The following is a 72089-nucleotide window of genomic DNA, read 5'->3' as shown; positions in this document are numbered from 1 at the left end:
TTTCTATGAACTTTATTCCTGATTTTAAGTATCTATTCCCCAGTCCAGAATTTGCTTTCCTTTTTATTTTACCTATACCTATATCACGTCAGTGAATTAACACTAGTCTTCTTCAGAAGTCCCTGGAAATTGTTGTGTTAACCTGTTTGCTAACCTGCCTTAAGAATCTGATTTGGGCCAGCAATGTGGCAGAGTGCGTAAATGCACTGCCTGCATGGTGGCATCCAGTATGGGCACCTGTTTGTTTGCTGGCTGCTCCACTTTCAATCCAGCTTCCTGTTAACGTCCTGGTAAAAGCTGCATAAAATTGGTCAAGTGTTTGACCACCTGCGCACCAAAGCTCTGAATGAACCTCCTTCTTTGGCCTAGCCTGCTCCTTGCTATTGTGGAAATTTGGCAATTAACAAATAGACGTGACGATTCTCTCACACTGCCCATAATGGTAACTTTAAAACAAATAAAACGTTAAAGTCATTTAATAGATCTGGAAATGAGCCTGAGAGTTTGCATATTTCACAAGATACTTGTGATTGCTGATGCTGCTGTTAATGGCAGGCCATTAGTATAGTCTTGTCCCCAGATAAGCCAGGTCACAGCTCAACATCTGAAAAAATATTTAAAACAAACTTCCATGTACTCTTCAGAGCTTGAGTCCAACTCCCAGGTGCCCATTAGTTGGGTCAAAACAACAAGAAAAAAAAGGATGCTTGAGTGAGGGCCATTTAAATAAAAGAATCCGCAGCTCATTTATTTCAAAAAAGCTTTTATTTTTAACATGAATAGCTGCTATCATGCATATCTGTAAATGGTTAATTGTTAAGCCACATATCAGCTAATGTCATTTTTATGCAGTGAACTGTGAAAATAACTGGCATTTTATTCTAATAAACACTGAGAAATATATGAAAAACAAATTTTAAATCCATGTTTTTCTGTGCCTCCCTACTGTGGGATGAAATGAGACAATTAACATTTCCACACAATTCACAAGCATTAATTACTTTCTTCTTTTATTATTTATTTTTACTGGAAAGTCAGATATACAGAGAGAAGAGACAGAGAGGAAGATCTTCTGTCCAATGATTCATTCCCCAAGCGGCCAATCCGAAGCCAGGACCAGGAGCTTCTTCTGTGTCTCCCGCATATGTGCAGGGTCCCAAGGCTTTGGACCATCCTCGACTGCTTTCCCAGGCCACAAGCAGGGAGCTAGATGGGAAGTGGGGTTGCCAGCATTAGAACCGGCGTGCATATGGGATCCCAATGCATTCAAGGTGAAGACTTTAGCCGCTAGGCCTTTGTGCTGGGCCCACTAATTACTTTCCAAATTTAAATTTTAAAGTCAATCTTACATACATCTGCTGTTGTACTAAGAATTAAACAAAATACCTCTTATTATACAGACCCTTAGGCATTAGAGTACTGCTGCATTCATGGTGTTGGTCTTCTGACCAACTTTACTGCTCTCATCCCCATTATTATCAATATTTGTCCTGGGGTTGGGCATTTGGTATAGTGCACAAGATGCTATTTGGGATGCTGGCATCCTGTATTAGAGTGCCTAAATTTGAGTCTTCACTGTTCTGATTCCCCTTTCCTGTTAATGTAGACCATGGAAGGCAGCATGGATGTTTCAAGTAATTGTGCCACTACTACCCACATGGGAGATCCAGACTGAATTTCAGCTCCTGAGTTTGGCCTGGCCCAGCCCTTGCCTCACTCTTTCAGGTTATTTGATGAGTGAACAACTGAATATGAGATCCCTGTCAGTCTGTCTTTCTTTAACCTTTCAAATATAAATAAATGGATAAATAAACAATGCTTGTACTGTTCTTGAGAGGCCACTCTGATTTTAAAATCTGCTCATCACACAGACCAAATTTATTTTTCTTAATCCCATGATCCTTAGTTTCTATATTTGTAAAATAAAATTGAGGCTGTTAACAGGTATCAGTATATGGGAAAGTTAAGAAAGTTGAGGGACAGAATGGTGCAGTGGGTTAAGCTGCCACCTGCAATGCCAGCATCCCATACTGGAGCACAAGCTCAAGTCCTGGCTTCCTGTTCCCTGCTTATATACTTAGGAAAGCAGTGGAAGATGGCCCAAGTATATGGGGCCCTGCCACCAATATGAGTGATCTGAATGGAGTTCCACATTCCTGGCTTTGGCCTGGCCTGGCCCCTGATGTTTATGGCTATCTGGGGAGCAAGCCAGTGAATGAAGATCTTGTTCGCTCTTGGTCACTCTACCTTTCAAATAAATAAAATAAAATTGACAGAGTGGGCAGGAAGAGAGACAGATCAAGATCCATAGAGGAAATGCCTTACTTACTAATTGTATGCTTTAATTACTAACTGAATAATGAGCAATATATTACTAATTTTCTTATAAATGTTATATTAAATGTAACTTTATAATGAGCTAATATTTATGTATGAAGAAGCATGGTTGCACTTGAACTGCTTAACTTTTTTTTTTTTTAAAGATTTATTCATTTTATTACATCCAGATATGCACAAAGGAGGAGAGACAGAGAGGAAGATGCTCTGTCCGATGATTCACTCCCCAAGTGAGCCGCCACGGGCCGATGCACGCCGATCCGAAGCCAGGAACCTGGAACCTCTTCCGGGTCTCCCACGCGGGTGCAGTGTCCCAATGCATTGGGCCGTCCTCGACTGCTCTCCCAGGCCACAAGCAGGGAGCTGGATGGGAAGTGGAGCTGCTGGGATTAGAACCGGCGCCCATATGGGATCCTGGGGCTTTCAAGGCGAGGACTTTAGCTGGTAGGCCACGCCGCCGGGCCCTGAACTGCTTAACTTTTGACTGCTTTGTCAGAAGGTACTGATAGTACTAGAAACTTTGTTTTCTGTGACTGATTAATAAAGACTTACTTTGCATATCTCAGACACTGTAAAAGCAATTCTGTTAAACTTTGTCCATTGGTATCCACTAACAGACCTAATAAATGTCATTCTTATAGTAATTTTAGAGCAATAGGAGAACAAACTTTTGGATATGAATAAAATACATGTTAGAACCCCAATGCCTTCTATATATCTAAAATCTAAATACATTGTTAACATCAAACTGTTAGCAGATTTTAATGTTTTTTCTTATTTTAAAGAGAAAGTTGAAGTATAACATCACTTAAAAGACATATCAGAAATGGTTAGTTAACAAAAAACGCTTCATGATCAATGTGTCACTGAAGAAATTAGTAACTTTTTTGAAGAAATGAAATTAAAAACAGAAGTGTCCATACCTGTAATGTGAGATATACACTTAAATAGCAGGATGATGGACATGTGACTGTCTGTAAAGGACTACACTACTGTAATAATATAGGGGAAAATCATTGAGGGGAGTGGAAACCCCACAGCCTATGGAACTGCATTGTAAAATAATAACAATAATAATAATAATAATGGCTGCATGCAAATACCTGGATTCCTAAGGGGAGTTGTTGTTTGTGGGATCTTGTCCCACTTTGACATTTTTATCCAATTCTTTTTTCTCTTCACTTGCTTCTTTAGTGAAGCACAAAGACCTTCGGGGCAGAAGATCATGGAAAAAATACCCTAGCTTATTTTCAGTAGCAACATCCAGTACATCAGGAAAATCTGGAAAATAGCAAATATGTAAGAAAGAAAAGAATATTATGAGTCTGCTGCTCCTTCTTGATGCCACTCTTGTGTAGCCCCACATTTCTACAGCTTGGTAATGTTTGTGGTGACATTTTCCCACTCTTTACAGTGGATCCCACATTCTGTGGTGCTGATGATTTCTGACCTTCTAGGAAATATGGGATCAAAATCATTAGCTGTATTTTGTTGAAAATTCTTTGAGAAACATTTGTGTGACTTAAAGAAAAATTCCATACTGAAGCACATTGGTTCCTTAACCCTGAAATATTAATTTTTGTATTTTTCATGTATCCTAGGGAATTTGTTATTTTCTCACCTCATCTTGCAGGAAACCTTGCATTTTTGTTTTTAAGGTTTAAAATTTGTCTTTAGTTTATTTGAAACATAAGGGGAGAAACTGAGAGGGAGTATCTTTGATCTGCTGGTTAATATCCCAAATCCCTGTAATAGTTGAGAGACTGGGCCTAGCCCAAGTCAAAGACTTGACACTAACCTCCCCCTCCTCCCCCCTGCCCCCACAACCCCATGGATGGCTGGGAACTACCTACTTGAACCAACACCTGCTGCTGCATTGGCAGGAAGCTGAATCAGAGTTGAGGAACCAGAACGTAGGAATGTGGGTGTTAAAAGTGGTGTCTTGGGCCCAGCGCGTTAGCCTAGCGGTTAAAGTCCTCACATTGAACGTGCCAGGATCCCATGTGGGTGCCGGTTCTAATCCTGGCAGCCCCGCTTCTCATCCAGCTCCCTGCCTGTGGCCTGGGAAAGCAGTCGAGGATGGTCCAAAGCCTTGGGACCCTGCACCCATGTGGGAGACCTGGAGGCAGTTCCTGGTCCTGGCTTCGGATTGGCTCAGCTGCAGCTGTTGTGGCCCTTGGGGAGTGAACCATCGGATGGAAGATCTTCCTCTCTGTCTCTCCTCCTTTCTGTATATCTGACTTGCCAATAAAAATAACTAAATCTTTTTTAACAAAAAAGTGGTGTCTTAACCTTCTACTTCCATTTTCATTTAATGATTTTAAAAAAAGAGAGAGACCGATCGCTGTATACTGTATTAAGTTGCCTCTTGCACTACCAGCATCCCATATGCAAATCTCAGTTCAAATCCAGCCTGTTCTGCTTCTTGTCCAGCTTCCTTTCAGTGCAGCAGTAGATGATGGCCTAAGGTATTTGAGCATCTGGCACCATATAGGAGACCTGGATGAAATTCCTGGTTCCTAACTTTTGCCTGGCCCACTTCTGGCTATTGGAGACATTTAGGCAGGAAAGCATCAAATGAGAGATATTCTCTCTCTCTGCTTTTAAAATAAATATTTGAGGTCATCCACTCCCTTTCAGAACTCCCACACGGGATGGAAGTAGCACAGATCCTTCCTCACAGGATCTAATGTCATCGGAACAACAGCCGGGAGCCCTGAGTGGTCCTCAGAAACAGAACAGTAAACTTCTTCCAGACTAGAGAGAGGAGCTTTCTCTGGTCCTCATTTAGTTACTTTGGATCCCCACCCTCTCTTGCAATGACCTTCAGGGTCACTCCAGAGGACCTCCCCACCCCGAAAAAAAATCAGATCAGATAGACAGAGACCAATAAGGAAAGCTTAGAACAGACAGGAAACAGTCAGCTTGGACTCACATATACCTTACTAAGTAGGATACAAAGATTAGTTACTCCTCACCAAAGTATTGAAGATTTCTCTGCACATCCCTTTTAATAAAACTGTTCTGCACCCCAATCATTAACCCCAATCACCTTGTTAGAGTTATAAGCCTGTTTGGAGTATCCTAAATTTGCCAAGTTCAGTAAAAATCATGTATCAATACTATAAACTGCTAAATACAAAAGTTAAAATAGACACGAGACAGCTGAATAATACCCTATAACCATTTTAAGGTATAGAGCACCCGGTTGTGTATAAACTAAACTTGAAATGTCAATGAAGTAGTCACAGGATGAGGTTAAGAACTTGCATTTTCTAGCTTATTAGTCACTCAATACCATACTAATTAACTCCATAATCTTATAAATCGTTGTTGATGTTGTGTTGTGAGTTTTCATTGGAGGGGATGATATTCTGCCAGCTCTATTTTCGGACCAGTGTTGGTCTCCTAATGAAGCTGTTGAACTTGTCTGCACAATAAGAGGCTGGAATCTATGCATGGTACATGCTCACAATGAGGGAATCATAACTGGATATGATCTGTACTACTGCAACAATGTGGAGGAATTCAACATAGGGGGAGGGCATGGGGAAGGGTTGGGGAATCCAGAACCTGTGAAACTGTGTCATAAAATGAAAAAAAGGGGGGGGGGAATAGATTTTTAAAATAAAAATGTCATTTATAAATAAAAACATTAAATGGAAAAACATTGTTGGATAGCTAGATATGGAGGTATAGGGAGCAATCTCTCATATCCTGTTTTACTCCCCAGATGCCCACTACACCAAGGCTGATGGCCAGGAGCCTGGAACTCAATCCTTGTGTCCCAAAGGCTGGTAGGGACCCAAATACTTAAGCCGTCACCTGCTGCCTCTCAGGGTATGCATTAACAAGAAGGTGGAACAAGGATTAAAACTGGGACTTTAGCCCAGGAACTTGGATGAAAAGCCCTCCAGCCCTTTGGAACTAGAAGTCAGCCAGCACCACTCCTCCCAGTCCTCAGGTTACACCTGCCACTTGCTTTGCCTTCTGGGATGTGGGTCCCTCTGCAGGTCTGTCTGGTTCTGGGTAACTTACTGTTGCTGGCAAACTGTTCCTTAATCACAGGGCTCTTTTCCTCCTCTTCACTGCTGTACTCCACCTCTTCCTCCTCCTCACGATTGTACTCGAGCTCCTGGGCATCATTTTCACTGTCGTTGAAATCCTCATCATAGTCATACTTCTCGTTTCTCTCTCATCATCTTCAAAGATATAATATAACCCCTCCTCCTCATATTTCTTATCTTCCTAGTCTTCCTGCTCAGCCAACTCCTTGTCTCACTGTTTGTCTCCCTCCTCATCAGCTTCCTCTTCCTCTTCAGCCATCTTCCTCCTCCTCTGTCTCCATCTTTCTCCTCCTCACCCATCTCAGTTCTTTCCAAACCATCTCTTCTCTTTCCTCCTCTTCATCCTCAACCATCTTCTCATCTCCTCCTACTCAGCCATCACCTCGTCTCCTCCTCCTAAGCTATCCCCTTATCTCTGTCCTTCTCAACCATCTCTGTGACTCCATTCTCCTCGTTATCCCTCTCTTCATCTGCCTCTTCCTCTTTGGTCATCTCATCTCCCTGCACCTTGTCAGCCATATCCTTGTCTCCCGCCTCCTCTTTAACCTCAGACATCTTGTCTTCTTCCTTTGCCTCCTCTTCTTCAGTCATTCCCTCAGCCCCCTTCTCATCTCCACCCGTCCCCATTCTCAGCCAGCTCCTTATCTCCATCCTTCTCTTCAGGCAGCTCCTCATCTCCATCCTCTTCCTCCTCAGCAAGCTCTGATCTCTTTCCTTTTTCTGAGTTATCTCCCTCATCTCCCAGCCAGCTCCCTCTTCAGCCTCAGCCATCTCCTTATCTCCTTCCCTCCTCCTCAGCCAGCTCCTCATCTCCCTCCTCCTCCTCCTTAGGCATCTCTCATCAGATCCTTCTTCCTCAGCTATCTCCTTTTCTTTCTCCTCAGTCATATCCTTATCTTCCTCCTCCTCAGCTGTCTCCTCATATTCCTCCTCTGCCAACTCGCTCCGCTTCTTCCTCCTCATCCATCTCGTCTCCCTCCTTTTCCTCCTCCTCCACAGAAAGCTACTCATCTCCTGTGTCTCCTCCTTAACCATCTCTGCATTTCCCTCTTCCTCCTCCTCAGCATACTCCCTCCTCTGACCGCTCCTTATCTCCAACCTTCTCAGGCAGCTCGTCATCTCCATCCTCCTTCTTAGCAAACTGCTGTTCTTGTGCTACCTCAGCCATCTCCTTGTCTCCCTCTTCCTCCACCTCATCCATGTCCTCATCTCCCCATTCCTTCACCCCAGCCATCTCCGCATCTCGCTCCTCCTCATGCCCAGCCAGCTCTTTCTCTCCTTCCTCTTCCTCAGCTGTATCCTCATCTCTCTCTTCCTTAACCATCCTGTCTCCTTCCTCTTCAGCCATCTTTTCATCCTCTTCCTACTCCTTCTCAGTCAACTCCTCAGCCAGCTTCCTGTGTCCTTTCTCCTCTTCCTAAGCCATCTCCTCTCCTCCCTCCTCCGCTGCCATGTCTTCATTTCACTCTTCCTCCTTCTCTTCATGCTTCCCCCCTTCTCTCTCATCTGCTTACACCCCTCTCCTCAGCCGCAGTCTGGACTGCCTCCTGCCCACCCTCCACCCCCATCCTCCTCCATCAGCTGTTAGAACCACTTAGAATGCCACAGAGGCCAGGGTTATTGTTAACGTGCCAATCTATTGGGTAGGTAGGAAACCACCCAGGAAAGAATTGGGGCCCTGCCCTCACAACCCCCAGTATCTTTACTCTGCTCACCCTGCATCAGGTATGATGTATCCCTGCAAGACATGACAAAAGGTTGCACCAGTCAGGATCACTCAAGCAGAGTTGGAACAACTACTATAGTGGCTGTGAAGGCAAAGATGACGGCTGCTCAGATAATTGTCAGTGAGGGAGTATTTGGTTGCGAGGAGGGCCTTTCCTGCCCTGGCACAGGAGTCAGTGGGCACCACAAAACTGATGGTCTGGGAGGGCACAGAAATCTCTTAAGGTACGTGTAGAGGCCCTGCTGCAAACTGAACAGGAGAGCCTAGAGAGGAGCCAGAAATGGTCACGAGAAGGTGGGAAAGATTGTGATAAATGGGTTATGGTGGTGGGAACTAGAAATGGTAACAAATGGCTGCTGCCCTTCCTCAGCAGCTCTAATCTCATTTGCTGAAACTTGGGGATTGACAGTGCCCCCTATTCAGTGGGCAATCACGAGTCTCAGCTTCCAGGGAGGTCTTAAGATCTGTCACTATTCTCAGGTGGGAGGTGAACATTCTTCTGCCATGCTTCCCACAGCCACCCATCCTGCTACACTGTTTAAATGTGTGTACTTCACAAGTTCACGCACAGTATGCTAGTGGCTAAGGTCCTCCCCTTGCATGTACCAGGATCCCATGTCGCGCTGGTTCGTGTTCTGGCAGCCCCTCTCCTATCCATCTCCCTGCTTGTGGCCTATGAAAGAAGTAGAAGACAGCTCATAGCCTTGGGACCCTGTACTCTTGTGGGAGACCTGCAAGAAGCTCCTGGCTCCTGGCTTTCAATTGAGTCTCCTGGTATTGCAGCCACCTGGGGAGTAAATCAGCTGATAGAAGATCTTCCTCTGTCTCTCTCCTCTATGTATATCTGACTTTCCAATAGAAGTGAATGAATCTTTAAAAAAAAAAAAATTTTGAAAAAAAAATCCATACACAGGAGGGCCTTCTAAGCTGCAAGGAAAATGTATGTTCTGCTAAAATGATACATGAATTTACAAAATTTTTGCATCAAAACATCTTTTATCACTAGTGTTTGGTATAACAATTAAGAAACTGGGACGTGGGGCATCTGCATCCCATGTAGTAGTGTGAAGGCTGCTCACTGCACTTCCGATTCCAGCTTCCTGATAATGCACATCCAGGGAAGCAGTGGTGAAGGCTCAAGTAGTTGGGTCCCTACCATCCATATAGGAGACTCCTGTCAAGTTCCCAGCGTCAAGCTTTTTGCTTGGTTCAGCTGTACATGTTTGAAGACTTGATGATGTGAATGATGGAATTCCCTCTGTTTCTGCCTCTGTTCTCTGTCTCTCAAAATTCCAATTCCATTTTTTCCACAGAATTTCTGAAACACACTCATACTTCTATCATTGCCAGCAAAACTAATGCATGGTGTTCCAATATGTTTGACTTTGGCTCTTTGCTTTTTTTTTTTTTTTTTCATTTCCCAGCTTGGATCAATGGAACGGAGTGGGACATGGAAGAAGGAAAGCAGAAACCTCTTATGAAAACGGGACATAAACTGAAATTTTTCTTATGAGTTTTCCAAGATGCAGAATACTATAGAATAGGGATAACAGGTTGAAAAGCTCTCAGCAACCCAACATCACAAAATGGGGATGGACATTTAGTGTAGTGGTTCAGACACTTCTTGGAATGCCTGTATCCAGGATACCTGGATTTGAGTCCTGGCTGTTTTCTTGACTCTAGTTTCCTCCTAATGCACATTCTGGAGGGAAACAGGTGATGGCTCTAGTAATTGGATTCCTGTCACCCATATGGAAGATCCAAATTGATTGACTCTGAGACTCAGTCAGACTCAGATCAGGCACTTACAGGTATTTGAGAAATGGCTTGGAATCTCTTTCTTGATCTTTGTTTCTCTTCTCTTTGCCTTTCAAATAAATAAATAGATAACAATCAATATTCACCAAATGATTTTAAAAAGTAGAGTCACACAACAAATTACAATTCATGCCTTATGTTTTAGGACTGAAAGGTGTCACTTTTCAATTATTTGAATTTGAATTAATGTTAGCTGTTATGGGATTATGTTTTAGCCTGAAAAAGCAACCAATAAGGGAAGTAAAGAAACTTTTTTTTCAAAACTTTATTTATTTATTTAAAAGTTACACACACACACACAAAGAGATTCAATCTGATAACTGACTCCCCAAATGGCTACCATGGCCAGAGTGGGCCCAGTTCTAAGTTAAGAGCCTTGAACTCCATTCGGGTCCCCCAAGTGGGTGGCAGGGGTCCAAAATTACTTGGGCAATCTTCCCATGCTTTTTCAAGTGCATCAGAAGGGAGTTCAATTGGAAGTGGAGTGTCTAGGACGCAAATAGCATTCATGTAAGGCAGCAGCTTAACTATTCATATGAAAACCCAGGCCCCATGAAAAGTGTTTTTAACGAATTGTTTACATGCTCACAATCATGTATCCTAAGTAACAACAAAAAGAAAAACCTTGTTAGTCACTCTCCATATTGTGTGGCACTCCAAAGGAGAAGGAGATAAGCAGTACCTTTTGGAAGCAGTTTTATGTGGAGGGACATATATGTCCCTAGTTTATATTTTAGGTATCTGTGAGACAAGAGGTTTCAGGGTTTTTTACTCAAAATGATTTGACTTTGGATAAGGAAAAGCCATTACTGCCATTTTTTTTTTTTTTTTTTGCTTCTTTTTTCATTGCTGCCATTTCTGATAATCCCTAAAGATGCACAAGATAGGGCGGACTGTTGGTCAGTGCATCTAATGCTAAGGTGACTGTCTAAAAATAAATTGATTGTGCTGACTTTTGAGTCTTATCTGTATTTTTTGTAAAGTTTATTTGAAAGTGATTACATAACAGACAGATGTTGATGCCATGTTCAGAGATAGAATGGGCGGGGAGAGGAAAGGTGGGAAGATGTTTCTGCTTTCATCTTGTGTGTGCAGGAAGAGAGAGAGCACCCTCCCTGTTACCTGGCTTCTTGTGAGCTTGGAAAGGGGAGTGGTTATATGATACTAACCCAAAGTCTAAGATGTGGGGGAGTATATCTCTGGGAAGAAGTCATTTGATTGACAGATAGGCAGACAGTATTTCATAGGGCAGGGGAGGTATGGCTTCCAATTTGTTACTCTGAGCTAGCTACCTATATGTCCCTTTTCATTACCCTCCTCAGATTTCTGACCCTTATTCTTAAGGGCTGATGAAGGATATTGATTCTTCTTATCTTCTGTAGCTACTTTCTTCTGATCGGGGCCATAGGCCATGCATGTTCCTTGCTCAGAATTCTTTCCTTGTCTCATTTCATGAACTAGAGACATTCTAGTGAGTGTCAATGACTCTGTCCTCCATATCATAATCACTAATCCAAGAAGTAGCTGGCCTTTTTGGCTTTTTAAAAGATTTATTTATTTTTATTGGAATGTCAGATATACAGAGAGGAGGAGAGACAGAGAGAAAGATCTTCCATCCAATGATTCACTCCCCAAGTGGCCACAATGGCCAGAGCTGAGCTGACCCAAAGCCAGAAGCATGGAGCCTCTTCTGGATCTCCCATGTGGGAGCAGGGTCCCAAGGCTTCTCCAGGCCACAAGTAGGGAGCTGGATGGGAAGCAGGGTCTCCGTGATTAGAACCAGCACCTGTATGTGATCCCAGCATGTGCAAGATGAGGACTGTAGCCACTAGGCTACCATGCCGGGCCCCTTTTTGGTTTTTGAAGTGACATTTGAGATCCTTGACTGGTTCATGGGAGCAGGCTGACTCATCATTTGTATGCATCTAAATGTGATCCTTTCCTCTGCACAGGAGTCAGCATAGGATGCAGCTCTACTTGCCTATGTGCTCTGATCCCAGGACATGCACTCTTGAGCTCAGGTCACAGGTCCCTGACACTGGAGAGTCTGTCTTTTCTGAAGCAAAACTAGACATGAAAGCTCAGACCTTTGATAACTCCAAAGATAATCAGTGGGAACCCCCATGTCCCTCCCTCCCCACCCCACAAGGTCCCTGGTCTCTGGTCTCAGGCCCCTGACCTAATTAATGCAATGATACACCATGGGTGCAACAGACTAGAACAAGTCAGTAACCCTTGCCCCGCCATTCCCACACCAGTGAAATGGAATCTCAAAGGTGTGCCTTGCTTAGGGTCTTGATGCCAAGCCACTGGCCTGCTGTTCTTTGCAGGACATGGTGTTACATCGAGAGTGCAGCCTGCGTAGGATCTCAATGTCAGGCTCCTGGCCTGTTAATAAAGCATTAGACCCCTGGCCTGCCATAGATCATCAGTGGGTCATCCCAACCCCTTTGCTGATGATGTCTGTGTGGGGTCGTATAAGCCCCCTATATTTCATTGTCCATAGACTTATCTACATAGGGGGAATTCTCTGCTATTATTTCATTTAATAGGTTTTCGAAGCCATTCTTTCTTTTCCCCAATTGTTTGGGGTAGTCCCAGAACTGGGATGTTGATTCATGTCATGCTATTCCAGAGATCCTGTACATTGTTTTCATTCATAGAAATTTTCTTCTTTTTCAGTCCAATTAAACTATTTGAAAAGGCCTGTCTTTGAAATCAGGTATTCTTTCTTCTGCCTGATCTAGTCTGTTGTTGAGTTTCAACTGTATTTTTATATGACTTATTGAATTATCCTCAACCCATGTAGCGTGAAGCAGGATGCACAGGGAGATTTTACACAACTTCGGTAGAAGGGGGCCTGGCGGCGTGGCCTAGCGGCTAAAGTCCTCGCCTTGAAAGCCCCAGGATCCAATATGGGCGCCGGTTCTCATCCCGGCAGCTCCACTTCCCATCCAGCTCCCTGCTTGTGGCCTGGGAAAGCAGTCGAGGACGGCCCAATGCATTGGGACCCTGCACCTGCGTGGGAGACCTGGAAGAGGTTCCTGGTTCCCGGCATCGGATTGGCGCGTACCGGCCCGTGGCGGCTCACTTGTGGAGTGAAACATCGGACGGAAGATCTTCCTCTCTGTCTCTCCTCCTCTCTGTATATCTGACTTTGTAATAAAATAAATAAATCTTTAAAAAAAAACAACTTAGGTAGAAGAAACAGAGACAATATAAAGATTATAAAAGTGGGAGGTGGGGGTGGGGCAGAGGTTTCCTCTTGGTTAAAATTTCCCTACTGATGTGGCAATAGTCTAAGGTCACATCCCCAGTCTTACTGCTAAGTAGCCACCGAGACCGCGGGGAGATCATCATGTACCAGAGGAGTTGAAGAACAGGCTTCCTCCCACAGGGGAATGGAGCTCCGTGAACTCGTTATCTTAAGAGGACACCTCCTCTGAGGCTTCTGGCCTTTGGCTGACTGCTGCCTTGCACACAGAATGCCGCTAGCAGTTTGTTCCCAGACCGCTCTGTTCAGACCTGTCTCACTCTTTCTCAGACTATTGATGTTGACCCTAAACAGTCTCTGGCAAATTAATTGTTTATAATTTTTCTGTTTGATTCTTTTTAAATATCTTTATATCTCCTAAATATCTCATTCTTGTCATACATCCTAATTTCATTTAATATCTATCTGTATTCTCTTGTAGCTTCCTGAGTAGCCTTATATCATTGTTTTGAAATCCTCCATCAAGCATTTCCTCAGCTTCCTCTTCTTCATGGTGTGTTGCTAATGTGTTATTGTGTTCTTTTAGGAGATCATATTGGCTGTACCTTTTGTTGTTTGTTTCTAGTGGGAAACATGCTAGCCAAGTTTAATGAAAAGAGCACACCTGCCAGACCAGGTGAGCATCTCAGTGAACACTCCCTGCTACCACCCAAGTCAGATGCTGGGATTGCAAGGTCAACACTGGCTTTTGTAGCAGGCAGGGCTCACAGACTCCCAGCCACTGTCCTAGTCCAGAGTCCCAATGCTAGCATTAATGATGAATGGATAAGGAGGACTCTCAGATTTTGACAGAGTGGATGGATCTATGAGAGCAGATGTGGCTCTGGGAAAGCACAACAAGTACTTCCAGGGTATTCTCCATGGATTGCATGCTGAGTTGGCTGGGATTCAGGAATCCCAGACCAGGCTGATGAATAAACAGCAGTATACTACCATTGGGGAGGCATAGTAACCTGGAAGCTTCCATAGGAAGGGCTAAAATTCTGAATCCTATGCTGAGCCTGGGTGGGAGCAGAAAAAGTCTAGGCCAGAGCCCCAACCCAGCATGATTGTATACACAGAGCCACAGAGCTAGAGAGCAAAGCCAGCAAGAAGTGTGCTGTACTGAGTGTGGTATGAGAAGTCCAAGGAAAAACCCTGAGTATGCATGCTGGACTGGGAGAGGACACAGTACTGAAGCAGCTGTTTAGGGGAGGGGTAAGAGGCCAGAATGATACTTGGCATGGATGGGGCTCAGTAAATCCTGGCTATTGTCAGTGGGAAAACTGGAATTCTACTCTGCAGCACTTGCTGTGCTGGTGTTGGAAGTAGTCTGAGAAACACTGTCCCGAGCAAGTACACCTGTCTTGATTTTACCCTCCCAAATGTGCATGTGGACCTGAGAGTGGGTACACTCCCTAGTATGCGTTGAGAACCTTCTACAAGAACTGTCCCTAGAGCACAGACAGCTCTGAGCATCAATGGGCAGACTGGATATGACCATGGGAACCCTGACCAAGTCTTAGTGTGCACAGATTTCAGTATTAGGCAGTAATGTTTAAAGTGCCAAAGGTAGAGGAGGCAGCAGATAAGCATTATTTCCAAGTCTTAGGGGCTAGACTGCCAAACATCTAGGGTTCTGGGGGCTGGATATCCCAGATATCCTGCCCCCACTTTCCCCTGAGCTGCAGTGGGCTGTGTGGCCTGGGGTCACCCTCCCTCTGTAGCTCCCAGTAGAACCTGCAAAACTCAATCTTGCTTTCTAGAGTGCAGGAATGTCCTTGGGGCCCCTGGACAGGAAATTAGTGATTTTTTTTTCTCAGCTCATATAGTACAGCTTCTGACAAGATGATACAGTCTAAGCTGTGAAGATTGGGAGTGCATTCTTTCTCTGAAGAAAAGCAGATCTAGATTTTCCAGGTAGTTTTTACTGAGATCTTGCCTTGGGGTGCTTAGATTCCTCTCTAGTGAGGAATGCTCACCATGCAGATGGGTTCTGTTCAGTCTCTCCTGTCCATCCTTTTACCTGCAATAGGGAATCACCCTGGCTTTGGGGCTTTGTTTCTCTCTTATGCATCTCTTCCTGGTCTTGGTGTCCTCCTGTGTCCAAACTGTTCCCTTACTGCAGGGAGAAGAAATGTCTGGCCCACAGGCTGTATAAGGCTTGTAAAATCATTTTGTCTGCAATTGCCAGGGCAACCATAGTCAGGACTTGAAATTCAATAAATCTATAGCAGGCTGTTTTAAGTTGATAATTTTTTTTAAAGATTTATTTATTGTATTACAAAGTCAGATATACAGAGAGGAGGAGAGACAGAGAGGAAGATCTTCCGTCCAATGATTCACTCTCCATGTGAGCCGCAACGGCCGGTACGCGCCAATCCGAAGCCAGGAACCAGGAACCTCTTCTGGGTCTCCCTCACGGGTGCAGGGTCCCAATGCATTGGGCCGTCCTCAACTGCTTTCCCAGGCCACAAGCAGAGAGCTGGATGGGAAGTGGAGCTGCCGGGATTAGAACCGGTGCCCATATTGGATCCCGGGGCGTTCAAGGCGAGGACTTTAGCCACTAGGCCACGCTGCCGGGCCCAAGTTGATAATTTTGTATGACCTGTGAATGGTTTTATAAATACCACAATGGTCCTTGGCAGATAATAGGTCTCCCCTCCCATTGCCTTATTGCATTTAGGTGTGCTTCCTTTGCTGTATCTGTATTAACTATCTTGAAAAGCCTCTGACTATATATCTTAGTGTGTAATTGTTGGCTCATATAGAAATTCCGTGTTTAATTTTTTTTAATTATTTTTTTTTCACTTTTCTGCTTCTCAATTGCCTTTTTTTATTATTCATTAATTACATTTTATTATGTGTCACAGTTTCATAGGTACTGGGATTCTCCCCACCCCTCCCCAAACCTGTAGTCAAGGGCTACAGGAAGTGGGCAAGATCATCATTTCCACATTCTCTTCTTTTCCTTCCTGTATCTGGTGGAAAGGGAGAGACAAGGAGAGAAGACACACCCAGCCTCCTAAATGCTTCTGCACCCTGGGATGGAGGACAACCACCCGACACCACCCCAGGGTCCCCGATGTGAGGTATGCTCTGAAGGCCCTGCTCATGAGGTTTAGCAGTTCTGGATTACTGCTGATCTCGCTACTCTAAGCATGATGAAATCTCTCCAGAATCCATTGGTTGACCTTAGACCATAGTCTACCTTAGAGTCTACCTTAGAGTCTCTGCTTGCCCAGGTATTCACTGCCAACACTTGGCTGGGGTAGTTGATCAATTTGTTCTGGCTTCTTTCCACTGTTGTGGTACCAGGTGTCTTCTGCAGACTCCAATGAATTGCCATATCCTCCATGTGCACCTGGATATGCTGTCCACTGCTCCGTCTAAGCCACTGAGGAGGCCCAGCTCTGACATATACTACACAATCAGACCATGAAACTTGCAATTCTCTTCATGGTTGGGGTTCTGAGCCCAGCAATTGAGTTTGGGGGATCCCCATAGAAATTTCATCTGAGGTGATCCCTGATTCTTGTGTGTGCTTGCCAATACGGGGTCCAGCATAGTCCATAGCCCCAATCAGCGTATGCACAGCCTGTTGGTTGCAATTGTTGAGTCAGTTCTAGCTCCAGCCCTGTCTTTTACACAACCCAATGGGTGTTGCAACCCAACCCGATCCTGCCTACCACACACTCAGCTTTCATGTACACTAGTGGGACCTGCAGCCTAGTCAGAGTGACCTGCAATAATCCCCACCAGGCCCGCAATGTGCCATGGTTTTTGTGCTTGCCAGCATGTACATCAGACTGGTCCAGTCTGTTCCACATCCCATTAAGTTCTCATACATGTCAAAGGGCATTGAAGCCTAGTTCCTCCCAACCAGCCCCACTATCCATCCCGCAAACCTGCTGGTGGGTGCCACTCACTGTTAGTCATGCCTGCCCAGTGACCAGGTTCTCATGCTTACCAGTGGGAGTGGCACCCCAACAGGGAGGTGCCCACTATTTTCCAGCTGGGTCCACTCCCTCTCCTGGATCTTGCACTCTCCAGTTGGTTCTGCAGTTTAATTTGGCAAAATTTGCCCCCCCCCATGCCAGCATCTGCCGGCTGATGCTGTAGCAAAGCCCATCTAAACCCACACTCACTCTGATTTATGTGTGTGCCAGTAGGAACAGTCAACCAAGCCTGGCTTTCCCCTGATCCAGCCCATATGCAAGCCAATAGATGTTGCAGCCCTGCCTGGCCTGGTCTGCCTCCATCCCAGCCGCATGCTCATCAGTTAAAGTGGTGGTCCAACAGGGAAGCACCCGGCAGCCCCACTATGAGGTTGCACCACCTCCCCCTCCCAACAGGTCTCAGTGCTAGTTGGGTGCTGCAACTCCATCTGGCATGGCTCGCCTTTCCTCAGCATTCGCCTGTGAGTGCTGTAGCCTGGCTGAGCCCGACCCATCCCCAATTTCAACTCACACTGATAGGGGCTACACCCTAGCCCAGCCTGTGAACTCATTGGTGTTGTGACCCAACCTGCCCTGACCTATGCTCCATTTTGGTGCTCAGATTCGCCAGCAGGTGATATGAACTGGCCCAGCCTAGTTCACCCCCGTCCTGGGCCAAATGTATGCTGGTGGACACCATTACCTGGCCTGGTCTGGGCTGCTTCCTATTGTGGCTCTTGCACTTACCTTCAGGAACTGTGTCCTGGCAGAAGAGTTACCCAAGCTCCTTCATCAGAACCTCTCCCAATGCAAGATCTCATGCACACGCTGGTGGGTCCATGGGCCAGCCCTACTTTGTCTACCTCCTGTTCAGCGGGAATAGTGGCCTTTCCTGACTGGCCCTCACCCATTCCAGTTTTTACTGTTGGATGTTATAGCCTAGCCAACCCTGGTCCAGAGCCAGTCACAGTTCACACATGGCTCATCAGGGGGAGAGACCTATCTACACCCATGCTACACCCTCTTGTTTCTCACAAGCACCGGGGGTGTTGGAGTCTAACCCAGTCTGGCGCAACCAGACTGGGTTAGACACTTGTGCTGAGGGATACTGCAGCTTACCCAGACCAGACAGCAACCCCACTCTGGCCTTTGCACTCACTTGTAGGAATCATAACTCAGCTGTGCCATCCCCTTTGCTCCCCAACCAGGCCTATTCTCAGCCATAGATCTTGAGAGTGTCAGTGGTCGCTCTGACCCAGCTTGTCATCTTTCCCTTGTCTTGGCCTTTGCCTTTGGATGCTGTAGCCTGGCCTACCCCAGCCTGTTCCCAGTCCCAACTCTCTGGTGGTTGCTGGGCCCTGGCCCTATTCAGTCTGCTTCCATCCCTGACTCATGCAAACCATTAGGTGTGACAGCTTAGCCTGGCATGACCTGCATTCCATCCTGGTTTCTGCACTTGCCCATGGGCTATGGTTTTCTCAGCCCTGGCCATTCCACCCCCTTCTAGAACGAACCCACACACTTGCCAACACATGGAGCTACCTTGCCCAGCTTTCCCAACTCCCAGGCCTGGCTCACCAGCGGAAGCTATGACCCCAAAGGGGAGTGTCCCAAGTTCCCCCACTCAGCCCACTCTCAGACCCAGATCTCACACAAGCCAGTGGGTGCTAGGCCCTTGTCTGGCATAGCCTGCTCCTCCACCTTGGCCTAGTAGGAGCTGGTGGATATTGTGGCCCGGCCCACCCCACACCCTGTTTTAGGATGCACATGTGGGTACTGCAGCCTGCACTTGCCTGGACTATTCTCAGGCAAGTTCCATGATCACACAGCCATGATTGGCTGGTTCCATGGTCACACTGAGCTCAGCCTATCACCAACCCAACTCTTTTTTTGTTTTTAATTTCTTTTACTTTATTTTGACAATATTTAGTTGATTAGGGCACAAAGAGTCAAGGGCTACAGGAAAGTGGATAAGACTATTATTTTCACATTTTGTTCTGTATCTGGGGTAAAGGAGGAGATAAAAGGGACAAGCCCAACCCAGCCTCCCACCCATCCCAGGTCCCCGATTTGTGCAATGCTCCGAGGGTCCTGCTCAAGTGGATTTGATAATTCATCAGTTCTGAATTGCTGCCAATCTCACCATTCCAAACACAATGAAATCACTACAGAATCCACTGGTTGACATAGTCCACTGTAGTCTCCGTTTACCCAGATTTTCACTGCCAACACATGGCCGGGGTTGTTGATTGATTTGTTCTGTCCTCCATCCTCTGTTGTGGTACCAGGTGTCCACTGCAGGTTCCAGTGGACTGCCATATCCTCCATGTGCTCCTGGGTATGCTATCCACTGCTCTGTTTGAGTCTCTGATGAGGCTCAGCTTTAACACTTGCACTCCATGGTCATACCATGCAATGTGCACTTCTCTTCATGGTTGGGGTTCTGAGTCCAGCAGTTCGACTGGGGAGATCCCCAAAGAAACTTTGTCTGAGGTGATCCCAGACCAGATTCCTGTGCATGCTTGCCAGTACAGGGTCCGGCACAGCCAGTCACCCCAATCAGCTGGTGGTTGCAATTGCTGGGTCAGTTCTGTTTCCAGCCCTGTCTTCCATATGAACCAATGTATATTGCAGTCCAGCCTGATTCTGCCCCACATACACTCGACCTTCACACAAACTAGTGGGAGCTGCAGCCTAGTCAGAGTGACCTGTGATAACCCCCACCGGGTCCGCCCCCTGCCCTGGTTCCCATGCTTGCCAGTATGTACAGCAGATTAATCCAATATGTCCCACATCCCATTCAGCTCTCCTACATGTCAAAGGGCATTGAAACCTAGTTCAGCCCAACCAGGCCCACTATCCATCCCACATACATGCTGGTGGGTGCCATTCTGTCCAGCCACGTCTGCCCCGTCCTGGTTTTCATGCTCTCCAGTGGTAATGATAACCCAAGAGGGAGGAGTCCACTCTTTCCCTACAGGGCCTACTCCCCAGTTCATGCACTTTCCAGGTGCAATTTAACTTGATAGAATTAGCCCTCCATGCCAGCATCTGCCAGCTGATGCTGCAGCAAAGCCCAACTAGCCCTCATCCATTCTGATTTATGCTTGCACCAGTAAGGATAGTCAACCAAGCCTGGCTTTTCCCTGATCTATCTCACATGAGGCCCACAGGTGTTGTAGCCCTGCCCAGTCTGATCTGCCCCCATCCCAACTCACGCTCTCCAGTGGGAGTAGTGTTCCAGCAGGGGGACCCTCCACATTCCCCCTACCAGCTTTACCCCCCCTACCTCCCTGATTCCTACTTGTGCTGGTTCCAGTCTGGCATGGCCTGCCTCACCTCAGCATTTGCCAGTGGGTGCTGTAGCCTGGCCTGGCCCGGCCCACCCCCAATTCCAGCTGATGCTGGTGAGGGTTACAGTTTAGTCCAGCCCAGCAGGCACCCAGTGCCACCCATAATGTGTACTGCTATGTGTTGCAACCAAACCTTGCCAGACCCACACTGTTCCGATGCTCAGAGTCGCCCACGATCACCCCAACTCTTGAGCTAACCAGTGGGTCTTGCATTTCCACAGGGTTTGCCGCCCCCCAGAATCTACCCCCAGAAGCAGTCCTCTTGCATGATGGTTAGTGTCATGACCCTGCCTAATGTGACCTATCCCTTTGTTCCAACATTCAGTCAGGTACTCGAATCTAGTCCTGCTAGACAGGTACCCAGCCCTAGCTTTCATGTGAACTGGCATATGGTTGTCAGCAATGTTCCATGCTAACAAGTCCAACTCTGGATTTCCATGTGGGCTGATGCTTGAGTCTGACCCAGACAGATATTCCAGTCTCTCCCTTTCAAACCACCAGGTCTCAGTTCCCTCTCCTATCTGCAAGTACAGTGGTTCTCTGGTTGAGTGTCCCTCAGGATTCATTCCTACATGTACTGTGTCCTTTTCCATGGATGTCCCTAGGCAGTGATTTCAAACCCCCAACACTGCAGAGCTCACCCCAGGGCAGCCACCAGGTGAAGCCCAGCTACGTTGTTGCTCTGGCCACTCACAAGCCCAGGATTCTTCCACAGCTTCACCTTGGTGGACAGGGAGCTAGGATCCCCAGCAGGAAGTCTGGCTCAGCACAGGTTCTCCAAGCCACCGTCATGTGGCTGGGAAATTCAGATAGCTGCACCTCTGAGCAAACTTATCTGGACTCTGCCCACCAACATGGTGATGGTGAGCAGAGCCATGATCCTGAGCATGCCCAGAGCCATCCCCAAGACCCGCCTACAGCATCATTGCTGTGGATGGAAGAAATTCTTGGACCTTGGGCTTGAACAAGCCCAGGATTCGCCCACTGCCTGGCAGCAGTGTACAGGCAGCTAGAATCTGCAGCCGGAAGCCTAGCTCCACATGGGTTCTCCCAGCCACAGCCACGTGGCTGGGCAATTCAGACAGCCACGCCTCTGAGCAGACTTACCTGGACTTCATGTCTAATTTTTAAAGGAACCACCAAATTATTTGATGGTGTATGTATCATTTTATAATCCCATGATTAGTGCCCAAGAGTTTGAAGTCACATTCTGGACAAATGTATCTCTCTCTTATTTCTTTCCTTCCGTCTCTCCTTCCACTCTTCATTTCTTTTCTTTCTGTCTCCATTGTGAAGAGATGTCATATTGTGGTCTTGTTTGTATTTCCATATTTAATGTCAGCAAGCTGATTTTAGTCTGCTCCATGAACATTTGAAATCTTTCATGAGAAACATGTCCCTTGTTCTTAACCTAAAAAAAAAAAAAAGCATTTATTTGAAAGGCAAAAAGAAAGCACAGATTCTTCATTTGAGTCTGTTTGCAAGACAAAGAGTCAAAGACAGGTAAATGAGACATCTTCCATTTGCTGCTTCACTCCTCAAATATCCACAGCAGCTGGGCTGTGCTGGAGCGTAACCAGGATCCAGAAAGGCAATCTATCTCCCACATAAGTGGCAGGGACCCAAGTCCTTGAGCCATCACCTGCTGCCCCAGAGTGCAAATTAACAGAAAGCTGAAATGAAAAATGGAGCCAAGTCATGACATTCAGGCACTCACTTTGGAATCTGGGTATTCCCAAGTAGCATCTTAACCACTTTACCAAATTTGTGCCCTAATTCCCTTTATTAAATAGGATTGCTTGCCTTGTTACTGATTTGTAAGGGTTCTTTACCTAGTATAGATACTATATTCCTGTTAGATCTGTCAACACAATTTTTATCCTATTCTGCAGGTTATCTTTTCCTTATTGATGTCCTTTGATCTACAAACACTAAATTTTGTTGAAATTCAATATATCCAGTATAACCATTTTTCTTTTGTTGTTCAAGCTTTTGATATTGTATTTAAAAATCGATTGCTAAATTGAAGACCAGGAAAACTTACCCTTTGTTATGTACGGAGGTGTGCCCTCTGAAGTTCATATTTTGAAGCCCCGAACTCCCACTGTCTCAGAGTATGACTGTATTTGGAGACATTCTTTTAAATAGATAATTTAGGGCCTACATTGTGGAGTATCAGATTAAGCTGCCACCTAAAATGCTGATATCCTGTGTTGAAATACTAATTTATATCCTGGCTATTATACTTTCCTTTTTCAAAAAATTTTACATGTTCGCTACATTGGTGAGGGGGTTGCAGACTCATACAGATCTCTGGGTGCAATGGGAAGGGATGGGTGAGGGAAAAGACCTCATCCTCCTGTGACTGCGTGAGTGGAAGGAGGAGATATTGCACTGTTCCTTGCTGCAGAGATGTTCCTTTGGTTTCTATCCAGGGACCTTGATAGATGAAGAATATCCTGAAGGGTATTCCTTGAGTAGTCTTGATTGTACTGAGATGGTGTTGGCTTCATTGTACCTGGTATGAGATACTGCTTTCCATTACTTGCAAACTGTCTATATCTGTTTTGGTATGTCCATAGCCTTAGATATTTAGCAGAGATAGCCTTAGATACTGAGATATTTAGTGGCCTGCAGCATTGTTCATCCTACTCTTCTTTCTATCTTTTAGTGAAGCACTCAAGGTGTTCTGTTGAATCAGAAATGCTGGCCATCCTGTCTTTTCACGAGCATCCCAGTATGTTGTCTTATGTGGAGTCAACAATGTGGGTGACCTAGTCTGATAGCGTGTGCTCTGTGGTGAGATCGTATGTCCAGGTGTTGTTTCTTGAGGTTGGGAATCAGTGGAGTGGACCCATTAGGCCAATTCCTAAGAGCTACTGAGTTGGTCCCCAGATAAGGATCTCATGTGTGACAACGGGTGCTGCAGCTGAGCTTTTCCCCAGACCCAACCTTGCGTGCACCACCAAGTGCTGCAACCTGGTCAGATGAGTCCCAAGATCCTCAACTAATCTCATGCCCAGCCCCAGCCCCTGAGCATGTCAGCAGGTGCTATGGCCTGGCCTAGCCTGGCCAGCCTCCAAACCAGGTGCTTACTTGTCAGGTGGGTGCTGTGGCCTACTAGGGGAGACCCTTAAAGCTACCTTCTAGGCTTGCCTCTAGTCCTGGCTCTTGTGCACAACAGCAATTGCTGAGGCCTAACCCTACCCACCCTCAGTCTCAGCACTTTCTTGTACTGGTGTGTGTCGCTGTCTAGTAGGGGAGAACACTGAGGCCCACCCCCAGCCTTGGCTCTTATGTGTACCAACGAATATTGCCTCCTAGCCTGGTCTGGCCTGCTCCCAGATTTACACACACCAGTGGGAACTGCATCCTGGCCCATCTCTTCCCAAGATCTGGCTCTTGTTTTGAGCAATTCTGCAGCCTAATCAGGAAGACCATTGAGAATCCCCACCGAGTCTGCCTCCAGACCTGGCTCTTCATTCACCAACAGCTGCTCCAGGCTAACCTGCCCCCAGTCCCAGCTTTTGTGTGCCAGCAGATACTGTGTCCTAGCCCTGCCTGGCCTGTCCCCAGCTCTAGGTCTTATGTGCTCTGAAAAGTGCTGCAGCCTAGCAGGGGAATCCACAAAGATCCCCTATCAGGCCTTCTCCCATGCCTGGTTCTCACACGTGCTAGTAAGTTCTGTGGCCCAGCCTGGCATGGCTTACCCCCAACCCTAACGCTCAACAGCAGTGCTGTGACCTAGTTGAGGCAACCCCAAAGAACACCTACCAGACCTGCCCCCAAAGCATGACTTTTGCAATTGCCAGTGGGTGTTGCAACGTATTCTGACCCGGTCTGTCCCCAGCCCCAGCTCTTGTGCATGCAGGCAGGTATATTGGCCTGAACCATGGAAGCTCTATGGATTCCCCCCATTCTGTACACCCTGTCTTAGCTCCCTCTACCACCCACCAGTGCAGGGGTTTGGCCCATGAAAGCCCCCAGAAATCATTTAGTGTATGTCAAACAATCCCCCAGTGGCCCATATTCTGACCTGTCCCCAGTCCTCCGGCCCCATCACTCCTGGTGGCAGCAGTGGCATTGAAGTTGCCCTGGTGTGCACCCACAGTGGTATAGCTGGTGCTCTGGCCCCTGCCTGCCCTACCGCATATCTTTAAAAACAAACAGAATAGGTAACTGTGCTGGCACACTGGTATAACTGATACAGAGTTGACATTAACCACACCCAGAATGCTGCCAGCTATTTGCCTCTTTTCTCCCAGCCATGTAACACTTACCTAGTTAAGAGGTAAACTAGGCCATTGCCTGTAGCTGAGGGTGGCTATTTCACTTTCAATGCAGCTCCCTGCTAAGGCTTGGGAACGTGATGGAAAATGGCCTGAGTATTTGGACCTGTGCCACCATGTGCCAGATGGAGTTCCTAGCTCTATGACTTAGGCTTGGCCCTGTCTTGAATGTTGCAAACATTTAGGCAGTAAACTAGTGGGTGGAGGATGCCTTTCTCTCTCTCTCTCTCTCTCTCTCTCTCTCTGCCGTTTGCTTTTCCAATAAGTAAATAAACCATTTAAAATGAAGTAAAGAGGCAGTCAATTTAAAAAGAGATCATATGGGTGAACCCTAATGCAATTTAATGGATGTCCTAATAAGAAGAGAAAATTTAGCCACAGGAAGAGACATCAGGGATGCTGGAACACAAAGCAAAGGCTGTGGAAGGACTCAGCAGGAAGATAAGCACAGAAGTCTGAGAGTGAACCTGCTGTCATCTTGACCTGGGACTACTAGCTTCCACAACTGTGAGAAAGTTAATTTCTGTTGTTCATGCTACCCAGTCTGTGATATTAGTTGAAGGTAGTCCTAGAACAGTGTTTTACATTTATCCCTGAGAATTGTATTGTTTTAGCTCTTCATTTAGAACACATTTAGGAAATAACACAGACATAAGAAAAGGTCACAGAATCCCTCCCCCAAGCTCAGGCAGCACAATGGAGAGGCAGATAACCACTGATTTGGGTAAAGAAAGAGTAGTAAACACGTGACTTTGCTTTAGATCCTAGCACCAGGCTTACCCTGGTACATTAAATCACTAGTCAATGTATATGACCCCAGGTTTCAGTCTGGTACCTGCAAAACTACTCTGGCACCAGATGGCATCTCTCATCCCCAGACTCAAACCTGCTAGGCCGATTCCAATAGCCTTAGGCTTTGAGTCCCCACCAATGTCTGGTCAGTTATATGGACTTAGGCTCTAAGCCTTCCCCAGGGCCAGGCTGGAACCAGTATTTGGGATACTAGACCATATCCAGCATCAGGCCAGCTGCTGTAGCTCTAGACCTCAGGCCTTCCAGGCTGTTTACATCTTAGGTCATTCCACATAACCCTGACCCTAGATCCACTCTATAGCCAGGTCTACAACCCAGGCACTTACTCACTAACTGAGGCTTGTATATACAAGTTTAAGTCCTGCCCAGTGCCAGGCTAGTCTCATGTTGTCACTCTCCACACTGTACCTTCTGGTATTAGCACCCAGTTTATTTAGGGATCAGAGTCCTGCTAGTAAACTTCAGTGCTGGACCATCTCCCATTGGCCCAGGCTCTAGAATCTCCTTCTCTGCTGTTTTAGCTTTCAGATAAGTCCACTGCTGCTTCAAGACCCAGACCAGCCCCAGTAGAGCTAAATTCCTAGTGAACATAGATTGAGAACGATACTCAGCAGACCCAGGCTCTAGGCTGGTTCCCATAACCCCAGTCCCTTGGTCAGCTTCCAGGTGAGCACTCTCAACTTATGCCAAAATGGCTCCTGGGTCTGCATCTGCTTAAATATCATTCCTTTCCTTGTTCAAGACCAGACCCATAGCCCCATGCTTCCAAGTATCAGGCCACCAGGCTTTTGGCTTTTCAGTGGGTTCAATAGACAGGCCAATTTCAGCGTATTCAGGTTCTAGGACAGGCCTTCAAGTTGTAAGCTTTAGACCTGTCTTTGAGAACCCTGACTCCAGGACTATCCATTTTATCAGCTGAGCTGATCTGAAGCTGGGAGGCAGGAGCTTCTTCTGGGTCTTCTATGCTGGTCAGGATCCCAAGACTTTGGATAACCTTCCACTGCTTTCCCAGGCCATTAGCAGTGAACTGGACGGGAAATGGAGCAGCTGGGACACTAACTGGTACCCATATGGGATACCAGCATTACCGGGAGGAAGATTAGCCTGATGAGCTACCACACCAGCTCCAGGATTATTCTTTACAATACAGTCAACAGTGAATGTATGCTTTAGGTCCAAACCCAGCAAATTGAAAGGCCTTGCTGATCCACCTGCTGATAATAATAATGACGTCGATGACAATAACAACGATGATGATGATGTTGATAATAGGCTTGTCAGATGAGAATACAACAATGAGTAATTATCTGTTTTGTCTACTCTATCAGCATCTTTTTTCTTGTTCCACGGTTACTGTTTGAGTACTCTTGATTCAGCCTCTATCTAATATTTTATTCATTTGCCCATTCACTGTGTTAATTCTGAGGTTGAATTTGTATTTCTAGTTTTCAAGCTGATTTTTACAATGATATTCTGATTTAATACCAACTGGGGAATATTATTTGATAGCTGGGGGTAGAATTATTATTATGAATACTTATAGGCAGGAAAAGTGGCATAATTGGAGCAAAGTTATTAGCTGTCTGTCATCGCTGTTACTCTGTGTACTTAAGTTTTTGTATTTGTCTAGAAGGATTGTGTATTTCATTGAAGAAATTGTGTCTGTTATTTGGAAGAAGTTGTTAGTTCCTTATCAGCAAAGCTGGAAGTTAGCCATGTCACCAGTTACTCATTGACCTCTCTTGTTTCTGTGTCCTAAAATAGCCTGGCATCTGTACAGGGAAAGTCTAGCTGCAGTTGAGTTTTATTGAGAGATATAAAATAAAATTTGGAAAATTATTTCTTACAAGATGATTGGGATGGGTAGTACGCCACAGTGGTAAGGCTGCCATTTGTCCGTATCTATTAGCCATTTGTATTTATTGTTTTTAAAAAGGAGTTATTTTTATTGCAAACTCAGATATACAGAGAGGAGGAAAGACAGAGAGGAAGACCTTCTGTCCAATGATTCACTCCCCAAGCGGCCGCAATGACCGGAGTTGCGCCGATCCAAAGCTAGGAGCCAAGAGCTCTTCCTTCAGGTCTCCCACGTGGGTGCAGGGGTCCAAGGCTTTGGGCTGTCCTCGACAGCTTTCCCAGGCCAGAAGCAGGGAGTTGCATGGGAGGTGGGGCTGCTGGGATTAGAACCAGCGCCCACATGGGATCCCAGCGTGTTCAAGGCAAGGACTTTAGCCATTAGGCCACCACGCCATGCCCAAGGCTGTCACATTTTAGCGGGTCTAATTTAGAGTTTGACTCTCAGCTTTCCTGCCTCCAATCCAGATTCCTGCTCATCACATCCAAGGAGACAGATATGGCTCAGTTACTTGGATCCCTTCCGCTCACATTGAAGCCCATCATGGAGTTCCAGGATGCTGGCCTCAGAAATAACTGTGTTGACTCTTCTAGGCATTGTGGAGTGAAGTACCAGATTTAAACTCACTCTTGCTCTTTTTTCTCTCCCTCCCTCTTTCCCTTCCTCCTGCCCTGCCTTTCAAATAAAATACAGTCAAAAGTTTTCATTCTTTCAAGGAAACTGACATTAATTTATACTTTTGAAAATGTTCACCTATTTAGTTTTACCATGGTGTACTAAACTTTGCCAAGTCGGTATTATTTAGGAAACAAAGTATTAGTTAAAGCGTAAAATATCTCTACATTGTCTTATGTTTCAGTCTCCAGTTGATTTATGGCAAAGATTTCCTTTTAATTTCACAAGGCAATTGTGATAAACAGTATCATTAGGGTACCAGAATAACCAGAATGCCTACCAAGGGCTACTATATATATATTTTTTATGAAATGGAGTTTTCTCTTGGCTTACATTTCACAAATTTTGAGTGCCTTTCCATTTATAATAGATTACATCAAAAGCAGAAAGTTCTGTGGAGACATGATATAAGAATGAGAAAAAATAAATTTTCCCATAGGTCCTGGTGTTCATGGAGGCACAGCAGAGGAAGGGTGTATACTTCTATAGAAGCATGTTCTTATTTATAGAGACCTCAGCACCACAGATTTCTTTTCCCTAAGGTTTGTGATAACTTAACACCTAGGTACAAATGATTAGGGTATGTCTTCTAAGTTAACATTGTATAAGGAATACCTATGTGTTGTATGACTGAAAACTATTTCTGTTTAGTGATTTTATTTTCTAGCTAAGAAAAATGATGGAAAACAAATCAGTATTTTTCAGAAGCATGGGAATTTAACACCCTTTGGCATTTTATATCTTGATGAACTTTAGAAATATTTTAATTTATTGAGCATGGATTTGGCACAATCAATATTTGCTCTTTGTGTTAGTTTTGTTGTGGGCCAGGAAAGGCTAATTCTGCAGGTCTGGGTTTCTCAAAGCATTCGGGGTCTGTGTTTGGGACTGATCCTTCACTGGCTCCTGATTGCTAACCTCTGAGCTATTAGAAGATTCTGACTTAAATACAAGCCTATTTTTGTATATCTGAATCCTTGTGTCAGGCTGTAGTTGTCTGACAAGTTTATCCTAACATTGTGATTTATTGTACATGCGTGTTTGGCTCTTGGGGGTTGGATTGGAATCTTAGTAACTGTGGTCAGTCATGCAGGTACTGCATGCCTACGTGACTGATGTCCGATAAAAATCCCTGACTGCCAATCCTCAAGTCCTCTTTCCTGGTTGACATGCATCATTTCTGGTCAAATTATGTGTGCCCATGTGTTACTCATCTTACAGTACTTAGAAGGTTGCAACCAATTTCTCTTGAACTTTGTTCCACAAGTCATACCTTTTTTTTTTCACTTTACTTTTTATCCTTTCATTCTAACAAACCATAATCATGCACACAACGTTTTTGAGTCCTTGAAGCCCCTCTAGTGAACCCCTCTAGTGAACCGTTTATATCAAGGTTGATTCATTCGTATCATCTTGTTGATATGTAAAAGAATCAGAAGTGTGATTTGCTTCAGTGGCTCTGACACAGTGAAATAGGATGAATGCAATATATGGGAAAGGTGAGGTTGAAGGTGTGATGGATGCAGAGGCTTTGATATCTGGATAACTAAGTCAGCTAGACTGGGTTTTATGTTACCATTGACTGGAGATAGAAGTTAGTACAGGTAAAATTAATAAGGGTATTTAAAACAATAGGCCAAATACTTAGGACTTAGCTCCCTGGATACATAAGAAAATACAAAATAATAAGCAGCAGCTGGGACACGAACCAGGACTTATATGAGATGCCAGCCCTTTACGAGGCAGAGGATTAGCCTCCTGTGCCACAATGCAAGCCCCGAAACAACTAAATTTTGCTTTACTTGAAAATTAGAATTTTTCCCCTACTTTAAAAGCAAAGGTAGTCCCCAAATAATGCAGCCATTATGCTGTATTTGTTAGCCATGCCTGCTTGACTTTAAAATGACCAGAATTTAAAATGAGGATGTTTCAAAGTTATAGAAAATAAGTAACATTATAAAGGATCATAAGAGAAGATAATATACCAATTAAGACCATCTAATTATAGTATCCAGACCAAGGATGACAATTTACATTACAGCAGTGGTCAACAGATATAGCAAGCGAATATTGTCATGTTTCATGTCAGCCTCAGAGTAGTGATTTAATACAGGATTAAATTAGGCAATTAAAGCATTTGTCTAAAGTGAATAGAGAGTGAACCAAGATGGTGGAATACAGTAAGAACACATTTAAACCGAAGGAGAGTGACAGACACGGGAAAGCAGCAGAAACAGCAGTATGATGCTTCATTGTTCCAGTGGCAGTCAGCAGAGATCTGAGTTCCACCAGCAGTCAGAGCTCCACCAGCAGCCATGTGAGAAGGAGAGTTTACTGGGAACTCAGCAGGTGAACTAAGGCAAACAACTGCCTGTCCTGCTGATTTGTTTGATTACAACAGGGGCAGAGATAGAGCAACAGATCTGAAACAGGCTTTGTCAATACTGGGTGGATTTCATAGCCCTAAACACCCACCAGAGCCACATCAGGAGCCATTTTGTGTAGGGAGGCAAAGACTTTGGGACAGGACAGTGCATGTACTAAGACGGGAGCAAACTAATTTCTGGCTCAGTGTATTGCACTGATGTGGCATCCTAGAGGTTCCACCCAAAATAGGTTTGGGTAGCCCTCAGACATAACAGCCAGCAAATTCAGAACTTTGCCAGTGGCACATCAGATGCTGTTTTGTACAGTGTGGCAAAGGCTGAGATTGGAGGGACAACAGTGTGCTGTGCATGCACTGAGCTGGGAGCAAACTCACTTCCAGCTCAATGCATTACACTGGTCCAACAGGAAAAATAATACCAACTTTGGCATCCTACAGATCAAAATAGATCCATGTGGCCCTCAGACTTAACCACCAGCACATTCCAGCAATATCAGGACCAACAACCTCTTACTTATTTAGGACACCTGAGGGTCTCCCTAATCCTGGGAACTGCTCAGACTGAAAGTGGGAGAAAGGTTGTAGAGAAAACAGTGCAGGCACAGCACAGGATGACAGGAGGTAGAGAGTGGTGAGCCAGGAGTTGGGGCTATGGAGATCATGGGGGAAGACTAACACAAGAGCCCGGACATGGAACTCACTGGAGTGAGTGGCATAAGTGACTGCAAACAAAGAACCAGGTACCAATTGCAATAAGTCAAATTGAACTATTGACCTATGGGTGACACAGCTTAGAGACCACTCCCAAGGAGAAGAATCTGCTAACCAGAAGTACAATGACCAAGAGCAAAAGAGGAGACAGAGGCACAATGAATATTATTGAAGACTCCCCTGCAAAGGAGGAAAAGCCTTTGCCAACCTCAGAATTAACTGAGGCATACATCAAGGAAATGGGGGGTATAGAATTCAGGAAACTTGTTATAAAGCTTCTTATCAACAATGAGAAGCACATGTAGGAGTTCAAGGCATTTAAGGAATGTGTTACACAGGTAATAGCAACACTGAAACAAAATCAAGCCAAATTATTGGAAAGAATGCAATGGAGTAAATAAAAGTTCAGTGGAAATCTCCATAATAGAATGAATGAGGCAGAAGAAAGAATCTCAGAATTGGAATGTACTTCTTGTCACAATAGGGAAACAAACAAAAAGTTGGAAGCAAAGCTGGGTCAAACTAAAGTATTCAAGAATTAAGAGACACTATTAAAAAGCCAAACATAAATTTTATGGGAGTTTCAGAAGGTACAGAAAGGGAAGCTGGGTTTGAAAAAAATATTTGATAAGATAATGAAGGAAAATGTTCCTAATCTGGAGAAAGAATTGGGAAACAACATCCAGGAGAGACACAGAACTCCCAACAGGGTTGACGAAAAAGCAATCTACACCACATCACATGATCATCAGGACCTCTTCAATCAAACACAAGAAAAAAATTCTTTAAATGTGTATGCAGAAAAAAATCAAATGACCTATATACTCACAGCTCTACAGCGCAGAAAAGAATTGAGCGACATTCTGGATTCTAAAAATAAACTCACAATTGACAACAGTGACCTGTCTGTTCTGACGAAGGCATACCACAATGTATAGCATGTCTCACTCTCTGCATGGAGAGTTTGATATCTGTATCTTCTCTGACTATGATGTTTCTGCATGGAATCCAGGGTGTCCCACGAATGTTCCAGCTACCCAATCACACACACACAAACACAACACTTGGCGTCATGCCAACTGTGGGAAATGATATGGCAAGAGCACCTTTGATTACAAGGAGCAGTGGCCGTGCTGCTGTGCTCAGAAGAGAGACGTGGCAGTTCAAGCTCTAACACTCTCTCTTCCCGTTCATTCCCTCAGCAATGTGACTCACAAGTGGCCTTGCCAGTCTGGTCAATGCAGATGTTGTGCGGTTGGACTCTGTCAGGAAAAACAGGTATTCATGTTAGGACATAGCATCCGGGCACAAGATTCTTCACTGACCAGGTCTACGATGATTTATAGCTGGAGGGTGAAACAAGAAAGCAGTGCCGAGTACAGATTGGGCCTTCTGGGCCTCTGAGTCTGCTTCTGAAAATTACTAAGACAAGTTCTTGGAATTCAGGGCTAGCCCTTGTTGGTCGCAGGAAGCAGACGTCACAGTCTTGTCCCTCGCAGTAGTGGGTGTGGAAGGGTGTCTCAGACGTCTCTCTGAGGCCTCTTTCCCATTCCTGGGGCTCAGCAGCTTTGAGAGTTGTTTGGAGGCTTGCAGAGTTGGACTTCCTTCACAACCAAGCTAGTGGCATGGCCATCCCATGTGAGTGCTCACCTTGGTCTGATGGGACATCTGGGCCTGTTAGCAACCTTACACATCCTCTGATGTGTGCTGACTGAAATGCTGGCTGCCTGAAACACTTGCGAGTGTGTGTTCCTAGTGTGGTCCTTGTGTCGTCTGTTCAGCCATTACTTGCGCTTGTTGGTTTGGGGCAGTTTACATGTCAATTACAGACCACATTCTGAGTGAGTGTGCATAATAAGCCTTATTTCCCACAGTTCTGTGCTAATGCAGGCACAGTGTTTTGACATTGTGTGTGGTCCCGAGGTCTGCAAGATGCATCAGGTATGCCAAGAGGCGGGGAAGTGCCAGGGTCTGAAGGAATGAGAGAGGGTCCCAGGCCAAGTGGATCGTGTGCGCACGTGTGCATGGGTGTGCTGGCGGTTGTGGGTGGCCCAGACTGGGATGGAGAACCGGTGGTCCTTCCTGTTGTGTGCGACACACTGGCAGCTCCTGCCAAGAGGAGCCCAGCAATGCTGAGGACCCAGTTTCTTCCTTTTTTCCCAATTCTGTGAGCCCGGACGCTCAGGCTGTCTTGGCCTTTTGATGTCTACTTTGAACACATCACTGACATTTTCCAAGGAACCATCATTTCTGAGGAAGCTCTTTACTCTTTGCTAACGTGTCGTATGTCACCAAACCCCTGCACAGAAAACAGTTACAATCCTACCGTAGCAAACACTCATCAAGTAGGGATGGGCAGCTTGGTTCTGTCTGGGGCTAGAAACTCAATTTCCTGGGTGTGGGAGTCATCTTGTCTCCCTTGTGCCTCAGCTCCAGGAGGGAACCAAAACAATGACACAGAAATCCAGATCAGCATAGGTGGTGCTGTGTTCCGGGAAAAGGGACTGGCCTAAGGCCAGCGTGCTGAACAGAGGCCCTGACTCAGGAGAGATGAGCATTCTCAAGGAGTGCAGTGTCATCTCGCCAGGCTCTGCTGCGGCAGCCCTGTGCCTAGAGTGGATGCAGCTGAGCATCACCCCGGAAACAGCCTGCCAGAGAAGCAGTGTCTTTCCCAGCCACCAATGCCTGTGTCCCCGTGATGTGTCCTCACCTGCGGCAGCAGACAGGAGTCGTTCCTACAGGGCTCTCAGCCCTGTGCTGCTGCCTGCTAGTGCCTCATGCTGGGCTGGGCTGCAGCTCATTCTGTCAATCACCATTTGAAGGAGGCACACAGCCTCATTGCCGAGTAGGCTGATGTCCTTGTGGAGATAGACTTTAGGGAAAAGATGCCACAGGGAAGGAGAACGGGAGCTGTATGCTCACCTGGCTTACAGCAGGCATCCACGCCATGGCTGCAACTCTCCTGACAGCCTTTGATCTTCTCTATCAAGTGCCCCTTTGCTTGCTCCTTGCTGAGGCTTCAGGGCATGGCACAGCTCAAGCGGAAAGGAGTTGGTTTCCATCTCGTCCTGTTGTCCTCTCGCTGCCATCATCCGTTTGTCTGGTTATTTACTGCCAACACTTGTTTGCTGTAGTTGATCAGTTTGTTCTGTCCTCTGTCATGGTACCAGGTGTCCTCTGCAGACTCCAATGTACTCCTTTATTCCTCATGTGCACTTGGATATGTTGCCCACTGCTCCGTCTAAGCCACTGAGGAGGCCCAGCTCTGACACATGCACTCCGTGGTCAGACCATGGAATCAGCAGTTCTCTCCGTGGTTGGGTTCTGAGTCTAGCAATTAAGTTTGGAGGATCACCGTAGAAACTTCATCTGAGGTGATCCCAGACCTGATTCTTTTGTGCTCTTGCTAATACAGAATCAGGCATATTCTGTTGCACACACTGGTAGTTGCAATTGCTGGGTCAGTTCTGTCTCCTGCCCTGTCTTCTATGCAAATCAATGAGTGTTGGAGCCCATCCCGAATCTGCCCACTGCACACTTGGACCTCACACAAACCTGTGGGACCTGGAGCCTAGTCAGAGCGACCCAAAATAACTCTCACCAGGCCCGCCCCTGCTCTAGCTCCTACGCTTGCCAGTATGTACATCAGACTGGTCTAGTCTGTCCCACATCCCGTTCAGTTCTCATACATGTCAATAGGCAATGAAGCCCAGTTTAACCCAACCAGCCCCACTATCCGGCCCACTCACATGCTAGCAGTTGCCACTCTGTCTATCCATTCCTGCCCCGGTCCTGGTTCTCATGCTCACCAATCAGAGTAATAGCCCAAGAGGGAGGTACACCACTGTTTCCCTACTTGGTCCATTCCCACTCCTGGACCTTGTACTATCCAGTTGGAATCTCAGCCTTACTTCATTTCATGATTTCTGATAAAACCCAAAGTCCAGATGCTGCATTTAAAAAATGATTTTAAATTTTCTATCTTAAAATACCTGCAGCTAAACCATGTGTAAAAACCTAAAGGAGATCCTGAGAATGTTCAATAGAGAACATCAGTGGGGTGGGGGTGGGGGGGCAGAATGAAACTTACTGAAGGGCACCAAATAAAAATGATAGTGTTGAAAAGTACAATAACTGGAATGAAATGTTCATCAGGATAGATGAAAAGCACAGTTAAGCTGGCACAAGTGAAAAACAACAAAATTTAAGACATACTTACTCAGTTCCTTAGGATGATAATCAGAAAGAAATGAAGGACAAACCTTAATAATTAACCTGAGAAAATTGTGCAGTGCTTTCAGGAATACCAATATGCATAATAGGATTGACAGAAGGAGAGAAAATAAAATAAAGAATATGTAAAGAAATAATGACCAAAAAGTTGACAGATGTGTAGGATATTAATCTACATATCTAAAAGCCATTTGAGTTAAACTCAAGTTCATAAAAGCATCATTATGACCATAATATTAAATAGTAAATTCAACAAAAAAGTAGGTAAAACTGCAATAGAATTGCACTGGCATTGTAACAGCAAGTTAAATTACCTCCTGCAGTCCTGAAATTTTACACGGGCACAGATTCATATCCCGGCAGCCCCACTTCCAATGTAGCTCTCTTCTAATGGCTTAGGAAAGCAGCAGTCAATGGGCCAAGGGCTTGAGTGGCTTGTGGCTTGCATCTGCTCAGCCCTGCCTATTGAGGCCATTTGTGGAGTGAACCAGTGGTCTGAAGATCTTTCTGTGTGTGTGTCTGTCTCTCTCTCTGTAACTGTGACCCTAAAATAAATAAATAAATAAATAAATAAATAAATAAATAAATAAATAAATACACAAGTATTTTAAAAGAATCAAAGATTATTAGATCCTAATAAAGGAAAGAAAGAAATAAAATATGAATAAAGCTAACGACACAGATAAACATAAGAACTGATAATATATTTTGCTTGTAACCATATGGCTTCCATATGTATTTTAGCAGAGAAAAACATAAAATGATCATCATAAATGTGCTTTCACAAGAAAGCTCTGTTATGATTAAATTTCTTTTCTCAGAAGATTAGTTTGAAGGAATGAGAGTGAGATCATCCATCTGCTGGTTCACTTGTCAAACCTCCCATAATAACCAAGGTTTGACCAGAATGAAGCCAGGAGCCAGGAACTGCATCTTAGTCTTCCACATGAGTCATAGTAACCCAATACTTTGACTCCATCCCAGGTGCATTAGGAGGAAGTTGAATTGAAAGTGGACGCTGGACTGTATCCTAGGCACTCTGATACGGGATGCAAGCATCCCAAGCAATGGGAAATTTCTGGTAATAATATAAAAGGGTTATATGAAAGAAAAACATTTTATGTATCATTGAGAGTATGGTTGCTAATTATCTGATAGACCTTTGTGAAATATGTTAACTGTAATCCCTAGGGCAGTCGTTTGAGGAAAAATGTAGATATAAAAAGACAGGAGATAGAGTCAGATTGTTACACTAGCAAAGCATTGCATAAAGGAAAGCAAAGTGCTGATCTAAAATGTGAGGAATACAAATTATAGATTTATAGAAATAAAAGAATTATAGATTTTATAAAAATCTATTACATAGAATCTCAAGCACATCCTTTCTTTTCATTAAATACACAAATGTGAATGTGCTCATTCTCCAATTATATGGATCTTTAAGAACCCAAGACTTCTAAACCAAATTCTGTCTACAAGTAACCTACCTGAGATCCAAAGAAAAAAAAATGGTTCACACTGAAAAGGATAACCATATTTTAGGAATATTGTCACCAAAGGAGAAGAAAACACATACTCATCTTAAGGTAAAACATAGTACAAGACGATTAGAATTCTGACAGGTTAAGCCACTAAATGTAATGCTAGCATCTCATATTGGAGTGTCAGTTTGAGTCCAAACCCCTCTGCCTCAGATCCAGCTCCCTGCCAATGCTCCCGGAAAAGACCTCAGAAGATGGCAAAAGTGCTACAGTCCCTAGGAGACCTGGATGGAATTCCAGGTTCATGGTTTGGCCTGACCCAGCCATATCTGTTACAGACATTTGGAGAGTAAAGCATCAAATAGAAGATTCTCTTTGTGTGTGTGGCCTTTTCTGTCTCTATAACTCTGCTTTTGAAATAAATAAGTTTATTATAAGAGATAGACTATTATATTGACTAAAGGATAAGTTTATTTAGAAAGTATAATAAACATAAGCGTATAGATAATTTACAAATGAATTTCAATCCATATGTAGTCATAAAATGGCAAAATTGAATAAATAAACTGTTACAATAGTTTGGAGACATGAGTACCCCAATTCTGATAATAGATCAAACCATGAAATGAAAGATAAACAATGAAAGATGTAAATAACACTATGAACCAAAAAGATAAATAATTATAGAACACTTCACCTGACAAGAGCAGAATACATATTCCTCTCAAGTGTACATGTACTATCTTTCCAAATAGAACATATATTATTATCCAAAACAAGTGTGAAATAAATTTAGAAAGATTAAAATCATGCAAAGTAGGTTTTCTGATCAACAGATTGGAAGTAGAGTTTGATAACAAAATCCCATGCAACCACAGCACTCTTAAAAACCAGTGGGCCAAAAATAAATCATAAGGAAAAATACAAAATACTTTCAAACCAATAAAAACTAAAACATGACATAACAAAATTAATGGGGTGCAACAAAAGCAGTGCTCAGAGGGATACTTGTACCTCTAAACATTTACATTAAAAAGGGAAAGCCTTGGTTTGGCAGTTAAGATGTCAGTTAAGACATTAAAGTCTCCTGTTGGAGCTTCCCACCATTGCAGACCCTTGGAAACGTTGTTGATGACTGAAGCAATTGGATTCTGGTTTTCTGTGTGGGGAGTCTAATTGAGTAGCTGCATCATGGTTTTGACTCTGCCTACGTTAGGCCAGACCTAACCTAGGGTATTTAGAGAATGAGCTAGCAAACGAGAATGAGCTATCTGTGGGTATTTAGAGAATGGGCTAGCAAACGGTAGCTGTCTGTATCATCCTCCTTCTACTTCCCAAATTAAGTAAATAAATAAATTAGCTAAAAAGAAGAAGGGTCTCAAATAAATATCCCGACTTTCTACCTTAAGGAAACAGGAAAAAAAGGTCATAGTAAACTGAAAGCAATCACAAGGAAGCAAAGAAGAAAGATCAGAGTGGAAATTTACAAACCAGAGAAGAAAAAAACAAGAGATTTATAATCCAATATTTGTTATTTTGAAAGATGACCAAAATTGACAAAGTGCTAGTTATTACAACCGAGGATAAGATTAGCATGAAATAACCAAAATCAGAAAGGAATGCGATAATAAACACCTTATAGCAAATAAAAAGGTTATTGGCCAAAACTAAGTAAAGCAATTGTATTCTAGCAAATTAGATAATGTACTTGAAACAGAGAAATTCCCAGAAGCACAAGAACCAACAAAACTGACTCAAGAGCAAGTAGAAAAACTGAACTTTACCATTACTTGTAAAGGATTTAGTCAAGTATAAAAGTCCAGCAAAGCAAAGCTGAAAGCAAAGGCTTGCTGGCAAATACAATCATCCTTGTAAGCAATAATTAACACTAATCCTTCTCAGAAACCTCCAAAACCCAGTAGGCAAAAATCACTTCCTCATGCAAATTAGGAGGCCAAGATGACCCAAGGGTGACAAAGACATTGCAAAAATAGAAAAATGCACACCAATAACTCATTAAATATAGATGAAGGCAATCTACAAAATATCAACAAAACAAACCCGGCAGCTTAGAACAAGGATTATACACAATAATAAATAAGAATCCTCCCTGAAATATAAGGATGATTTAACACAGGCAAATTGATGTAACACATTTTACTAATAGAATCAAAGAGAAAAAGCAACCATATCATGGTCTGAATTGCCATAGGAAACGTTCTTGGCGAAACTCAATATGCAATTTGTCTCTCTCTGGTCTCTCTTATCCCTCCCTCTCTGGTCTCTCTGGTCTCTCCCCTCTCTCTCTTGTCTCCTCTTCTCTCTTTCTCTCTCTCTCTCTGGTCTCTCTCTCTCTTTCTCTCTTCCCTCCTTTTCTTTCCTGATCTTCACCACCCCTCCTTGTTCCTGCTCCGTTGGAATAAACCTCCTAAGATACAAAAAAAAAAAACAAGTGTATATGACTCATAAAATAGATGTTGAATAGGAGAAAATTTCTAATTTTTTTTTCATTCTGAGAACACATCTTAGTAAAAAAAAATAATAATAATATCATGGTTACAGTTGTTGGTAGCCATGTTATTGGTAGTTATTAGTACAGTTATTGGTAGTTATTTGTGAGCCCATCAATGTGGTTCACACTAAGATATAGCCAAATGAGAATTCTGAAGAATAAGAATGTATGTTATAGACACACTTTAAAAGGCTCTTCATAAAATTTACATGATCTACAGATAGGATAAAATTTGCAAATGTTTCCGTCGAATGTTTCAAACCATTGTTAGGACTTTTGAGGATTCTTTCTATGATGAAGAGAAAAGAAGTGATGAAAGTAACAGATATCGTTGTGTGACACAACACTCCATTAAGGGAACCACACCAAGACATAGGATAGCCTTTTCATTATGTAAGGTAGATTTCTTAGCGCATTATCTGTTGCTATAATAAAATACTTGAAGCTGTGTACTTTATTAGGAAAGTAAGTTTTTCAAGCAAGTATGCCATGAAGTAATTATACTGCAGTATGCATGCATCTCTACTTCTGAATAAAAGATGGACTTCCAGTGTTGCTGTTGAATATGTCTTGATAATAGAATGTTGGGTCTCACACCATTCTCTATACCTACAATGCTAGGATACACTTCAATAGCAGATTGATGGGCTTGTAACTGTCGAGGGACTGGACTGTTATTATGTAAAGGAAAAAAGTGGAGAGAAGTTGGTGGGGAAGAGTGGAAGGGAAAATCCTTGAGCTAAGAAACTGCATCATGAAAAATAATATATTTTTTGTAAAAAAAAAAAAGAAAATAAGCATTTTTAGCTCACAGTTTTGGGGCCAAGCCATGAACCTGGGATTCCACCCAGGTCTCCTAGGGACTGTAGCACTTTTGCCATCTTCTGAGGTCTTTTCTGGGAGGATTAGCAGGGAGCTGGATCTGAGGCAGAGGGGTTTGGACTCAAACTGACACTCCAATATGAGATGCTAGCATTGCATTTAGTGGCTTAACCTATCAGAATTCCGACTCATTACTGTTGCAAGGTTCTTTACAGAAATCAGAGAGAGAGTGTGTGTGTGTGTGTTAATGGTTGGAAAGTCAGATCATTAAATAGTATGAAGCAGATTTAAGACCATGTTCCTCAATTCTACATTAAAGGTTCTCAAGTTTTTGGTTGTGAAGATGCCCACAAAATTTTGTTTGCAGGACTTAATATTGCCAGTATTTGAATATTGGAAAATAATGCTATGCCATTTGAAATATGTCCCGGCTTCCTCCACTTCCAATTCAGTTCCCTGCTTATACTATTACAAAGCAACAGAGAATGGCTCAAGACTTTGGGGCCCTGCATCCACATGGAAGACATAGGAAAAGGTCCTATCTCCTGAATTCAGATTGGTAGAGCTCCAACCATTCTGGATATTGGGAGAATGAAGCAGCAAATGGACAACTGACCTCTCCGTCTGCTGTTACTGTAAAATCTGTCTTTCAAGTAAAAGTATTTTTAATGATTTACTCATTTTTATTGCAAAATCAGAAGTACAAAGAGGAGGAGAAATAGAGGAAGATCTTCTGTCCCATGGTTCACTTCCCATTTGGCCGCAAAGGCTGGAACTGAGGTAATCCGAAGACAGGAGCCCAAATCCTCTTCTAGGTCTCCTACGTTGGTGCAGGGTCCCAAGGCTTTTGGCCATCCTTGACTGCTTTCCCAGGCCACAAGCAGGGAGCTGGATATAATAACAGTGCCACCAGGATTAGAACCGGTGCCCATATGGGATCCTGGCATGTTCAAGGTGAGGACTTCAGCCACTAGGCTATCGCACCGGACCCTCAAATAAAGGTATTTTATAAAATAAAGTGTATGTATTCATTTATTTAAAGTACTACTAGCACACCCATTTCATACTTAAATAAAAACACACACTGCATAGAAGATAATTTTTGAAACACATTTTTATGTTCTTTTGAGACATTATCAATTTTATTTCCTAATGGAAACTAAGGATCCTAGAGATTTAGCATATGGGAAGTTACACAGCTAGTGAGTGACAGAGCTGAGACTCAAGTCTGCATGTCTTCCTGCAAATTTCTTTTATTTGAAAGCATCAATTATGAATATCACTCAACATTTACCCTTCCTGAGAAACCAGGAAGATACTGTTTTCCATCTCCATTCCCTCTGCTCTATGAAGCTGTAGAGCATCTCCTCAGGTACTCTGCGTAGGGTTCCTTAGCTAATGAGGCGTGGCCCCTCTCTCGGGGAGCTCCCACAGGAAGTGATGACTTTGTTTTGCTCTAGATTCTGCAGGTGTGTGGATATGCTGCAGCTGGCTCAGATAAGCAGATGAATGAGCTGAATCACAGCATCACTTGACAACTCTGCATTCAGTGGTATCTTGCTGGAAAACCAAAAACAAAAAACACGCACAACCCAACAGGTCGCAGGAGAGTTTTGAAACCAGGAAGCAGCGTCAATCAGAGCCCTTGGGTATATTACTGGCCAGGAGTGACCACACTGGCATGTCACCTAAGCTTATTAGAGGAAGTGCTGAACCGTAGTGCAGCTCCGTCTCCCTAATATGAACAAAATGGTGTGTGACCAAACGTGTGTTCTGTGTATCCCGATGATGCCAGTGTGTTGTTTTTTTGTTTGTTTGTTTGTTTATCAACTTGACTCATTTTTTTTTAAATCTTCACACAATTGTAATAGAACTTCCTCTATGAACAGTCATCACTGGCAGTGTGTTTTCAGCATTATCGGGGTAGAGCAGCTCCTTGAAGGTGAGATGCTGAGCTTCATCTCCTTGCTGTCCTAGGATGTGGAGTGCTTTCTAGGAGCTGTTTTTCTTCTCAGGAACTGTTTGTCCTCACAGCCTTTTAACATATGCATTTGTGGGGCTGGTACAATGGCTTTGCAAACTAATCCTCTGTCTGTGGTGCCAGTTCGTGTCCTAAGTTGCCTTGCTTCTGATCCAGCTCCCTGCTCTTAGCCTGAGAAAGCAGCAGAGGATGGCCCACTCCTTAGGACCCTGCACTCATGTGGGAGACCCTAAAGAAGTTCCTGGCTGATAGCTTGAGATTGGCTCAGCTCCAGTCATTGCAAGCCTTTGGAAAGTAAACCAGCAGGTGGAAGATCTTTTTGTCTCTCCGCTGCGTAAATCCCCATTTCAAATAAAAATACATAATAATTCCTTTTTAAAAAGATTTATTTATTTATTATTGCAAAGTCAGATATACAAAGAAGAGGAGAGAGAGAAGAAGATCTTCCATCCGATGATTCACTGCCCAAGTAACCGCCATGGCTGGAGCTGCACCGATCCGAAGCCAGGAGCCAGGAATTTCATCCTCCAGGTCTCCCACACAGGTGCAGGATCCCATGGCTTTGAGCCGTCCTCAACTGCTTTCCCAGGCCGCAAGCAGGGAGCTGGATGGGAAGCAGGGCTACTGGGATTAGAACTGGCTCCCATATAGGATCCTGGAGTGTTCAAGGCTAGGACTTTGGCCGCTGCGCTGGCCCATAAATCTCTTAAGATACACAGTTTCCCAACTCAACTTCCTTTGGCCCTGACTAACCCAGTTTCCAATTTGCCTTTCTCTGACAATCCAGGTTTTTATCCCCTACAGTATCTCCTTTAGGATCAAGCTGTTTTAGAATTATGGGAAGCTACAAACACCACCAACAAAAATGTACCCATCATCTTGTGTTATGGAAAGCAAAACATGATTTGTAATAGGAATTGTAACATGAATCTATATCTCTAGCAGAAGAAATTGGCTTCTTCATCCTTCTTTATTTGTTCTGTAATAACTCATATATAAAAAAAAAAAACCCTCTGATTCCCCAAATGAGGTATTCCCCACTTGAGGCATTGTCTGTAACATGTCATTTGCATATTCATTCATTAGATTGGGCATAAGGTAAGTGACTAAGCCCAAGTTCAACCTTTGCTTCTGAGAATGTATGTGTGCTTATCAATAGAGTGTTCTGATGAAATTCTGGTTTCTATGACAACTAGGATATGCCATTTTATTGTGGAGGCAGAAAACATTTAAAAAGAGTGTTTATAGTTTTTTAAGTTGGACTGGCAGCAAAAATATGTGACCTTATAGATGTCTTCCATCACTATGGGGTTATGTGTTTGAGACGTGTGTGTTCCTAGAGGATCAAGTATTTGGGTGTAAGTTTTTGCTTTGTTGAAAATTTGGAAGTTCCTGCTGAAGGGAGTCTGAACTGATAAGTCACCTGCCATCCTTTGTGTGTCTGTATCCTAATGTGACATCTGTTTTTACGTGATTCTTTGAAACAAGTCTTCAATTATTGCTTGTCTGATAATCTATGTTTAGCAACAGATTTGTCTTGTGCCCTTGAAGATGTGCTTATCTCATTTTATATCTACTTTTAGTAAAAAAAAACTGATGATGCATTTGTTGTGGGAGAGAAATTTTGAACTCTGCATATGATGAGATAAAATGAATAGAATTGGAAATTATAATGTGAATATGTGAAACTCCAGGATCAATATTGTGCTCACCTTGAGTAGCTGACCCACAGATGCGGAAGAGTCTTCTATTTAAAAGACAAATTTCCTGTCATGAGAGGCCACTAATTAAAACTTATAAGTGGATCCCAATTTATCATACAAACATCAGGTACAAGCTCCTTAACAAAGCTTTTGATTATTGTTTCGCTTTTTAGAAAGTGGGTGTTGCTGATATTATCATTCTAGCTGTGTTATTAAATTTGAAAAGAAAGCCATAGTGTCTAATGGATGTGCTGTTGCTTTTTCTATCAGGATGTATCTTAAGCAGCAGCACATACTGGATAAAGGATAGCGAAGTCCAGAACCAAATCTTACAGGATGTTCTGTCACTTTGAATTTCTTACATCATCATTAAATGAGCACTTGTCCAAATTATTAGCTATTTGAATCATTCACAATGAAACACATCCAAAATTAGAATTTTGGTTACCTTTTCCCCTGATAGGACCAATAGGTCTGCACATTGTAAGGATATGAATCATTTTCATGATTATGGACATGAAACAGTGTTGTTATTATCAGGTTTCTGCGTGTTTCTGCGTGTCCCTCAGAGTTGTAATTTAGCCTAACCATAGACAATGAAACGGTTACATCCCAGTAGAATGAATTAGCTCATCAGCTAATGCTTAGCATTCCATGGAAAGTGCCCCAGTAACAACCTATGTCCATTGACCAGTTTTTGATATATTTTCCAGACAGTGTGATACTGAGAAGTACTCATATTTTAAGAGAATACTTCTCTGGAAGCATTTTTTTTTTCCTTTTAATCTTGCATGCATGTTCAAAGCTGCCATCTCAGTCAGCAGATGGTACCTATGCTATTGTGCTCATCTTGTATCACTAAACATGAATTTTAAAACGTCCTTAATAAATTGCAAATATTCCTGACATCGCACCACTAATTGAAATCTATAAATGGCTGCCTCTTGATTACGATATGAGTGCCATAGCAAGTCTTGATTTTTGTTTTTGCCTTGTAAGAATTTGGTGCTGTGAATGTCATGGTTATTTCTGTATGTATAATGTTTCAAAAAAAAGTACAGCATCTGAATGACTTATTGCTACTTTGAGTGCATGATTTAGGAATAAGCAGGTGTTAGGCAAAGAAGCTCTAGGTCTCTTAGTTCTAAATCCTACACTCAGTTTCATGGTGTTGCAACCGTGTATCCCAATTTTGTCCTTACCAACCTGCTCCCTGCTAGGCTCAGCCATTTGGGTTTAAAATAGGGAAAGAGGCAATGTGATTAAAAAGAGAAGAGAATATGCCTTCTCTGTCTCTTTTCCTCTAAGTGTAACCCAACCGTCCACCAATATGGCCATTGAATGTTAGGAGTGTCATGATATGTGATTTTCAGTGTTATGATTCTCGTGACTCTAAGCAAAGAAATATTTTAGTTATAATTTTTTAAACAGCTTTATTTATTTAACCTAAAAGGCCTAGTTGTAGAGAGAGGGAGAGATCTTCCATGTGCTGATTCATACCCCAAATTACCATAGTGAAGTAGGTTGGGCCAATCTGAGGCCAGGAGCCAGGAGCTCCTTCCAGGTCTCCCACATGGATGCAGGGTCTCAAGGTCTTGAACCTTCCTCTGCTGATTTTCCAGGCCAGAAGCAGGGAGCTGGATTGGAAGTGGAGCATCTGGGACTTGAATCGTCACCTATATGGGATGCCAACTCTGAAGTTGGAGGATTAACATGCTATACCACCATGCTGACCCCATTAATTGATTAAAATTAATGTGACTATTTTTTATAACATTAGCTCCATTTTGAGCTTTTTTCTGGTGATGCAGATTGTAGCTGAATCAAGTGGTTGAGTGATTTTTAAGGAGACCCATTGCTTCACAGTGACTGACTAATAATTACACTGACAATTATGTGCCCTTATACATCTGAGATAATTTGATCCAAGGAGTTTTCCCTTTAAGGTCAATGGCAGGGGACTAAGGTAATGCATCTTCTCAGGAAATGAATGTTGCTGCTTTCAAACTGTCATTAAGACACATGTAGCTGTGACTCTGCTCCCTGCAAGAATTCATACTGAAAATACATCAGTGCCTGGAGGCTCTGTTGGAGTGGAACGCCGTTCACTTCATCCCTGGTAGTTTGACAGCTTCCAGATCCATCGTGCATCACTTTGAGGGGATATGTTTTCTTCACATATTTGAAAATTTTCCCCTATGGGCACAGTGTTTCCCACTACTACTGTACTTGAGTAATTTTCTTTCACCTAACTTATCTTGTCATGCATTCCTTTGGTTTATTTGATCTTGAGGTATTCTTATGTTTATGGCAATAAACTGATTAAATTGGGAACTATCCCTCTTTTCATTTTAAAATTTTTACTTTATTTTTAATACTGTTTACATAGTTGAGATGAGTGCGTGCCCATATGGGCCTCTGTCTGATTAGGATAGGGAGGATCGAGGTATGAAGCAAGGTGAGTGGGACAAATGTTTTCAGTCTCCTTTTTTACCCCCTTGGGTGTCTGCTGGGGGGAAAGGGGAGGTGGCTGCTTCTTACTACATCAATACCTGAGGGTGGGGGATGGTCATTTGGCGAAGCCTACTTTGCCTTGGAGATGTCACTGTGGGGAAGAATGTTCCAAGGATATTACTTGAGTAGTTTTGATAGCTCTGAAACATTCATTGCACCAGGGTTGAAAAAATCTTTTCAAGGTCCATTGGCTGATTCTCATGCTCACTAGTGAGAGCTGAAGCATAGCAGGGTAGTGCCCACAATTCCCCTCCCAGGCACACTCCCTACCACAGATCTTGCGCTTGACAAGGATTACTGTGGTCCAGCCTGACATGATTCACATCCAGTTCTGGTATTTGGCAGCAGGTGCTGTGGTGTAGGCCAGCTGACTTGCACCTGTTCTGGCTCTCGCACTCACCACCGACAGATGTAGCAGCCTAGCCCAGCCCGGTCTGCCTCCAGATCCAGCCCACATGCCAGCTGACTGGTGCTATAGCCCTGCCCAGACCAGCCCACCTGCAGTCCCAGCTCTCACACTACCAGTGGAAGCACCAACCCAGCAAGGGAGTCCTCATAGTTCTCCAACCAGGCCCACTCTCAGTACCTGGTCTTGCATGTGCTGGCAGGTGCTATTGCCTAGTCTGGAATGGCCTGCCCCAAGACTCGGTGTTTGCAGCAGGTGTCACAGCCTGGCTCAGCCTGGCCCACCCCCAGTCCCAACCCTTGTGTGAATTGGCAGTTATTTCAGCCCAACCCAACTAAGCTTACACTCCATCCTGGCTCTTGCTCATGTCAGTGTATACAATGCACTAGCCCAGCCTGTCCCCAGACCTAGTTCACACAATGCTACAGCCTGACCAGGTCTGGCCTGTACACAGCCTTGGCTCTTGCATTCACCAGCAGAGAGCTACAGGCCAGCATGGCAGTTTTCCAAGTTCCCCTATCAGGCTGCTTCCAGTGGGTGCTGCAGCCCAGTCTGCGGTGGTCAGCCCCCAGTCCTGGCACTCACTAGTGGGTATTGCACCTCGCCCAACCAGCTGGTACCCATTCCAGCCCTCACTGATGGGTGCTACAGCCTAGCCATGCCTAGCCCACCCCCAGACCCAGATCTCATTTGAATCAACAGGTAATACAGTCTAGCCCAGTCCACCCTGCTCTCATTCTGCCTCTGTGCTAGCAGGTGCTGGAGCCTTGCCCAATCTGGTACACCCCCAGGTCCATTCCACATGCACGCTGATGGGTGCTGCAGCCTTGCCCAGCCCAGTCTACCCCCAGCTCTGGCTTTTACACCCACCAATGGGAGTTACAGCTTGGCAGGGGAGTCCCCAGTGTTCCCCTACAAGACCCATTCCAGCTTCAGATCTTGCACATGCTCGCAGGTATTGCAGCCTAGCCCAGCATGGCTCATACCTCACTCTGGCTCTAGTGTATGCCAGCAGATGCCACAGCTTGGCCCAGCCTGGCCTGCCGCAAGACCCAACCCATACACATGCCAACAAATGTTGCAGCCTTGTTTATACTGGCCCACCCCCTGCACCAGATCTCACATACACTAGCAGATGCCATAGCCCTACTTGACATGGTCTGCCCTCAGTCCTGGTCTTTGTGCTGGCAAGTGCTGTATCCTGGCCCAGTCTGTCCCCATTCCAACCCCAGCTTCGACCAAGTATCAGATGAGGTCCACAGTGCAGCTTGGCTCAGCCCATCACCACCCCTAGGTCTCCACACAAATAAGTTGGGTGCTGCATTCCCACATAGGTAAGCCCACAATTCCCCATACACAATCTACCCCCAGATTCAGTTCTTCTGTGTTCCAGTGGGTGTTTTAGCCCAGCCTGATGTGGACCACCCTCTGTCCACTCACAGGTGGGTACTGTAGCCTAGCCCAGCCAGGCATGACCCTCATCCCTAGCTTTCATTTGCACCATTGGATGGTGTACAATGCTGCTTTGCCCAGCCCAGATCTCCCACCTTGGGCTGACATAGATGTGTCCTCTGGTTTCCCCCTTCTAAACTACCCTGTCTCAGCTCCTGCGCCTACCCACAAGCACAGTTGTCTGGTCAATGGAAGCCCCCAGAAATCACTCACCTGTCAAAAATTTCCTCAATGGCCTCCACTTCCAACATGTGCCCAGACCCCTCTCCCAAGCAATCCACAGTCCTCTCTCCCCCAAAACCATGTAGCAGCACAACATGCCTGGGATCTGGGATGGCATGCCTCAGCCTGGTTCCCCTGCCTTTCAATGTACTGTGCAGTGCAGTTTTGCACAGAGTTGGGAACGATCTTTATTTCATTTTATCATTTGATTAAAAGATAAAAGGACCTGTCCATCTCCAGCTTAGAAAAAAATGCACTCCTTTAATGTTGAAACTATCATCATATTCTGGGAACACTGGACCTCCCAGGTGGGGACAGATAGATCATCCACAATATAATTTTTGTCTGAACTCTTAAGGACTGTCGTTTTGAACAACAAAAATGAAAAAAGCTTACTTTGCAAGCAAGAAACTCCTCATCCTTGTGTCCAATTCAGGGAAATAAGGAAGTTCTAAAAGACATCTTATTTTTATTTATTTTATTTTGAAATAACTACAGAGACTGAAGTTACAGAGACACATACAGAGATATCTTCCATCCATTGGTTCACTTTTCAAGTGGCCACAATAGTTGGGCCTGGGGCCAGGCTGAAGGCAGGAGCCAGGAGCTTCATCTATGTTTTTCTTATGGATTCAGGCTCCCAAACACTTGGGATATCTTTTGCTGTTTTCCCAGGCCACTAGTAGGGAGCTGGATCAGAAGTGGATCACCTGGGAGCCGACACCATGACATAGTGGTAAAGTCACCATCTGTGGCTCCAACATCCCATATAGACACTGTTTGAGTTCTGGCTGCTTTACTTCCAATCCAGCTCCCTGCTAATATGCATGGGAAATTAGAATAAGATGGTCCAAGTGCTTCAGCTACTGAACCCAAGTGGGAGACCAGGAGGAAGATCCTGGTTCCTGTTTTTGGACTGGTCCAGCTGTGGTCATTGTGGTCATTTGTGGAGTGAACCGGTGTATGTAAGTTCTCTTTCTTGCTCTGTCTTTCTGTAAGTCTAACTTTCTTTTTTTTTTTTTTTAAGATTAGTTTTTGAAAGGCAGAGTTACAGAGAGATCTAGAGACACAGAGAGATCTTTTATTTGTTGATTCATACCCCAAATGGCCACAACAGCTAGAGCTGAGCTGATCTGAAGCCAGGAATCAGGATTTCTTCTGGTCTCCCATGTGGTTGCGAAGTCCTAAGGATTTGGAACCATACTCTTTTGCTTTTCCAGATCATAAGCAGGGAGCTGGAACAGAAGTACAGTAGTTGGGACATGAACTAACTGCTATCCATATTGGATGCTGGCACAGCAAGGAGATTAACTCACTATGCCACAGTGCTGGCTCCAACTCTGCCTTTCAAATAAATAATAAATATTTGGGGGAAAAAAGTGGAACAGCTAGGGTTCAAACGCTGGTGATGTAAGTGGTGGTTTAACTTGTTTTTCCACAATGCCAGCTACTCTGTGACATTCTCAGAGCAGTTATTGGATACCTCCTCTCTGACAGAAATTTGGACCTGGAGGATGAATAGAACACCTTTGGAAGAAAGTGGGACTACCAGATTGTGAAATAATGTGAGTTTGGTAGAATAATTGGCTTTGAAAGACAGAGTACTCATTGTGGTCCTAATGCAATGCTCTATAGAGAAGCCATAAATTTTCTCTAGTTATTTTGTATAGGCCATGATCCTTTGAATATGTTTATGTACAGTTATACTCAGAGGATGTAAATCAAAGAGTGAGAAGCAAGTCTCACTTTTTATTACTAGTGAGAAAACAGAACCATCTCATGAGTTCTCAGTTTGTTATAGTTGGCATCTAAATACTATATACAAAAGTAGTAGTTCTCCAATTAAGCATGACCCCTCTGAAGAATTATGTGAAACCGGGAAACCACATCAGAGAGGATTTTTTAACCATGATTTTTATTGCCCCATTGTTCTAAAAGCTCACTGCTAACCCAATGAGAGCTTAAAGTTTTTGTATAAAATATGTGTGAAAATTTGTGGTAAAATTTAGCTGGAGATGAAAAAGTGCAAGATAACCAAGGATGTATTTTCTTTATAAAGGAAGTTTTAAAAATTGAGCCTTTAGTAGTATGAAGGGAGCCTCCAACTCCTATTTTACAAAACAGCTGCCTGGAGGTGTTAAAGTCATAAAGTCTAGAGCTTATAGGAATCTCCATTGAGTATCTGGTAACTGTAGGAAAGAGGCAAAAGCTAAAAGAACATTAGTTGATGTTCCTTGGTAATGGTGTGGTGGGGTTTATATCAACAATTGCACCCCAATCCTGAGAGAACTTTTTTCCTTGGAAGTGATTTAAGTCCTTAATTGAGAAAGGAGTTAATAAAATACATTCATTCAAAAACCTTGAGTATTGACTAGATTAACAAAACTAATATTCATTTAATTCTTTTGTTCTTGAGCTAAACAGGAAATATCATGGAATTTAAGTTACATGGTGACTTAAAATAGGCAAATTTGAAAATTTGGCACCCATCAGCACACGAGAGCCAGGGCTGGAAATGGGCCAGGTTGGGGGGACCTCCTAAAGTTAGGTCCCTGCACTGCCAGCACATGCAAGAGACAGGCCTATAGGTGGAGTGGGTTGAGCTGCTGAAAGAGCCAGTGCCATGAGCTTCCCTAGATCAGGCCACAGCACCCACTGTGGAGGTAGGCCCATTAATGGCTTTTGACATCATCAGGCAGCCCATCTTTTCATCTAATGTTGGCCTCAGACACGTCAGGATATCTGATTTCAAGGACCAGTATCCATGGCTGAATGAGGACTCAGCAGACATGTTGCATGACTGGAACACCTATGCCACTGACTCCTGTGCAAAGAAGCCAACAACATCTCAGAGTGATGATGAAGATGTGATGGATATAGCCTTTGTCATTGAATGCAAGTTCTTTGGCTTGTGAAAAGGATCCATTAGAAAAGATAGGGAATTTCAAACATGGGATAGGCAAGCCATACGCCCCCCAATCAACAGAAAATGACTACAGAAGATTCATCAGTCTGTACCTTAGAATAAGTGTCAGAAATCTCTGGGAGGGGGAAATAAAGTGAGATAGGTAGCTAGCTAGCTTAAGAGGCATAAGCTTGAAGCCACACTTCTGCTCTTTATGAAGTCCACCCACTTATATATCAATCAGATGATCTCTCCGCCATGTCATATTACCCCTCACTGGATCATATGAAGACTGAAAACAGAGGAATGAGCTTTGTCTTCCCATGGGCACAGAATGGAAAGCAAAAATATTCCCTCTCTTCCACTCCTCCCCACTTTACCTCCAAATGCTCCCCAAGTATATCTGTGATTTCATCTTTTAAATTAAAAATAGTCCCACAGTGTGAGACCCCCACCCCACCTCCACAACTGTACACTGAACGAGTGACAGGCTAGAAAGCAGTCATTGAGGGTTATTCAAGATGTATAAAATGTTTTCTAAGGGCTTCCATATAATAGGCCACTGCATCTGCATATGAGTAAGCATTGGGATACGCACAGAAGTGGATATGGGGGTCTAGAGGGTCTCTAAAGACTGGGTCACTATACTTGGTGGCACACAGGAGAGCTAGGATTGAGGACCAGCTAGAGGAGAGTGCTTTGGAGTATCTTCTGGTGCTGGGCTGTTGCACCCACTGGTACACATGAGTTTGGGGGATGGTAGTAGGCCAGGTCAGGCTACAGTACCTGGCAGTGCTTGTCAGTGCCAGGTCGAGGACCAGCCTGGTAGAGATTTGGGAGAGTCACCCTCACTAGGCCAAGCAACCCCAGTGAGCATAATAGCCAGATTTGGGATCAGAATGGGGCAGCTTGCTCTACCTGTTGGTATGTGTAGACTGGGGTGGGAGGTAAGGGCTGGTTCACTGCTGCAACCACTGGTGAATTTGTGCGCTGAGTCTGGGGGTGGATCAAGCTAGGCCATAGCACCTAGCATTGCCCACGACTGCCAGACTGGGGGTGGGTCTGATAGGCAGTCTGGAGGTTCTCCTTATCCAGGCCAAAGTACCCACTGATGAGTGCAGGAGTTGGATCTGGGGGTGGACCCAATTGGCCATTGCACCTACTGCTACACATGAGGACTGAGACTTGGGGTGAGCTGTGCTAGGCTTCCGTACTTGTTAATTCACATGAGAACTTGGTTTGGAGAACAGCTTAGTAGGGGTTGAAGGAGTTGCCCTGACTGGACCACTGTACCCACCAGTACATGTGAGAGCCATGGCTGGACATGGGATGGGTCAGACTACTGCACCCATTGGTGCTAGGAGGAACTGGGACTTGGGGGCCAGCCTGGTAGGGGTTCTGTAAGTGCCTCCCCAAGCATGCCAACATACCTTCAGACACATTCAAGAGACAGGGCAGACAGCTGATCAGGCTGTAGCGCTCAAGAGTGTGAGAAATGTGTCTGGGGTAGGCCAGGTAGGGTGACATGATCAGGTGTGGACCTCCTGAAACGGATGAGTACCTTATGCTAACAGGACACCTAATCTCAGGGACATTGTGTAGAGATGTGATCTGGCCACAGAGGACATTGTGTGAGACCAGACCACCTCAGTTCCTGTCTCCAAAAAAAGGATGAAGAGCATACCCAGAGGTCCATGGAAGACAAGACAACCAGCTTCTCTAATCCAATAGAAGATTTCAAGGACCTTTTCAAAGGGTGGAAAGAAAAGTGGCCTAGCACTAACAGGTCATAGAATTTATACAGAGAGAACATTGAAGAGTCCCTGTGAGGACTGATGAAATATGTCTCTTCTTCTTCGATGACCACTCAAGTAGCACCACAGCTCATTCTTATTCACACCAAGGCCAGTGAGGTGGGGTCAAGATACCATCTCCATCCCCTGAGTCTAACGTAGTCTAATAACAAGGAGCGATGTACTCTCTCCCACTCCCTGCCACTGAGGACACATCCCTATTATCCTCTCTCCCCACCCTGACCCTCCCCATTCCTACCTATGGTCCAGATCTGTCTTTAATTCCCACCCCCTTACCTCTGAAAGGAACATTAAAAACTTCAATTAAAATAAATTAACATTTTAAAGTACATTAAGAAATTTTAGAAAATGCAAATTTGATTTCTCATTGACATAAAATTGTGATGCTGTGGGTTTCAGTGGTACCAATTGTAGTATTTATTTCCTTTATATTTATTGTTTCCACACTTTCCAGATAGTTTTTGTTTCAGTTTTAAACTGAGATTTCAGATATACTTTTATACTCATTATCCTTGGAGAAATTGAATTCTTTAGATTGTTTTTGTGACTTAATATTTTATTTAATAGTTTTTGATGTAACATTTTAAAATTTACATTATATTCAAAGGTTATATAAATACTAAAGAGTTTAGCAAATAAAAGTAAAAAGTACCATAGTCCAGCAGGAAAACAGGTAAGGGCTGTAAACAATAATTAAATGAAAAGATGTTCAATTTCACTCATATAAAGTAAATTATATTTACAAGTTAATATGGCATTGTTCACTGTTCTATTAACATGGCAGTGATACTGGTGTGCAAAAGAGGATCAGTACATATCTTTGTTTCTGTCCATATCTATTCCTCTGTCTCTGTAGAGGAAGAATCTTAGCACAAAATATGAAAAGAAAAATATATGCATGGTTACGTATGAGACCAAAATAATGAAGGATTGGTTTAATATTTCTATTCAACATACTTCCTTTCTGTTTTAATCAGCTATTTTTTTTTTGTAATCAACACATCATCATTATTGGTATTATGACAATATATTGAAAATACTCCAGATAGGATTTCAGACATAAAAAGATGAAGACAAACATGAATATCAACAAATACGAAAATAAACTATGCAATTTTTTTTAAAAAGTGCTTTTTATTTGAAAGGCAGATTTATTGAGAGGCAACATGGGGGGGGGGGTCTTCTATCTTCTAGTTCACTTCCTAAATGGCTATAACTGTCAGTGTCAGAGCTGAGCTGATCTAAACCTGGGAGCCAGGAGCTTCTAGGTCTCCCCAAAGACTTGGGTCCTACTCCATTGTTTCCCCAGACCACAAGCAGGGAGCTGGATCAGAAGTGAAGCAGCAGAAGCACAAACTGGTGCCCATATGGGATTACCAGTGCTTCGGGTGGAGGATTGGACACCAGTCCTAGCTATAAAATTGTAAATTTCCTTTTTGATACCTTATATAAACATTATATGTAACTAGAATTAAAATTCTTGGGTATGTGGGCTCAAATATTTACATGAAAATCTCGTGAGTTGTTTGAAAATGAATTCTTTATATATCTCATTTTTAAATCTAAAACATTATTTCATGTTCTCCTCTATTTAGATAATAAGTAAGTGAAGCTGATGATATTTACACTGGAAACAAAAATTTGCAGGAATTCACAAGACGGTGATATGGGATATATATGTCAATATCAGAACTCTTGTGAATATAGTGTTGGGAGGTGGTATGGAGGACACTGGGATGTGTGTGTGTGTTGCAGTGTGTGGAGGTAACTGAGAGTTGATCCAGCTGATTTTGTGAGAAAAGCTTTTAAGTCCTGCTGAGAAGAGCATGAAGTGACTGAGTCAACATTAAAGCTGTATTATGTCCTCAAATGACACCTGTGGTTTGAGAGGGAAGTAGCCTTTGAATTCTCAGCAGCAAAGTTCTCTAGACCTTTATGATTATTTGCCCTTGTACAAAAAACACTGCTTAGGCTATTACCAAGCTGTGGATATTGAAATACAGCTATTATGTACTGCGTATATGAGTATGTATGAACAAACACATGCATAATCATTTATTTTGTATTTTTACACTCTGAAACATAAATTTGAAGTCAACAATTCATGACCAAAATATATAAAATTAAAATGAATACATAGTTCCACATTGTATTACAAAAACTAAACATGTGGATATATTTCACTATTTCTGGCTAGGAAGGGATACTGAGATGATAATTTCATCATTTGGGTTGTATGAAGTCATTTAGAGGGTCTATAGAAAAATGGCCTTAAAGGATAAATTTATTTTGTAGCCAATATTTGAAATCCAGGCATAGTTTTCTACTAATATACATCTCCATGAACTTTATGAAAGCCTCTTGTACATTTCTGTATCACTTGTAGCTTCTTCAAGAAAACTTTGGAAAAACAGTAAATCATTTTGTTCAAGAGAGCAAAATTATTTCACAAATGTTTTTATGAAAGGGTGTTCAAATATACTGTTCACTGAGCAAATCAGTTTTTCTGTAATATGAATATGTTTATTTTTAATGATCTGTCAGAAATGTGTGGAAAGCAAATGTGCAATCATATAAGAATGAATATCTAGACTGTTCTCTTTTTTTTTATGGCTTTCAGTGTTCCCCTAAGCTCATTTAAATATTGTTTGAGAATAAAGAATGTATTAATATCAAAGACCAAGTAAAAGCTTTGAATGTTTATGCAAAAGAAAAGCTTGGAGGCCAGGAATTCTCTTAGGTAACAAATATTAATTTGACCCCATGTCAATGAATTGCTAAACCGGCACAAGAAATTATAGTGGGTTTGGGGTTGTTTTTTTGTGAAATGCTGAGCATACATTTAAGCCTATTTTATTGTCTTTGATAAAGAACTTTACCAACCTGTAAGGCACAGCATTTTGTAGAAAATTTGCCAGAGACATCACTCTGTCCTGTCTATTCTAATGTAAATGTTTCTAGCCTTAGCAATAGGAATATATTTTATCATATTGACCATCATGTCAGTAATTCAAATGCTAATTTGAAAAGTGTTCCATAGTGAGTTTTTCTGAAATTATGATTAAATATTGAGTTTAAACCGTTGCCAATAAATTACACTGAATTTCGCCAAACCTTTGAAACCACGAGATGTACTTTTTCCTCTTTCATTTTGAAACCCGGGTCCTATACAGTACCTTGGATGCAGGTGGTAGATACAGTCAGATTCTATTTTCCCACAGCCTCTCAGACTCCCTTACTCAGCTGAATGTTGGTTTTTGTTTGTTTGGTTTGGTTTGGTTGTTATTGTTTTTTATTGCTTCCTGAATTGAGGAAATGATGCATTTGGCCCTCCAGTATCCCTGAAATAGACTACTGAGGTAATTTGTCTCCTTATAGGTAGCATCTGTATATTCAGTTTTGAGGGGTTTCTTTACTGGGAACTTTAGTAACTACCACCTGATTGTAGATCCTAAGGTAAGTGGAGCTCACTCTACCATCATCAAAATTCCCTACAGAAAATGATATTGCTGAGCACTCATAAGAAGGCAACAAGCACTACAGATCAGTCAGGAACTTGGGTGCAAGCTAATCATGCCTAATTCCTTGCTCTGCACTTTGCAATCAATGCCTACTTTCACTCACCATCTTGTTGATAATTGTCCTGTTGCACATAGGATGAGAAGATGCAGCTTTGGGAATGTTCTACAATAATTTTATTAATAAAATGTATTAAATTCATTTATGTTGACTCTCCCTTGCAATCCATAAGATCTTACTTTATTATCGTGTATAATCCTTGTTCTAAGCTGCTGGGTTTGTTTTGTTGATATTTTGTAGATTGCCTTCATCTATATTCATATGAGTTATTGGTGTGCACTTTTCTATTTTTGCAATGTCCTTGTCACCCTTGAGTCATCTTGGCCTCATAATTTGCATTTGGAAGTGATTTTTGCCTACTGGGTTTTAGAGGTTTCTAAGAAGGATTATTGTTAATTAATTCTTAAAAAGATGATTGTAATTTGCCAGCAAGCCCTCTGGTTTGGTTTGCTTTGTTGGACCTTTATAGTTAAGATTAAATCCTTTACAAGTCATAGAGCAGTTTGGAGTTTCTACTTGTTCTTGTGTCAGTTTTATTAGTTTTTACACTTCTGGGAATTTCTCTATTTCATATATATTATCTAACTTAATGGGATAAAATTGCTCTACTATTGACCAACAACCTTTCTATTTGCTGTAAGGTGGTTTGTATTGTCACATTAATTTGTGATTTTGGTTATTTCATACTAGTCTTTTCCTTGGTAATGACAACTAGCACTTTGTCAATTTTGTTAATCTTTCAAAATAACCAATACTGGATTGTTGTTCTTTCCTGGTTTGTATGTCTATTTTTTAACTCTCCACTGTCATTTTTCTTCTTTCTTATGTTTGGCTTGGATTTGTCTTCTACTTCTTTTTCTACTTAATGTAGAAGGTCAGGACATTAATTTGAGATCATTGTTCTTGTAAATTTTACTTTTACATGAGGGAGAGACAGTGGGAGGGGAGAAAGAACACATGCTCCAATCCTGGTTCATTCTCCAAATGCTCACAAAGGCCTGAACTTGGCAAGGCCAAAACAGGAGTCAGAGACTCTCATTCCAGACCTTCCATGAGGGTGGCAGCAATTATTGCTCCTCAATTCTTTTTTAACATATTTTTAAAATTAATTTTGTTGGTGTTCACATAGTTAATTAGGGTGGGAAGGGTCGAGGATTAGGGGAAAGTGAGTGAGTAAGACTATTATTTCCAAATTTTCTTTTTCTTCCTCTTGTGTCTGGGGAAAAGGGGGAGATTAAGAGAGAAGCTACACCCAGGTTCCCAACTGCCTCAGTATCTAGGGATGGGAAATGACCACCTGATGTCATCCCAGGGTCCCCAGTGTGGAGCATACTCCAAGGGTTCTGCTTAGGTAGTTTTGATAGTTCCGAAATACTGTTACCGTCGCTGATCCAAAAATGAAGAAATCCTTCCAATATCCATTGGCTGACATAGTCTACCTTATAGTCTTCATTCAACCGGATATTTGCTGTCAACACTTGACTTGGGTAGTAGACCAATTTGTTCTGCCCTCCCTCCTCTGCTATGTCCTCTGCAGGCCCCAATGGACTGCCAAGTCCTCATGTGCATCTGGGTATGCCATCCACTGCTGTCTCAGCCACTGAGGATGCCCAGCTCTGACACATGCACTCCGTGGTCAGACCACAGATCTTGTGATTCTCCCTTTGGTTGGAGTTCTGAGTCCAGCAGTTCAGTTGGGGGGTCCCCAAATAAACCTCATTTTAATTGACCCCAGACCTGACTCCTGTGTGTGCTTGCTTGTCAGTACAGGTTCTGGCTCAGTCCGTCACGCACACCAGCCTACACGTACAATGGTAGTTGCAATTGCTAGGTCAGTTCTTTCTCCAACCCTGTCTCTTACGTAAACCAATGGATGCTGTAGCCCAGCCCAGCTCTGGGCACCACACATTCTGCCTTCATATACACCAGCAGGATCTGGAGCCTAGTCAGAGTGACCCCTAATAACCCCCACCAGGCCTGTCCCCACCCCCGGTTTCTGTGCTTCCCAGTACATACAGCAGATTGATCCGGTTTTTCCCACACCCCATTCAGCTCTCATACACATCAATTGGCACTGATCTAGTGCGATGGACCAGCTCGGTTGGGAGCAATCAGTCTGACGGGAACAGGACCCCGGGGAACGGTGGGCAAGGATTCGGCGAGTGACAAACAGACACGACAAATCAAGGCAGTTGTATCTGAGTGCATTTTGCAAAAGCAAAGCATCAACTTATATACAATAGGTTATTGCAAAGGGACATTTTCTTTGTTTATTCATGTGGTTACATTTCTACAAACAATTATTCTGGGGTGGTAAGCGGGTCTCTTGAGAAAAGATTGTTCTCTAATAGCCTGGTGAGAGACTGCAGTTGCTATTTCTTGTGGACGCAGTTTGGCAGCAGTTGCAATTTTAATCATTAAGCTGTTAGCTCTCATTGTGCCTTGTGCCTTACATTGGTTTTAATATTAAACTGTCTATTTTTGTTAGTTTTTCTTCCTGTATGGCTTTTTAAGCTATAGATTTCTACTATAATCTTCATTTTAGGAATCCTCAAAAATAGTCCCAAGTAGGTTTATTAAAGCTAGTGACTTGATAGTTTTTATCTCATACTGTTTGCAATCCTTGTCCAGTCTCCTGTCAGAAGGCTTCATAGAACTATAAAGGAATATTGAGCCTTTGCCGCACATAAATAGTATTATTCCAGCCATAAAGATAAGAGCAAAGAGAGTACAGCCAGGAATGCCAAAGACCACTAGAGATGCAGCCGAATCCAAGAGGCATCCTTCCTTGAAGCTTCCGCCTCGGCCTGGTGATTTCTCATGCAGGCGCCACTGGAGTTGGCGTGACAACCTAGCTCAACCCAACAAACAATCCAGCCAACACTCATACCAGTGGGTGCCACAACCTCTCTAGCCAGGCCTGTCCCCAGCCCTGGTTCTCATGCTCACCAGTGAGAGTTGCAATGCATCAAAGAGGTGCCCACAATTTCCCAATAGACCGACTGCTTGTCCCAGATCTTGCACTTCACAGGTGGTGCTGCACTTAACAGCTGATGCTATGGCAAAGTCCAACCAGGCTGCACTCTCTCTGGCTCACGCATGCACTGGTGTATACAGTCGGTTAGCTTAGCCTGGCTGTCCTCCAACCCAGTTCGCATGCTGAACAAAAGGTGTTGCAGCCCTTCCTAGCCTGGTCTACCCCTGATCCTAGTTCTCAGGTTTACCAATGGGAGCAGTGGTCCAGCAGGGGAGCCACTGCAGCCACCCTACAAGTTTGCACACCCTCCTCTGGGTCTCGTGTGCTTTTGTGAGCTGCAGCCCAGACTGCCATGGTCCACTTCACCTTAGCATTTGTCTGCAGGTGCTACAGCCTGGCCTGGCCCAGTATGCCCCAGTTTCAGTTCATGCTGGTAGGTGAAACAGCCTAGCCCAGCCCAACCAGCAACTAGTCCCAGCATTAAATGTGAACTGTCTGGTGTTGCACCCTAACCAAGCCTGTCCTGTACCCTGTCCTGGTTCTCTCATCTGCCAGTGGGTGTTATAAACTGACCCACCCTAGCTTGCCCCCAGATCCGACCAACATGTATGCCAGTGAGTACTATAACCTGACCTAGTCTGGGCTGCTGCTTTTCTTGCTTCTTTCGTGCACTTGCAGGGTCTGCACCCCAACAAAGGAGTTCCCCAAACTCCTCCATCAGGTCTCCTCCCAGTGGAAGATCTTGCACACGCCAATGGGTCCTTGACCCAGCTGATTTTGTCCACCTCCTTTCCTGGCAGGAACAGTGGTCTTGCCCAACTGGTCCATACCCATTCCAGTTCTTATTGTTGGGAGTAACAACTCAACCACACCTGGTCCATGCCCAGACACAGCTCTCACATGCTTCAGCGGGTGCCAAGACATATGGCAGCCCAACCTATACCCGCCCGGCTCTCACAAGCGTCAATGGATGCTGGAGTCTATCCAATTCTGGCACACCCAAGAACCAGTCCACACCTATGCCAAGGGACACTACAGTCATGTCCAGCACAGAAGCCACACAGATTCTGACTCTCACAGTCATCAGTGTGAGCCATAACCTAGCTGGGGCATCTCCTTAGCTCCCCAACCAAGTCTGTTCCCAAACACAGATCTTGTGCATGCCAGTGGTTGCTCTGACCTAGCTAGAGAATTTACCATTGGATGCTGTAGCCTGACCTGTCCCAGCCTGCTGCTAGTCCCAACTCTTGCTGGTGGATGCTGCAGCCTACCCTTGCCCTATCTACTCCCATCCCTGGCTCATGCAAACTGGTAGGTTTTATAATCTAGCCTAGCATGTCCTGCACTCCAGCCTGGCTCTTGCACATGCCAGTGAACTAAGGTTGACCTAGCCTTACCCAGTCCAACCCCTCCAGAACTAACCCACACACTTGCCTATGGGTGGAGCTATCCTGACCAACACCCAGGCCTGAATCACATGTTCACCAGTGGGAGCTACATCCCACCAAGGGAGTTTATTAAGTTCCCCCACCAGGCCAACTCCCAGAACCGGATTTTACAGGTGTTGCTGCATGCTGGGCCTTTACTCTGCATTGTCTGCCCCCTCTGTCCCAGCCTTTGTATGAGCTGGTGGATGTTTCAGCCTGGCCCTATTCTTGGGTGTGCCTGTGGGTGCTGCAACCTAGACCAGCCTGGCCTATTCCCAACCCCAGTACCCATGAGTGTTGGAGAGTTCCATGCTTATGCCTAGCTCAGCCTGTCACCACCCCCAGCTCTTAAGCAAACCAGCAGAAATTGCAGTTCCACAGGGGTGGGCCCACATATCCCCTCACAGAATGGTTCCCCAGAGCTGGTTCTCTCATATGCTGGTTAGTGTTATAGCCCAGCCTAACATGACCCATCCCCTGTTCTGACTCTCACTGGTGGGTACTGTGACCTAATCGTGCCATGTAGGTTCCCAGCCCTAGCTTTAGTGTACACTAAGAGTGGTGGTCAGCAGTGATTCATGCTAACTAGCCCAACTCAGATCTCTCACATGAACTGGTGCATCAGTCTGATACAGAAAGGTCCTGCATCTTCCCCCCTCCTAACAATTCATTCTCAGCACTCTTATTTACCTGCAAGTACAATGGCCTTGTCGATGAAAGTCACTTAGAATTCACTCCTCATCTGCAACACACTCCCTCAGTGGGCCTCCCTCCCAGAAATCCCCTTTCCCCTTCCCCTGATCAGTCCACAGTCCCTGAGCCCAGAGCACATGGGTTCTCCAGCGCAGCCTTCTGAAGTCCAGTCTTTCAGTGTTTTGTGCTGGCCTGGAGCACTGACCACCCACCAGGGTCCCAAGCTCCTGGCATGTGTGCTAGCCTGGGACCTTACCCCTCACACACCCAAGTCACAGGCCTGATCAAAATTCCCTAAGCCTGGTCCCCCAGCACACCATATCAGCAGGATAACTTAGTGCTCTCCCTATTCCTCCCCTCATTCTGCCTAGAATCAAGGATGTGGGGAAATCCCCAGGCTTGCTCCACCTGCCTGGTTGCTACATGCCCCCACCAGCATCATCCCCCAGATCCCCTGCAAGCCTGCATCCCCAGGCACCCATTTACCCTCTGCCCCTGTGCCTGTTGTAGCAAAAAGTAGCAGGCTACCCCTGGGTTCACTGGTTCAAAAGGCCTCCTCAATTTTTCCATTATCACTTTATTTTAGAGAGGTATATTTTTCTAGCATATCAGTTCATTTCCATTTCCTTTCTGTTTATCTCTGCATTTGATTTGTTTTCCTAGTGACTCTACTAGGGTTCATGATTAACATCCTAATTCACAAAATGATTGATGAAATTATTGCCAGCATAGTATCAATAGTATGCAATTTAATTTCTTTCATATGCCTTTACCCTGTTAAAGTTATTATCAGAAATTTAACCATGACGTATTATTTGTTTGTGAAAACTATTTTATGAGTATTGTTTTATACAGTAATCTTCTAAAACATCTGTGGGAAGAAGTAATGTTACCACCATAAAATACATTATTATTGGCATTTATATTGATGTTTGTCATTTATGTTAACTTATATTTTATTTCTTTGTATAGGTTTGAGTTAGTGTCTACTGTTCTTCATTTTCAAATTGAAATGACTCACTATAGCATTTATTGGAAGGGAGCTTTATTGGCAAAATCTCCCAATTTTAATTTTTCTGATATGTCTTTATTTCAGCTCGATTTTTGAAGAATAATTGTCATAGGCATAAAATTATTGGTTGAATGATTTTCTTCTCAGTGTTGTAAAATTTGAATGAGTTGTTTTGAGTCTCTGTAATTACTGGTGAAACATGAGTTCTCTATCTTGCTGAGGATTATTGTATTGGAAAAATCATATCTCTATTGCCGGTTTAACTGTCCTATCCTTTGGCACTGGTTTTCAACAGTAATAACAGATGCTTGCGTAAGACTAGTTGAGATTATCTCAGGTAGCTTCATTGAGCTTTACGGACGTGTAGATTAGTGTCATCCTACAAATCTGTCAAAATTTCAATCATTATTTGTTCATGTATTTGTGGCCCCTTTACTATTTTCAGTCCTCTTATGCAGGCTGATATCCCCACTTATATTCTGCAAGAATCTCAAAAGTTAATTCTTACTTTAAAAAGTTTCTTTATTTTTATAAATAAATAAGAAGGGGAGGGAGGAGGGAAAGTGAAAAAGATCTCACCTACTGGCTCATTCTCTAGGCAGCCTTAATGGCCAGGGCTGAGTCAGGATGAAGCCAGGGATCAGGAGTTTCATCCAGGTCTCCCACATGTTTGGAAGGGTCCCAAGAACTTGGGCCATCCTTCACTGCTTTCCCAGGTCAATAGCAGGCATCTGAATCACAAGTGGAGCAACTGGAACATGTACCAGCTACTATGGGATGCTGGCATAGCAAGCAGTGGCTTTACCCATTATGCTGCAAAGCCAGCACTGTTCTCCAGCTAATTTTTTTTATGGTTGCATGATTTTTTTCTTTATTTTTAACATTCTTTACATAGTTAATTAGGGCAAAAAGGTTCAAGGGCTATAGGAAAGTAGGTAAGACTATTATTTCCACATTGTTTTTGTCATGTATTTGGGGTAAAGGGGGAGATAAAGGGAGAAGCCCCACCCAGTCTCCCACCCATCCCAGGTCCCTGATGTGGGGCAGGCTCCAAGGGTCTTGCTCAAGTGGTTTTGATAGTTCAACAGTTATGAATAGCGATTCTCGCCATTCCAAGCATGATGAGGTTGCTGAAGAATCCATTGATTGACATAGTCCATCTTAGAGTCTCTGCCCAGTTTTTCACTGCCAACATATAGCTGAGGTAGTTGACTGATTTGTTCTGTCCTCTGTCTTTTCATGGTTAGGGTTCTGAGTCCAGCAGTTCGATTGGAGAGATCCCCAAAGAAACTTTGTGTGAGGTGTTCCCAGACCAGATTCTTGTATGTACTAGCAAGTACAGGACCCGGTACAGTCCATCGCCCCAATCAGCTGGTGGTTGCAATTGCTGGGTCGGTTTTGTTTCCAGCGCTGTCTTCCATGCTAACCAATGGGTGTTGCAATCCAGCCTGATTCTGCCCAGCACACACTCGGCCCTCACATAAACCAGTGGGAGCTGCAGCCTAGTCAGAGTGACCCACAATAACCCCCACCAGGCCCACCTCCTACCCTGGTTTGCCAGTATGTGCAGCAGACTAGTCCAGTCTGTCCCACATCCCCTTCTGCTCTCATACATGTCAATGGGTATTGAAGCCTAATTCAGCCCAATGAGCCCGACTATCCAGCCCACACACATGCTGTTGGGTGCCTTTCTGTCTAGCCACCCCAGCCCCTGTCCTGGTTTTCATGCCCTCCTGTGGGGGTGGTAACCCAAGAGGGAGGAGCCCACTGTATCCCTTCTAGGCCACTCCCACTCCCGGATTATGCACTCTCCAGGTGGTTCTGCAGGGTAACTTGACAGTATTAGTCCCCAGTGCCAGCTTCTGCCAGCTGATGCTGCAGTTAAGCCCAACCTACCCTCACCCACTATAATTTTAGTGTGCACCAGTAGGAACAATCAGCCCAGCCTGGCTTTTTCCTGATCTAATCCACATGAGGCCCACAGGTGTTGTAGCCCTGCCTAGTCTGGTCTGCCCCCATCCCAGCTCACGCTCTCCAGTGGGAGTAGCTGTCCAGCAAGGGAACCCCCCCACATCCCCCCTGCTGGCTCTGCCCCCTCCCTCCCTGGTTCTCACGTGTGCTGTTTGGGCGCTGTGGTAATTTCCGTTACAGGTCACTTCACCTTGGCATTCTGTAATGTGCACTGGTTTTTATCGCGACCGAACCTGGGTTGACCCACACTCTATTCTGGTGCTGGGATTCGTCAGTGGGTGATGTGAAGTGGTTCAGCCTGGTCTGCCCCCGACCCATGCCAAATGTATGCCAGTGGGAAACTTCCCATGGCCTGTTCTGGGCTGTTTCCTATCATGCTTGTTGTGCTTACCTGCAGGGACTGTGTCCTGCCAGAGGAGTTGCCCAGGCTCCTCCTTCAGAACCTCTCCCAATGCCAGATTTTGCGCATACCGGTGGGTCCATTTTTTTATAATACATTTTTTTTTAAGATTTATTTTATTGGGCCCGGCGGCGTGGCCTAGCGGCTAAAGTCCTCGCCTTGAAAGCCCCGGGATCCCATATGGGCACCGGTTCTAATCCCGGCAGCTCCACTTCCCATCCAGCTCCCTGCTTGTGGCCTGGGAGAGCAGTTGAGGATGGCCCAATGCATTGGGACCCTGCACCCGCGTGGGAGACCTGGAAGAGGTTCCAGGTTCCCGGCTTCGGATTGGCGCGCACTGGCCATTGCGGCTCACTTGGGGAGTGAATCATCGGACGGAGGATCTTCCTCTCTCTCTCTCCTCCTCTGTGTATATCTGGCTGTAATAAATGTTGCGGCTCACTTGGGGAGTGAATCATCGGACGGAGGATCTTCCTCTGTCTCTCCTCCTCTGTTACAAAGCCAGATATACAGAGAGGAGGAGAGACAGAGGAAGATCCTCCGTCCGATGATTCACTCCCCAAGTGAGCCGCAACGGGCCGGTGCGCGCCGATCCGAAGCCGGGAACCAGGAACCTCTTCCGGCTCTCCCACACGGGTGCAGGGTCCCAATGCATTGGGCCATCCTCGACTGCTCTCCCAGGCCACAAGCAGGGAGCTGGATGGGAAGTGGAGCTGCCGGGATCAGAACCTGCGCCCATATGGGATCCTGGCGTGCTCAAGGTGAGGACTTTAGCCACCTGGCCACGCCGCCGGGCCCAATTTATTTTATTTTTGATGATGTTTACATAGTTGATAAGGATGGATGCCCATGTGTACCACTGATTAGGGTGGGGAGAATGAAGGAACAAGAGAAAGTGGATGAGACAACTATTTCCAATCTCCTTTTTTCTTCCAGTATCTGGGGAAAGTGGGAAGAGAAGGGGAGATGGCTGCTCCCAGCAGCCCAACCGCATCAGTACCCAGGAATGGGAAAGGCTACTTGATGTCACCCTAGGCTATCCGAAGTAGAGCATGTTCCAAGAGTATTGCATAAGCCGTTTTGATAGTTCTGAGACGCTGTTGATTTTGTTGCTCCAAATTTGAGAAATTCCTTCAAAGTTCCATTAGCTGACACAATCTACCATTTGCTGTCAAAGTTTGGTCAGGGCAGTTGTCCAATTTATTCTGCCCTTCATCCTCTGTGGGCTAATTATTGATTCAAATTGTTCCTTTTCTCTTTCCACTTATCCTGGATAACTCAGCTAATCTGTCCACAAGTTTGCTGAATTTTACTTCTGCTTGCTCAGATTTGCTATTAATTTCTTCTGGTGCAGTTTTCATTTCAGTTGATGTAAAACCTCATAACAGTTTTTGATTCCTTGTGTTATTTTCATCTATTTATTAATACCCCCTATTTGCTGAAACGTCAGTTTCAGGATTCTCTTTAGTGATCTGCATGATTGGCTTCAGGATACTTTAGGACAGAAGAGTTAAAATCCTTAAGGTTTTTGTCTACTAAGCCTAATGGGTGGCCTTCTCTGGGTTTTCTCAGAAATGAAATTCACCCAGGGTAAGTTGAAATCCGCAGAACTCTCTTGCTGAGATTTTCTGATATTTTTCTAGAATAAATTTTCTAATTACTAGCATTTTCATTGTACACCAGAGGTAACATAATATCAACTATCAACATTTACGCATTGTTTAACTTTCTGTTTCTTTTTCTTCTCCCCCCCACCCCCCGTCTTTGCAAGTATGAACTTTGGAGAGTTGCCACTCTGCCATTTTTATTCACATAATAGCCTGCAAATTTTTTTTTCAAATTCCTCCTTCGGTTCTGCTTCACTCATTGTCCGTTCTCTCAGAAAACTTAAACTTTTCTATCGTGTTACACAGACCAAATCATTTTGAAGATTTTGTTTTCTCCCTCATGCTCTGAGAACGAGTAAATTTCGAGAATTTTAAATTTATGCCTTTATTTGTTTAATTTATAATGTGCTGGATTATCAGGCTTATTATGCTAGGCTCTTATTTTATTGGGGATGTGATCCTGTAAATTAACAATCGGGAAAGATAGCTACTTGCAAGGTTGAGCAGTTCTTCAACCCTGTTTTTGCACTTAGACAAATAGTACCCTTGGTCAAATAGCATTGTCAGATGGCTCAGTGTTTTGTTTTTCATGTGCATCTGTATTATATTTTCATTTTCCCTTTTAAAAAGTGAAAAAGATCAAAGATAGACACATCATATGAAAATTAGAAAATTTTAATTTGGGCCCGGCGGCGTGGCCTTGCGGCTAAAGTCCTCTCCTTGAACGCCCCGGGATCCCATATGGGCGCCGGTTCTAATCCCGGCAGCTCCACTTCCCATCCAGCTCCCTGCTTGTGACCTGGGAAAGCAGTGGAGGATGGCCCAATGCATTGGGACCCTGCACCTGCATGGGAACCCGGAAGAGGTTCCTGGTTCCCGGCTTCGGATTGGCACGCACCAACCCATTGCGGCTCACTTGGGGAGTGAATCATTGGATGGAAGATCTTCCTCTCTGTCTCTCCTCCTCTGTGTATATCTGACTGTAATAAAAATAAATAAATCTTTAAAAAAAAAGAAAATTTTAATTTAAGGAATATGTCAGAATTAACTGATATACAATTAATGTAGTAGCTAACAAGTAAGCTGATAGTGCTTAAATTAATATCATTATTTTCATTTTGATTTTTAAAGATTTATTTTTATTTTACAAGCAGAATGGCAGAGAAGAGGGAGAGACAGAAAAAAAATCTTCCATCAGTGGGTTCACTCCACAAATAGCCACGACACTGGGGCTGGGGCAGCTTAAAGCCAAGGAGATAGGAACCTCATCTAATCTCCCAACAGATGTCAAGGACCCAAGTACTTGAACCATCTTCCACAGCCTCCCAAGAGTATTATCAGGAAGATGGATCTGAAGCAGAGCAGTAGGAACTTGAACTTTCTCTGTAATTTGAACCACAATACCTGCATTTAAAAAAAAAAAAAGATTGCGGCCGGGGGGAGTCACATATACCGAGAGGAAGAGAGATGGAGAAGATCTTCCTTCCGATGATTCACACCCCAAGTGACTGCCACTGCCAGAGCTGAGCCAGGAACTTCATCCTGGTCTCCCACAAGGGTGCAGGGTCCCAAGGCTGTAGGCCGTCCTCAACTGCTTTCCCAGGCCACAAGCAGGGAGCTGGATGGGATGCAAGGATTAGAACTGGTGCCCAAATGGGATTCCAGTGTGTGCAAGCCTGGGACATTAGCCACTAGGTTATCGCACCAAGCCCAAGCATTCTTTTTTTTTTTTTTTTTTTGAAGATTTATTTATTATTTTCCTTGGAAAGTCAGATATACATGGTGAAGTAAAGAAGGAGACAAAGATCTTCCATCTGCTGATTCACTCCACAAGTAGCCACAATGGCCAGAACTGAACTGATCTGAAGCCAGGAGCCAGGAGCTTCTTCGGGGACTCCCACACGGATTCAGGGTCCCAAGGTTTTGGGCCATCCTCAACTGCTTTCCCTGGCCACAACCAGGGAGCTGGAAGGGAATTGGAGCAGCTGGGTTACAAACTGGCACCCATATGGGATCACGGACATGCAAGGTGAGGACTTTAGCCACTAGGCTACCACATGGGGCCCAATACTATCATTCCGTGACATCATTATATACAGTTTGCTTTTGAATAAAAAATACTTATACATTGATAGAGAACTCATTAAGATTGCTATGTACAGACCTGATCAAAAGGAATTTTTGTGAAAATAGGAAGAAAATGGGATTGCAGCTACAAATCAGTGAAAACTATCATATGATATTTTAATCTACTGTACTAATAAAAAAGACATATGCTTGGATATTGTAGAGATGTATGTAAAAGAACATTCCAAAAGCATAAAGGGATATGAAAACATGTATTTATCATGAAAGGAAAAAAGGATCAAATATAAGAGTATGCAACCTGAAAATCTAGAGCAAACGTCAAACAGTACATGCAGGCATATTTCCCAGGGATACAAATTGGTACTCATTTTTAACATGATTTTTAAAAATCTAAAAGAGCTTTTTTGAAACTGAAGAGAATCTTGCACGGTTTACTCCTCCAAATTGCTTAAATAAATGTCAGTTGTTCAGAGATTAAACAAATTTCAAAACTCAGTACAGTTTTATTTGAACAAGGGTATAAGCCTGTGAGGAGAGAAGTCATGGGCAGGGAGCATCTCTTGACCTGACTGATAGGTGCAAGGTCCTGTGTTCCAGAAGACGAATACATGCTACCTGGTCGTGTCTGCTCTGAAGGAGCCAACATGGCAGTGGATGAAAGGCCTTAAGTGCAGTGATGATGGCAGCGAGAGGACAGCAGGACGAGATGGAAACCAACTCCTTTCCGCTTGAGCTGTGCCATGCCCTGAAGCCTCAGCAAGGAGCAAGCAAAGGGGCACTTGATAGAGAAGATCAAAGGCTGTCAGGAGAGTTGCAGCCATGGCGTGGATGCCTGCTGTAAGCCAGGTGAGCATACAGCTCCTGTTCTCCTTCCCTGTGGCATCTTTTCCCTAAAGTCTATCTCCACAAGGACATCAGCCTACTCGGCAATGAGGCTGTGTGCCTCCTTCAAATGGTGATTGACAGAATGAGCTGCAGCCCAGCCCAGCATGAGGCACTAGCAGGCAGCAGCACAGGGCTGAGAGCCCTGTAGGAACGACTCCTGTCTGCTGCCGCAGGTGAGGACACATCACGGGGACACAGGCATTGGTGGCTGGGAGAGACACTGCTTCTCTGGCAGGCTGTTTCCGGGGTGATGCTCAGCTGCATCCACTCTAGGCACAGGGCTGCCGCAGCAGAGCCTGGCGAGATGACACTGCACTCCTTGAGAATGCTCATCTCTCCTGAGTCAGGGCCTCTGTTCAGCACGCTGGCCTTAGGCCAGTCCCTTTTCCCGGAACACAGCACCACCTATGCTGATCTGGATTTCTGTGTCATTGTTTTGGTTCCCTCCTGGAGCTGAGGCACAAGGGAGACAAGATGACTCCCACACCCAGGAAATTGAGTTTCTAGCCCCAGACAGAACCAAGCTGCCCATCCCTACTTGATGAGTGTTTGCTACGGTAGGATTGTAACTGTTTTCTGTGCAGGGGTTTGGTGACATATGACACGTTAGCAAAGAGTAAAGAGCTTCCTCAGAAATGATGGTTCCTTGGAAAATGTCAGTGATGTGTTCAAAGTAGACATCAAAAGGCCAAGACAGCCTGAGCGTCTGGGCTCACAGAATTGGGAAAAAAGGAAGAAACTGGGTCCTCAGCATTGCTGGGCTCCTCTCGGCAGGAGCTGCCAGTGTGTCGCACACAACAGGAAGGACCACCGGTTCTCCATCCCAGTCTGGGCCACCCACAACCGCCAGCACACCCATGCACACGTGCGCACACGATCCACTTGGCCTGGGACCCTCTCTCATTCCTTCAGACCCTGGCACTTCCCCGCCTCTTGGCATACCTGATGCATCTTGCAGACCTCGGGACCACACACAATGTCAAAACACTGTGCCTGCATTAGCACAGAACTGTGGGAAATAAGGCTTATTATGCACACTCACTCAGAATGTGGTCTGTAATTGACATGTCAACTGCCCCAAACCAACAAGCGCAAGTAATGGCTGAACAGACGACACAAGGACCACACTAGGAACACACACTCGGAAGTGTTTCAGGCAGCCAGCATTTCAGTCAGCACACATCAGAGGATGTGTAAGGTTGCTAACAGGCCCAGATGTCCCATCAGACCAAGGTGAGCACTCACATGGGATGGCCATGCCACTAGCTTGGTTGTGAAGGAAGTCCAACTCTGCAAGCCTCCAAACAACTCTCAAAGCTGCTGAGCCCCAGGAATGGGAAAGAGGCCTGAGAGACGTCTGAGACGCCCTTCCACACCCACTACTGCGAGGGACAAGACTGTGACGTCTGCTTCCTGCGACCAACAAGGGCTCACCCTGAATTCCAAGAACTTGTCTTAGTAATTCCCAGAAGCAGACTCGGAGGCCCAGAAGGCCCAATCTGTACTCGGCACTGCTTTCTTGTTTCACCCTCCAGCTATAAATCATCGCAGACCTGGTCAGTGAAGAATCTTGTGCCCGGATGCTATGTCCTAACATGAATACCAAAGGAAGTCCTAATGGGAGAACTTGGCTAGCCCTGTTCAATGGCCTAGTGGCTAAATACTCATCTTGCATGCACCATGATCACGTATGTGTGCCGGTTCGTGTCCTCGCTGCTCTACTTTCCTTCCAGCTCCCTGCTTCTGGCCTGGGAAAACAGTCAAGCACAGCCAAATGCCTTGAGACCCTTTACCTTCATTGGGAGACCCAGAAGAGGGTCCTGGCTCCTGGCTTCAGATTGCTCAGCTCCAGCCATTATGGCCACTTAGCCAGTGAACCGCTGGACAGAAGATCTTTGTGTCTATCCTTCTCCTGTAAATTTGATTTTCCAATAAAAATAAGTAAATCTTAAAGAGAGAGAGCACTTTCCTGATGGGTGCTGTATCTGGTGGCCACTGACAAATAAACCCTTCTGCATGACAGATGAACCCTACCCCATGGCATTCCATAACACACTCAGGTACTGCTGTAATCCCCACAGCCAGTGGATACAGGTGCTCACTGTGTGCCCTTAGAGATGTGCTCTCGGGCTTCTACAGGGGCATTTTAGGGAAGGTGGTCAGAATTGTACATGTTGGTCAGTG

Source organism: Ochotona princeps, chromosome X (genome assembly GCF_030435755.1).
Source record: "Ochotona princeps isolate mOchPri1 chromosome X, mOchPri1.hap1, whole genome shotgun sequence".
NCBI classification, from domain to species: domain Eukaryota; kingdom Metazoa; phylum Chordata; class Mammalia; order Lagomorpha; family Ochotonidae; genus Ochotona; species Ochotona princeps.
This window is presented reverse-complemented; position numbering follows the sequence as displayed.